Source organism: Humulus lupulus, chromosome 8 (assembly GCF_963169125.1).
Source record: "Humulus lupulus chromosome 8, drHumLupu1.1, whole genome shotgun sequence".
In the NCBI taxonomy this organism is placed as follows: Eukaryota; Viridiplantae; Streptophyta; class Magnoliopsida; order Rosales; family Cannabaceae; genus Humulus; species Humulus lupulus.
This window is the reverse complement of record NC_084800.1, coordinates 2,075,214-2,147,302: the sequence shown is the minus strand read 5'-3', so window position 1 is coordinate 2,147,302 and position 72,089 is coordinate 2,075,214. Positions and strand designations below refer to the sequence as shown.

At 40.5% G+C, this 72,089-nt stretch overlaps 5 protein-coding genes across 5 annotated transcripts; all 5 read left to right on the top strand.

The window, feature by feature from the left end:
• Positions 1-7,463: 7,463 nt before the first annotated feature.
• LOC133794126 (uncharacterized) lies at positions 7,464-8,454 on the top strand. Its single transcript, XM_062231324.1, has 4 exons — positions 7,464-7,675; positions 7,748-7,840; positions 7,926-8,030; positions 8,110-8,454. Exons 3-4 carry the CDS (start codon positions 7,971-7,973, stop codon positions 8,452-8,454), a joined length of 405 nt encoding a protein of 134 aa, XP_062087308.1. The 5' UTR covers positions 7,464-7,675; positions 7,748-7,840; positions 7,926-7,970.
• A 4,198-nt stretch (positions 8,455-12,652) lies between these two features.
• Positions 12,653-15,096, top strand: LOC133794118 (L-type lectin-domain containing receptor kinase IX.1-like). The gene has a single exon (XM_062231316.1). The coding sequence runs from the start codon at positions 12,777-12,779 to the stop codon at positions 14,895-14,897; it is 2,121 nt and encodes a 706-aa protein (XP_062087300.1). The 5' UTR covers positions 12,653-12,776; the 3' UTR covers positions 14,898-15,096.
• Positions 15,097-37,460: 22,364 nt separating this feature from the next.
• On the top strand, positions 37,461-40,048 carry LOC133794117 (L-type lectin-domain containing receptor kinase IX.1-like). The gene has a single exon (XM_062231315.1). The coding sequence runs from the start codon at positions 37,670-37,672 to the stop codon at positions 39,896-39,898; it is 2,229 nt and encodes a 742-aa protein (XP_062087299.1). The 5' UTR covers positions 37,461-37,669; the 3' UTR covers positions 39,899-40,048.
• Positions 40,049-40,774: 726 nt separating this feature from the next.
• LOC133794119 (L-type lectin-domain containing receptor kinase IX.1-like) lies at positions 40,775-43,124 on the top strand. Its single transcript, XM_062231317.1, has one exon. The coding sequence runs from the start codon at positions 40,863-40,865 to the stop codon at positions 42,909-42,911; it is 2,049 nt and encodes a 682-aa protein (XP_062087301.1). The 5' UTR covers positions 40,775-40,862; the 3' UTR covers positions 42,912-43,124.
• Positions 43,125-57,026: 13,902 nt separating this feature from the next.
• On the top strand, positions 57,027-59,288 carry LOC133793605 (L-type lectin-domain containing receptor kinase IX.1-like). Its single transcript, XM_062230916.1, has one exon. The coding sequence runs from the start codon at positions 57,027-57,029 to the stop codon at positions 59,073-59,075; it is 2,049 nt and encodes a 682-aa protein (XP_062086900.1). The 3' UTR covers positions 59,076-59,288.
• The last annotated feature ends 12,801 nt before the right edge of the window (positions 59,289-72,089 follow it).

The window sequence follows — 72,089 nt, the reverse complement described above, 5'->3', positions numbered from 1 at the left end:
CAAAACAGGGTTTAGATGACATATTTACAAAGTTTCTAGAAGTTATAAATAACCCTGGCCATTCTAATGGCAAAATACACATTTTTGGCTTTCCGTCCCTGTACAATCCCTCGACCGCGGTGGCCGAGCAGCTGACAATGTATACCTCACCCCCAGAGCTCTCTAACTCATGGTTGACCCAACATACCCTTGCCTTTACCTGCACCACGTAGCACCCGTGAGCCGAGTCATAACCGTAGAGTCATAACCCTGGAACATCGTTCCCTAGCAATGTGACAAACAGTCACCGGGGCCCTGTGCCCTGGCTCTGAGTAACTAGTCATAGACTAGCCAAGCGCTTATAAGTTTCATCGACCTTAGGGTCGGTCCAGCATTAATGCCATAAAGCCATTCAATGCCGATATCGATTAAATCTAATCTTCATTTGGCCCTGCGTCCATGACGCTATGCCATCTCTGACTCTTAGGTCAGTAACTGTAACTCCCATTTTCTTTTTACAAATTATAACAATTATGAAAGATAAGAGAAGATATTTTTATTCATTTTTTAGTGCATTACAATGCTAACCGAATGTTAGAGCTATTAAGTAAAGTGGAAGAATAACTAATGAATATGCAACTATAACATTCATGGGCATTTCATTAGTATAATACCCATAGAATGATGCTAAATACAAGCAAACAATCACTAAAGTTATGAAAAATAAAGAGAAATTCATGTTTTGATGATGAATTTTATCTAGAAGGTTAAGAGATGAAGAAGTTGTGCAAATAAATGGTTGAAGGAACAAGTATTTATAGGGCAAAAACTAGCCGTTTATGACCGTTGGTGAATAGTGTTCATGATCGTTGGGGGTGTAGTTGTTTTCTATTATGAGATTTTAACAATTCTAAGTTGTTGAAGTAACCAACAGGTGGGAATAATTAATTTATGGGTGTTAGAGAAACTTTTTCAGAAAAGTTTGTGAGTCAAAAATGCTAGACTAAGTAATATAAGAAGATTGGGAAATTTTCATTTTTTTACTATTCACCGGGTACTATTCATAGTGGGTCCCACAGTGGGGTCCGCAAGGGTCCCACAGTAGGGTCCACATGGGTCCCACAGCGGGGTCCACCCCATGGGTTCCACATGTTGATGCAGTAGTGACACATTGATGACTTAAGCAAATTACTATGCTTGATATTTTGAATATGTTATTATTCCACTATGCTTATTATTTTTAATATTTTATTAGAATAGTATCCCAAGTTTTTCCTTTAAATAGCCCTTCCAAAACTCATCTTGAAATCACAAAAACCTCATTTCCTTTCTCTTACTCTACCCAAAAATATTCTTAACATCCTTCTAAAGTTCTAAACCTCGGAGATCTAGGCGAAGTTCTGTCCGTAACGCTAGCCTACGAAAACCTTTTAGGTAAGATCTTCCCGAGCCTTTCTTTTAAGTTATTTAGTTATTATATATGTATAGATTATTTTACTATGCCGTTATAATGCCAAAAGTTATATATAGATTATTTTACTATGCCGTTATAATGCCAAAATTTATATATAGATTAATTTACTATGACGTTATAATGCCAAAAGTTATATGTAGATTATTTTACTATGCCGTTATAATGCCAAAAATTTATATATAGATTATTTTACTATAATGCCAAATTTATATATGGATTATGTTACCATGCCATTATAATGCCAAAATTTATATAGATTACTTTACTATGCCATTAAAATGCTAAAATTTATATATGGATTATTTTACCATGTCGTCATATTTTACAAATGCCAAAATTGAAATATAAACTATTTTTTTATGTATCTTTATAATACTAAACTTATATAGGCTATGGTCACACTTTGGACTATTTGGACTTTTATTATATGACCTTATTCCCTATTATTATGGACTGATACTATGACCTGGACATTTCCGTATGACCATGACCATGACCACGACTTTTAGACCGGGATCTTGCCATGGACAATTATAGTATGACCATATGCCTGGGCATAAAATAAACAATAAAATAAGAAGAAGAGAAAAATAGAATAACAACAATTATAAACTAAAATTACATCATGTAGATTTTATGTAAGTTAATAGTTTGTGTTTTTACCAGGAAGCTAACAATTTCGGTTGTTTTATCAAGACGCAAGGTAAGTAGAATCCTCATCTACAATACAAGTCTTTTATGTGTCTTATGTGCATTTATATGGTTTATATGTTATCCTGCCATGTCTTATGCATAAGTTATTTTCAAGAATGTTATATTTATTATGCATAAGCACGCTTAATGTTCACAAACAAGTTATTGAAAGCGTTAAAGTAGAGGTGCTGCTTGGGAGACCTAAGTCCCAAATAAGTAAGGAGGGAGATGTACGTCCCTATATAATGAATGTTTATGAGGGAGAAATTCCCTATTATCATGTTTATGTTCAGGTGGGAATATGATTCCCTATGTAATGCCGGCAGCAGCATCCTCTAGGGCCCAAAAGAAAGGAAAGTGAAAGAAAGAGAATACATAGCATGTTGCACGTTTATTTTAATGCATATGAGGTAGTTATTCTGCTTACTGAGCCTTAGCTCATCAGTTAATGTTTTGTATTGTAGGTAAGAGGCCCCAAATATAAATCGTTGATGAGTACACGTGGAGCCAACATGACTGTACATATGGGGCTGACCTGAAGGGAGTGGAGTTCTGCTATGCTATTTTATAAATAAACAAGAAACTTGGTTTTATTATATTTCATTAAAAGTATTTTGTGAACTTTATCATTTACTTAAAGCTTTAAAAGTATTTCATGAACTTTGTAATTTACATAAAGCTTTTCAATTTATCAGTTTGATACATTTTCATTTCTACGTTAAGGTGTAGTAACGCCACGAAAATGATTTATAAAAGTATTAAGATTTGTATGTAAGATAAAGTTTTTATTTAGTTATGAGTATTGTGTGGTTTGAGGTTATAAACATTATTTATGTATTGTTTAATAAAGTTTTTGTAAATTCAGAATTTAAGTATTGTCATATTTAGGTTAAAATTTGTTTTTACACTATATATGTATGTTAAGAAAGGAGGTCGTTACAGTAACCCTGACTAATCAGTACATATACAAGTATACAGCATTCACTAGCATATAATATGCAATCCATGTCCACATTTATTAACCAACATGCCTCAATAATAATCACACATGTCATATACATATACAGGGTGCAGTTGTATTCATACACTGTTTTCTTCCCTCAGATTCGAGCTAGAATGATAAAAAGAACGACCCTTGAGAGCGATCAACCTTTAGTCCTTTAGCGGTCACCTAATCATAACCAAACACGGGACATCATTAATAATAATGATCAACATAGGTTTCCAAACCAACACCTAGCCTCCGAGAGATCAATCCATACTAAAGAAAATTTTGCAGATGTATTTGGGAGTCCCTATTTCCAAATCAGCGTGTCTATTACAAGTTTTATGACATTGAATGCCTTAGCATTAATAATGTTAACGATGTAGAGCAATCAACCATTGACTTGGCAAATTGGTTGATGACCATGGATAGAGTTGGTCAACTTTACTTTATACCTTGGAACATACGGTAAGAAATAGTGTAAAATTTTCTTATTTGATTAGTCATATATTAAAAATTTAATTATTTTACTTAACATACGCTTCTTATTTTAGGGAACATTGGATGTTGGTGATTGCTATGCCAAAAGGAAAAATTGTGTTCTTAGATCCATTGAAATCACACAAACGTCCAGAAGAAATTGATTCAATGATAATGAGGTAAGTTTTAAATTTTTTAAAATATTTCTTAATATGCAACAAATATTACATGTTACTACATTTTAATAACTTTTGTTAATTTTCTTTTTAAATAATGCATATTATAGAGCTTCTTCCAATGCATTACTCGGCAATCCCACAAAGATATTCAATGTTACATGTCCAAGACAACCACAAAGTCATGAATGTGGTTTTTATGTCTTGAAGTACATTAGAGATCTTGTACGGGCATCAAATGCAATGACTACCCTAAAAGAAAAAGTAAGTTCATTTTTTATAATTTATTTGCTATCGATAATCTATGAAATTAATTTATATTTATTAATTTTACAGTTTGGAGGAAGACGCAATATTGTGAGATTGCAGACCTCTTGCCAATCCAACACGAATGGTTAGGCAAATTGATGACATACATTTATCAGTAAGCCTATTTTGTTTAGTTGTAAGTTTAGTCTTTTGTAAATGTATTAATGTTAAGGCTAGTTATCTTACTTAAGTACTTGTATTTTATATGCTTATGTACAATATTTTTAATTAATAAAAGTTATCACATTTTCATTCAAAAAAAATTCTTAACCAATTTCAATTGTAAAAATATATATAATTGTAATATCATATAATTAAATCGTTGAAAAATAATTAGGCCAAAAAAAATATTAATTAGATCAATTAAATAAAATTAGACCAAAATATATATATATATATAAAAATAGAAACCGTCCATTTAAAAATAATTAGAAATATATATTAAATAAAAAAGGCAGGCACTTTCTACTTCGGTTTTACCTAAGAACCGAAGTAGAAAGTGCCATTTTACTTCGGTTCTTAGATAAAACCGAAGTAGAAAGTACACCTTTTACTTCGGTTTTACCTACGGTGGACAAAAAAGGAAACACACAAAAGAGCAAGTTGGTTGGCGTAAAAAAAGCATTTTCTTTGAGCTCCCATATTGGGCCAATATGAAGTTGCGACATAACCTAGACGTCATGCATGTTGAGAAAAATGTATGCGACAGCTTAGTTGGCACAATAGTCGGGTTGGAAAATAAGACCAAAGATACAGTTGGTGCTAGAGTAGATTTGGAGAAGATGAAGATAAGGCCAGAATTGCATCTGAGAATGGTAAATGGTCGAATGGAAAAGCCGGCAGCGAAATACACATTTATTCCTGAAAATCGGCATAAGTTTTGTCGATTTTTGAAATCAGTCAAATTTCCAGATGGGTTTGCATCTAATCTAAGGAAGAATGTGATTGAAAATGACAATAAGATTACTGGGTTGAAATCCCACGATTGTCATGTCATATTGCAACGTCTTTTGCCAATTGGTGTTCATTCATTCCTACCTAGAAAAACCTATTTCCAAGACCATTATTGACTTGTGCACTTTCTTCAAGATTATTTGTGCTAGAACTCTGATTGTTTCTGATTTGGAGAAAGTGAAAACATCAATTGTTGAAATTCTTTGCGGACTAAAAATCATTTTTCCGCCAGCGTTTTTTGATGTTATGGTTCACCTAATGATACATTTGCCTCAAGAAGCAATAGATGGAGGTCTAGTACACATGAGGTGGATATATCCCTTTGAGAGATACATGAAAAAATTGAAACATTATGTGCGTAATAAAGCTTGTCCTGAGGGGTCCATAGCTGAGGGTTATGTCGTTGATGAAGCATTGACATTCTGTTCTATGTACTTCAAAGGGGTGGAAACAAGGTTTAATCGTCCAGATAGAAATGTTGATGCAATTCCATCACTAAAGAAGTTGTTTGTGTTTCAATCTCAAGGTCGTCCGATCGGTAAGAAGACACTAACAACTTTGGACGATGAACTTAAAAAAACTGCTGAGTGGTACATTCTCAACAATTGCATTGAGATTCTCCCATATATTCAATAAGTACTTTGATCACACTAACAATATATCTACTCTTCCATTTATCTTTCAAATTTTTTAAGTCTTTCATATTTTATATGTGTAGAGAGCACAAGCAGATCCTTTTATCTAGTGGTGCTGAAAATCTAGATCAATTACAGAAAAAGGAGTTCCCCATGTGGTTTTACAATAAGCTTTACAATCTTCGACAAGCAGGATCTGCAGAAGCTTCTGAAGAGTTATTCTCCTTAGCAAGCGGCTCCTCTAATCTTGTTTCTTCATACACTGGGTGTATTGTCAATGGAGTTCGATTTTTGTGTTATGATAGAGATAAAAATTTGAAAACTCAAAACAGTGGTGTCTTAGTACCCGGAGTAGACAACAAAAATTTCTACGGGCAATTAGAAGAGGTTATAGTGATGTCATACCTTGCTGGTTGTTCTGTTGTATTATTTAAGTGTAAATGGTTTGATACAGATCCTACCAAGAGTAGGATGAAGCATGAAAATAATATAACCAGTATATTTACTAAGTTCGAGTGGTACAAAGATGACAAGTTTATCTTGGCAACTCAGGCAAAACAAATCTTCTATCTTGATGATTTGAAAAATGACCGGGATTGGAAAATTGTTGAAGAAGTTCATCATAGAAATGTGTGGGACACCCCAGCAGCTGATGAACAGTTGGATCCCATTGAAATAGATGTTATGCATGACATAATATCATCTGATTTCCAATTGCTTGTCGATCTTGGTCCGTTGCCTGAAATCAATTTTTGCCGTAGAGATCAATCGCCATATGTTGTCAATGTAGATACTCCTGTTGATCAAGAGGAAGATGAAGAGGAAGAGGAAGAGGAAATGGTCGATGAAGAGGAAGAGGAAGAGGAAGAGATGGACTTAGAAGAAGATAATGTAGAAGAAAATGAGAATGATAGTGATAATGAATATTATAGTGATGATTAAGTTGTAATTTTTGCATTCAAAGATTGTTTGCACTTATTATTTATGGATAACCATATATATCATTATATCATTATTCGTTGGTATGTTGAGTTAAACTGTTAGAAATATATATTCTTAATTTTCGGTGATAAATAAAGTGTCTAGAATACCTCACATGAATCTTAAATGTCAGCAATCTATATTATTTTCGGTGATAGTGAATATTATAGTGAAGCTTATATTATTTTTACATTGAAAGATTGTTCAAATGTATTGAAATTTTATAATATTTAAATTTGATTGTACAAATTTATCAATGCATATATATCATCAATTTTTTTAGATATGTCTTCTGCGGTTATGCAACATCACGGAGGTGATGGTGGGGCATATCCTCCTCCAGATCCAACGCAGATACAGGCTGATTGTGAGAGAGGTAACACATGCAATTATTTTTTTTAGATGAATATATTGAATTAATTTATTTATGTGTATATAATAATTATATGTATTTGAGAAATAATAGTGACGACTAAAACGAAAAGGCGCGGCATCAACAAGGGGTTTTCAACTCGAGAAGCTAGAGTTGCATTAGGTAGACCACTACCACTGGAGTGGGATGTTCGAGGGAAGACTTACAAAGAAATTGGTAATTATTCCCAACATTTCTCTAGAGAGATCGGCATTCTCATTAGACAATATGCCGATCCCGACTACGACCGATGGGATAAAGTACCCAGCGAAGTTAGAAATCGCATACTTCCTCGTCTAGAGGTAATTTATTTCTATAATTTTTTTATTGGGTTCACTTTAATATTAAATCTAGCTAATTTATTTCATATTTTTTATTCAGGATGATTTATTCGACATTGGTCGAAGTCGATATGCCTCAGAGAACCTCCCCGGCATTCTTTTGGGCATTCAACAGTCGTGCGCTGATCGTTACTCGGAGTGGAAGAATGACTTGTCCACTCATTTGAAAAAGAATGGTCGAGCACATCCTCCTGCTGGTTTGGTGGTGGAGAAATGGCAGAAGGCGCTCAAATATTTTGATCGCCCTGAAGTGAAGGTATTCACAAAAATATTATTTTTTAATTTATTTTTGTTAATTTAACATATGGTTAACACAAGTTCTTTGCAGAGGCGTTCTGAGACTAACTCTGCGAACCGTGCAAAACAAAAACAGAGAAGCGTGCAGGGTTCACAGTCTACGCCAGCCCTTCGTTACAAGAAGGTACTTTCTTTTTTACATAATTTTTATTTATGTTTTTTTATAATGATTTTTTTTCTTAATTTTTTTCAAACTTCTTGTATTGTAGCGTGATTTACAAACTGGGTGTCTTGCTGGGGTTCCAGAGATTTGGATGGCGACTAAGTACATAGACGGGGAAGGTTGGGTGAGCAAGGCAGCAAAAGATAACTATGTAAGTAAATTTATATTTTATGATTTTCTTACTTTATTGTGTTGTAAATTCTAATATTCTTGAAAATTGTGTGATACAGGAAAAGATGATAGAGATACGTGACACTCTGCAGTCACAATCATCTACGAACGCCTCTGCCTCGAGTACTATCCCGAGAGAAGATGATGACATTATTCTTGTTGAGACGGTCTTTGGACGTCGTCGAGGCTTTCAGCCGGGTCTTGGTCGTAGGATTCGCACGAGGGCGAATTGTGAAGCGGCTGAGGTACCTCAACCAGCCCAACCACCTCCGTTCGCACAAGACATGCAAGAGGTGAGGGAGCGACTCCGAGCCATAGAGGAGCACTTGGCTAGGATTGGTGGAGTCTCGGGATCTGGATCTTCTCAGCAAGGTCCTGGTGCCGATCCTACAACACCTAGTTAAAAATATTTATATTTATGTATTTTAATTTTACTATGATAGTTACATTGTTATAAAAATATAATTTTGTGCATGATTAAATTTCTCTTTTATTTCAAATCTTTTAGCAAAAAAATGTGTTAGTATATATATTGAATAATGGCATTTTTTTTAAGTATATATAATAGTTCTTTAGGCATTAAAAAAAAAAAAAGACTTTTAGCGACAACAGGTTGTCGCAAAAAAGGCAAAATGTCGTCGCTAAATACCCAAATAATTTCAAAAATCAGAGGATATTCTAAACTAACAGCGACGAAAAAGTGAATCTTTTAGCGACCACATGTCGTCGCTAAAAGTAAATAGCGACGACATTTTTCATTTCGTCGCTAATTAAAACTAATTAGCGACCAGCATTTAGCGACGACAAATAGCGACGACATGGTAGTCGCTAAAAGAATTAGCGACTAGATTTTGGGAATTAGCGACGACTTAAGTCGTCGCTAAAACCCCTTTTTCCTGTAGTGATGGTTGAAGCTAGGATCCCATGAATTCTGATATGTATCAAACTCCACCGCAGCAAAAGGATTAGTACTACTCGAATCATTCCATGATTTGTGGCTTATCAGTCCGAGGTATCCGCCAGTTGAATCGACTGGGATATCTGACTTGAACGGTGCAATGAAGAACGTTAAGCCATCACCGGTCTCCTTTTCGTTGAGTCCATCAATGAGTGGTGAAGTTTGTAAGAAGTTTGGTCTTGGGAATTCCAAAGCTGAACCGGCTTGTTGTACGAGGCTCGACCATTAATACTGTCAAGAGAAACATCGACTAGATTTTTTGTGAGCTGTAGAGCCCCATTGGCTGTAGTGGCGTCCTTCTCGAATCTAAGATTCTCGTCCATAGTTTGATGGTTACGGGTCAAGCTGAAGGAAACTGAAGAGGCAGCCCTTTTTGAGTAGGAAGTAATTCAAATGAAGAGGGTATCTGTATATATAAACAAGCATGAGATCTCTTAGTCCTTGTGTTTATTTTATTTTTCTTTTGGATAAAGTCTTCGTCAACGGCTGAATGGGTATGTTACAAACTTTAGAACATGATGAGGAGTCTTCTCTTTAACTGAATTAATCCAATCACTGTGCTTTTATATAAATAAATAAATAAATATATATAATCATATGAATTATGTTTAAACCATTCTCATACTTTTTGCAACCATTTCTAGAAAATTGGGCGGCTATAGGACAGTGTGGGACTTGGAAGAACCAGTATGTATAGCATTTGCATTATCTCTAAACAATATACAAATGTGAATAACCTCCTCCTTCGTCCTTCATTTTTTTTTTGTTGTCTTTTCCTTCATTCTTTTTGTCCTTTTCTATTTTATTGTTTTACTTATTAAACTCCCCATACTAAATAAACATATAGATTTTTCTTTCCATATTATATCTTCTTTTGTTTTTGTTTTTAACTGTTTTCGATATTAAAAGAAGTATAGATAGCGTTTTAAAAAAATTAATATTGAATAATTTTCGTTTATATATACTAGTTTAGTCGAGAAGAAGTGCCTGTGCTAAGGCACGTAACCCGTTGATTGAAAAAAAAAAAAGGTCGGTGTAATAAATGAATGAATGAATGACTTAAAAAAAAGTAGTTTGACAAAATACAAAAAACAACAAAAGTTAAAAATACCGTACTTCTTTTAATATCGAAAACAGTGAAAAACAAAAACAAAAACAAAAACAAAAACAAAAGAAGATATAATATAGAAAGAAAAATCTATATGTTTATTTAGTATGGGTGGTTTAATAAGTAAAACAATAAAATAGAAAAGGACAAAAAGAATGAAGGAAAAGACAAACAAAAAAAAATGAAGGACGAAGGAGGAGGTTATTCACATTTGTATATTGTTTAGAGATAATGCAAATGCTAAACATAAGTCTCACACTATATGGTTGTGCATAAGTTTTTACAACCCGTCCAACCCTAATAAACCGCCCAAACTAATAAGAAAAAACCGTCAAAAAACGAAACCAGAATAAACTGACCAAAATTTAAACCGCCCAATTATAATATTGGGCGAGTTGAAAATAATTATCAACCCGTCCAATATAACATGATCCACCCAATTAAAAATTTATTATTAATTTATTATTTTTAATACATTTAAATAAATATATTAAATTTATATATATACTTAATTAAATTTATATTTATAATTGTACTTTGGTTTGTAATTGGACTTTGGACTATATTAATTTTATTTTTCATTTTAATGACATATGTTTGTTACTTTGTTTAATACTTTTAATATTGATGCAATTATTAATATATTTCCAATTAATATATAAAAAAAATTTCAAATAAATATATAAATTAATTAAGTTTTGTTTTATTTTTAAACTATAAATTTAAAATATTGTTTTAAGCTTAAAAATATAAATTTCACACTATTAGTACTAGTATTTAAAAGAAAAAAAAACTACAAAAATGTAAAAAAAAAAAATAACACTTCGGTTTGGGCGAGCCCAAAAAAAATACAACTTCGGCTTGGGTAGATTGACCCAACCAACCCGCCCACGGGTTAAATTTATTTTTTTCTTAATTAGACAAGTTAAGAATTCACTTTTGCTAACCCGATTATGACATTAGACGACCCACCCAATAATCAACCCTACCACGCTGTCCTATAGCCGCCCATGGTTGCAAACAGTATGATAATGGTTTAAACATAATTCATATGATTATATATATTTATTTATTTATATAAAAGCACAGTGATTGGGTTAATTCAGTGAAAGAGAAGACTTCTCACCATGTTCTAAAGTTTGTAACAGACCCATTCAGCCGTTGACGAAGACTTTATCCAAAAGAAAAATAAAATAAACACAAGGACTAAGAGATCTCGTCCATGTTTATATATACAGATACCCTCTTCATTTGAATTACTTCCTACTCAAAAAGGGCTGCCTCTTCAGTTTCCTTCAGCTTGACCCGTAACCATCAAAATATGGACGAGAGTATTAGATTCGAGAAGGACGCAACAAGGCGGTAACGCTTTGGGATTCCAAGACAAAAAAACTTCTTTCAAACTTCACCACTTGTTTCTCATTTGTCGTTGACCGACTCAACGAAAAGGAGACCACTAATAATAAGAATTCTTTGTGAAAATGTCTCATTTCATTTGTCTAATAATATGGAGTTATTAATAATAAGAATACGATTAATTTCACTAATTACTAATTGATTTTTAAATGAATTTTTATGATTTTTATCCCAGTATCATGAGTAAATTTCCTAGCGAACATTTATTTACTTTACACCAATAAAAAAAAAGAGTCAAACTGCATGTGATTCACATAGTGTGAAAAGATACTTGAGATCCAAAAAATAAACGAATTGAAAAATTAGTCATTTGTTATTAGATAATTCAAAATTGGTAAACAAAAAATCTTCATCATTTTGAGGGGATATTAATTAGAGTATGATGTTCTACATGTAATAAGTATAAGAATATTAAACTATTAATAAGATCATGAGTACATCTACTAATTACTAATTAATTTTTAAATGAAATCTCGCCGTAATAAATTATTCGAAATCTTATAAAAATTTGCAAAATACTTTAAATAACATCATACTCACTGAAACTCTTTTTGAAAACTCTTTTTGAAAACCCTGCAAGGTGAAAGACAAACTTAGGCCTGCTTTGGTTGAAGAGAAAAGTATATGATAAGTTGAAAAGTGTATCAATGTGACTTTGGAGTGAGGAACAGTAAGCAGTTGTTGATGGTAATTGATTTATGGTTTGTAAGAAAAGCTAGTATACACTAACTAAACGGGAGTTTTGGTTTACGTTTAGAGAGTACAGTAACCTCATTCGCTCTTTTAATATATGTAGGATTAGAACTTATCTCATATGGTTTTTATATTAATTTTGATTAAATTTAGTAATAATATTAGCAAAATCAAATAATGTGGCAGGGAGACCTTTTAATATGAAGAGCATCACAAGATAATTAAAAATAATTACTTGTTGCCCACTATTAAAAAAAAAATATCATACTATAAATAGTTTGCTAACCAATTATAAACATTCACGTCATGTACGGGCACCTGCCAAAATAACAACCCTCATTATTAAATTAATTGGCGCTTAAGATCTTAGACCAAACTAGCAAGTTGCATTTCATTATTAGTATGTATGGGAGAAAAAAAATGAAAGACTTTCTTGGAAGATAGCTATCTTAGTTAGACCAATTCACTGTCATCGACGAAGACTTTACTGTAAGATATCTCATATAATATATACTAATACTCTGTTCTGTATCGATCCATATCTAACAACAATGGAGTACGTTCTTAGCTCATATAATTTTATGGTTCTGGTCAAGCTAATCACTCTTACCTTCTTCTTCCTACTCGAAAAAAGCTCTTCACTTTACTTCAACTTCTCCAGTTTCCCTCAAAATGATGACATCGACATTAGATTTGAAGAGGACGCCTTCAGAGCCGGCGGGGCTCTACAGCTCACAAAAAATCAAGCCGATGGTATGCTTAATTCTAGTTATGGTCGAGCATCGTACAAAAAGGAGGTCCAGCTTTGGGATCCCAAAACAAAAGTAGTTACAAACTTCTCTACTCATTTCAAATTTATCATTGATGGACTCAACACATCTAATAATGGTGATGGCTTAGCGTTCTTCATTGCGCCGTTCGAGTCAAACATCCCAGTCAGTTCATCTGGCGGATACCTTGGACTGATAAGCCCCGAATCTTGGAATGATTCGAGCAGTACTAATCCTTTTGTCGCAGTGGAGTTCGATACTTTTGAGAATTTTTGGGATCCTGACCCCCGTACCCCTAAAAGTCATGTTGGGATCAATGTTAATTCCATTATCTCAACAACAAATGTCACAACGAAAACTAGCATGAGTAATGGATCTAGAGTGGCAAATGCTCAGGTAAATTACAACTCTGCTTCACAAAATCTAAGTGTGTTTCTAAGTTATGATGGTGATGATACTGGTGAAACCATTAGTCTTTCGAGTGTTGTAGATTTGACACCCTTGGGAGAAGTGGTGAGAGTTGGTTTCTCTGCAGCTACCGGCTCGTCGGTTCAAATACATAAAGTTTTGTCTTGGTCATTCAACTCAACCTGGGATATTAGCACTAACGCAGTCGCAGAAGCTCCTGGCCCGAGCCCCGAAACTCTTAAACCAACCTCGGAAACTACTAAGGGCCAAAATGTATGGAGGATTGGTTTGGGTTTGGGTGTGGGTTTGGGGATTCTATGTTGTGGAGTAGGTTTGGTATGGTTCATGTTGTGGAGAAAGAGAGTTGGCAGGGAAGCAGAAGATGAGGACGAAAATTATGATGTTTCCATCGATGGAGAATTCGAGAGAGGGGCTGGGCCCAAGAGGTTTACTTACCGCGAACTAAGCCAGGCAACAAACAACTTTTCCCAATATGGGAAGCTTGGAGAGGGAGGCTTTGGAGGTGTCTACAAGGGCGTCTTGAGCGAATCAAACACTGAAATCGCGGTTAAGAAGGTGTCTGAAGGATCAACACAGGGGAAGAAAGAGTACATTTCTGAGGTCAAAATTATAAGTCGTTTAAGACATAGAAATTTAGTTCAACTTATTGGTTGGTGCCACAGAGGAGATGAGTTCCTTCTTGTCTACGAATATTTACCAAACGGAAGCCTTGACAAACACATATTCGGTGGGGAGAGCATTCTACCATGGGAAACAAGGCATAAAATAGCCCTTGGTTTGGCCTCATCTCTTTTGTACCTTCACGAAGAATGGGAACAATGTGTGGTGCATAGAGATATTAAGTCAAGTAATATCATGTTGGATTTACACTTCAATGCCAAACTAGGAGACTTTGGGCTGGCAAGGCTTGTCGACCATGAAAGGGGCCTAGACACAACTGTGTTAGCTGGAACAAGAGGTTACCTGGCCCCGGAGTGTGTCACTACGGGCAAGGCTAGCAAGGAATCTGATGTTTATAGCTTTGGCGTGGTTGCACTAGAAATCTGCTGTGGCAGGAAGTCAATTGTGCCAAACCCAGAAGATCCAAAGAAAGTGAGGCTGGTGGAGTGGGTGTGGGAACTCTATGGAAGAGGCCAACTTTTAGAGGCGGTTGACAAGGGACTTGTTAGTGTGGAATACAACGTTCGGGAGATGGAGTGTGTGATGATTGTTGGGCTGTGGTGCTGCCATCCTGATCCAACATGTCGGCCATCGATAAAGCAAGTGATGAGTGCTCTTAACTTTGAAGCTGCATTGCCTAATCTGCCGCCCACGTTGCCAGTGCCAATGTATTATATGCCTGCCTTCAGTATTAGCTCTCTTGATTCCTATTCTTCATCTTCCGTTGTTACAGGCAGCTCCACCACTGCTTCAACAACTTCAGCTAACTCTTCTACTTCTAAACCTCTGTTAAAATTTTCTGTTGGTGATTAATTCTTTCGTATATTGATCGTGATGGGGTTTTTCCATTTGAGTCCTATTTTTATGTTTTACTTTTCTCAGTTTTTTCTTAGAATTGTTTGTGCCTTTGTTTTTCCATTTATTGGAAGCTTCGTTTCCATTCTCTCTAACTTATGAGAATTTATGTAACTATATTTCTTATATTGTTTTAAACAATTGTTTCACGAGTATATATCAAGTTCTTGGGATTTAATTAGTATTGATCATTATGTTATCAAAAAGAAAATTTAGAAAGAAAAAAAAAAGACTTTCTTTCTAAGAATCGTTTGTGCTTTTTTTTTTTGGTCAATAGACAACGTTTTTCATTTATTGGAAGCTTTGTTATTATTGTCTCTATCCTCTATGAGAATTTATGTAACTACATTTCTTATATTGTTTTAAATAACTGTTTCATGAGTACATATAAATATGAGAAATTATAGGAAATGGCCAAAATATATATCACTTTATAGGTTTAATTGATCCTTTGAATTATTCAAATGTACTATTTTCAATGTGAAAGTATAAATAAAGTCTTATATGTTTTGCATTCTTATATAGTAGAAGTGGATTATTGTAAATATTTTATCTCTAAAATGCCTCATATATGAGACCATTTTTAATTCAGTTGTCAAATATGACTAAATTTGGCACAAATAATGCTATATTTGATACGTGTTTTAGTATTGTACTGAATGCATAATAACATTTAAAATATGATTCCTTTCACAAAAAAAAAAAAAACTAAAGGTATTACTAATAACACTTCTATTTTTTTTCTCCTCACGTTTTTTTTAATTAATTAATTATTACTAAAAGTGTCGTCTCAATAAATTGACATATATATCATTAAATGTTAACAAATTACTAAAAAAAATCTAATTTTTTAGCAAACATCCCTATATTATATATTAATTAGTTTATAATTTTTAATAAAAAAAATTATATACAATAAGAGAGTACTGGAACACTCTTTGTATTTTTAGTGTCGAGATAGTTATAATTTTAATTTTGTTTTTATATGATTGTGTACATAGGCATCTTATTAAATTTTAAAAAATTTGAAATAATTTATAATTCTGAAAACAAAGTTCAAATATTATATTTAACATATGTCTGTTTTTTTATACATGAATGAATGTAAAATATTTGAACTTTGATCTTGATATTATAAATTATTTAGAATTTAACAAAAATTAGGAATATGTATATTATAACTACAATGTATGTAATAATATAAAGAATTAAGATTATAATTATTTGGATGCAAAAAAATATGAGAGGTATGGGAGAAACTATATGTACTTTACTTTTTATAAGTATACAATTTTAACATTATGTACATAATTTTTTTTAATTTCAATTTATTTATGTTTATATCTAATTGTCTTTTATAAATTTTAATTTTGTAAGTGCGTAGATAATTTTTGGATTGAAATGTTGCAGTTCCACAGGACCCACACTGGGTCATATCATATATGATTAAAACTTTGTCAATGATTCATTGAACTTCTAAAGGTCTGTTTGGGGTTTTCCTGTGGTACCAAGAAACTTAAGTTGTCGTACAAAAACTATTGTATAATAATTGGGAATTTCTTATGTGCAGTTGCACAAAAAATCATTACCATATTGGCGTTTTCATTGTATTGAAAGATGATGTGCGCACAGTTTTGGCAGTGGAGTCAATGATTTGATTTTAATATTATTCTTTATTAATTAAAATTGTTGTTTAATATACATGAGAATATTTTTTTAATAGTTACTATTTATTTATATATGAGTACTAATAATTATTATGATGTACAGTAAGTTATTAGCAAGTGAATATTTTTTTCTATATTGATTTCGAATTTAGTTATTTTTTTTTTGTCATAATTAATATTGTTTCCAATTAATGAGAGATACTAGCTATATTTAGAAATTGACATGTATTTGAAAATAAAAATTTTACAATATTATATTTTTATAATAAATACATTTTTTTCAACAAGTAATCCTTTCAAAAAAATTTGAAAAAAATCAAATTTTATTTTTAGAAATATTAATTAACAACTATAAATATAAATTATTGATTTTACTCTAATAATTAATATTAAAGTAATGATATATGAGTAGTAATCATTAAGAATTCAGTTATATATGTCTACTTATACTGATAAAGCTGCTTTCCTTTTTTTTTTTTAATATTACTATGTGAATTCTATTACACTTCAGCTCAACATTATTTTTTTTATGTACAATAAATACATTTTGTCAAGAAAAAATACAATAAATAAATATGTAAATGTTGTTTCAAAAATATAATAAACATGTTTATGAATGTTTTTATCATTTAAAAACTTTTACAATGCTATTATGTTCCTGAAAATATTTTTGTTTATTTATTGAGTTAGTACATCACATTAAACACTGGCCTCAAATAATATACACAAAAATAATTAATAGATAACAATTTAATTTTTTTTTTTAAATAAAGATAACAAAAAAGTGGACAATTGATGCATTTCTTTGGAAGAAAATAATCTAAGAAGCGTGCAAATAATCTAATTATAAAACATGGCCGCCAATAATGAACCATTATTATTTTAAATTAAAATATTATTTATCAATCAATTGTAATATTTGCCCATTATTTAAAAGACACTCTTTTCTAAATTTTAGTTTAACAAATAAAGTAAAGAAAAAAAGTAATCCAAAACTTGTCATTTGGCTTGGCCCCACCCAACTTTTCAAAACCCACGTGACTGAAAACAACAAAATATTTGAGAAACAGAATTTGAATGACAAAATCCATACAAAACGACAGGTAGCACCAATAACAACAATGTGGCAATTCAAAATGTTACCAAGTGTGAATTAAAAACGCCACAACCCTACTAGCTGCGCCAGCTCATATGAATTTTCCAATAGGAATTTATAATTAAATTCAACTTGCTAATTAGTATAGATTAATTGATTAATTTTCCATAGAAAATTATTAAGAAGTATTATTGTTGTTTAACACCACAAGAAGTGAGAATACTGCTTGTTTGAATTTAATAATTATCGCTAATTAATCATAAAATATTAACTTATATAGTATTGAACATTTTAAAATAACAAATAACAAATAATAACAATTTTCTTCGTAAAAATATGGGATAGAAATGTTTTCCCACACTTCGTAATTAATTCAAATCCCAGTCCCACATGACCCACACTGGGTCATATATGATTAAAACTTTGTCAACGATTCATTCAACTTCTATAGGTCTGTTTGGAGTTTTCCTTTGGCCAAGAAACTCAAGTTGTCCTGCAAAAACTATCATAATAATAATTGAATGCAACTTGCTAATTAGTTGAGGTCATAAAGAAATGGTAGAGATAATAGTGCCATAGCTGGGACAAGTTGTATATATAGAGTAATACACAAATACCTGTAATATGTACCGAGAAAGTTATCCTGAGAGCAGGACCACCCGGCTAATTGTAACAACTTGTAACGAATCAATAATATATATATTTATATATATAGTATTACAAGAAATTAAAACAAATAAATACACTATTTAATTTTGCTTATCATTCCCCCGCAAACACACATGGCAGTGAGGAACTGTCAGTTTGTGAGTTTGGTGCGTAAGCTAACAAAATGTTGAGTGGGCAGAGGCTTTGTCATGATATGATATGCACAAGCTGCTAATGTCGGAGTATATTTAATCTGGAAAAGCTGCTGAGAAAACGATCACGAACAAAATAAAAATCGATCTCGATATGTTTCGTTCAAGCATGGAAAAGAGGAGATTGGCTGCCATATGAGTTGCGGAGATGTTATCACAATTTAGCAGAGTTGAGGAGATAGCAGAGTTTCAAGCCACATTAATTTAGCAGCAGCATTTGAAACACCATGATATTCGAATTCTACACTTGAACAGAGATAACACCCTGTTTGGACGAAGGCCATGAAACAAGATTGTTACCAATATGTAACTTATTGATTATGGAGATATTTTGGGAGTTACAAATTAATAACTTTATTTGTAATTTCTTTTTATAGGTTACAAACTGACACCCATTTTATTTGTCACACTTATTTAATCAACATCCTATTATTTATATAAAATAATATAACAACTAGAAACAATATGAATTAGTAAGATCAAGTATTCCAAAACATAAAGAAATTATGTACGGTTGGTTGTAATTTTTTCTTTTTGATGCATATATATTACAAAATAGAAAAAAAAAACATATTATAAAAGGGAAATTTGAGTTTTTATGCTTAATAAAGTGTGCTAAATAAAAAAATGTTAGGCTTTCTAGGTGCATATTTGGGTGCATATATCATATTTTAATGTGTAATGTTTGGCTGCATATTTTATGTGCATATATCATTACTCTTACAAAAAATAGAGTCCAAATTGGCCTATGAGATGACAACAAAACTGGTCAAGAAATTATTGTTCCCACATAATTGTATTATAACCAGTTTCGTCAAGCAATCTAATGATCCAATACAAGAATCTATTACTTTTGAGTTAAGGAAAAAAGAAAGGAAATGAGAAGAAACAATATTTGCAGAACACAAGTCTTACAAAAGATCAAAATCTCAACATCTACATCCAAAAAAAATTCAATATCAACAACTATAAACATTTTTCTCAATAAAACTGAACAGCTCACCCTCACATTGTCAAACTTCAAGAAATCAAACCAAAACTCATTCTTGAAGAAGATATTGATCAATCAAAAAATACCAAAGAAAACCACACTACCAAGATAAAAAAAACGAGACCAAATGAAACCCATAACTATGAAAGAAAACCACCAAAAAGATATAAAAAATAAAAAAAATTGAGGCTGTAAAATCGTTTGACCACTTTTGTTCTCACTGAGAACCACTTGAGCTCGAGCTCGAGCTTGAGCTAGAGCTGGAGCTGGAACTGGAACCAGACTTTGCTTTATGAGGACTTGGCTTATCTTTACTGTCGTCCGTGATTGCCTTTGGATTATCCATTAAGATGTTGGAGCCATGGTTTGGTTCATCAGAAGCAATTGAGGATTCATGTTTTGGTTCATCAGAAGCAGTTGACGCCAGATGCTATGTTGTCTGATTCCACTTCGGCGGAAGAACTCACTTCATGTACTCCCACTTCAGCTGATTTATTCTCGGCGTGCAAGGGTGTTGGAAGCTCATCAGAACTACTTTCAGAGACTTGCTTCAAAGCCATGTGAACATCGTCCAAAGATCGAGCTTCAGCGACTTGCAAATTAGAAGTGGTTTCAAGGGAACTCGCTTCATTTACTCCAACTTCAGCTGATGTATTCTCAGAGTGCAAGGGTGGGTGTTGAAAGCTCATAAGAACTACTTTCGGAGACTTGCTTCAAAGCCATGTGAATATCATCCAAAGATCGAGCTTCAACGACTTCCAAATTAATATTTTCCAGGATTTGCTGTTCCTCAATTACACTAGGAAGAATGACTTCCTCAACATCTGCTCCCTCATGAAGTTGCTTAAAAGCCAAGTCAATATCATTAAGCGATCTTGCTTCAAGAACCGGTAGTACCGAGCTTGTTTCTGTCAGGTTTAAATTACTGGGAAATAACATCAGTTCAGGGTTGGTATTTCCAACATTAGCTTGCTCAAGTATCAGCTCTTACAAAAAAAAAACAAAAAAAAAAGATTGTTACCATGATATTCGAATTCTACACTTGAACGAGAGACACACTGCTAGGTCATGAAACAAGATTGTTACCAAGAAAGCAACAATAATTGTTGGTGCTCTTGCGGTTGTCCGAGGAACTAGGCCAATCGACATCTGAGAAGCATTGGAGAGTTAAAGAAGTCGAGGGACTATAAAGAATACAATGAGAAATTGTACACTTCAACTTGTAACAACTTTGGTTACAAGTTGCCAAAACGTCTCAAATCTTATCACATAAAATTTGTAACATCCAAACATTTATTGGATGTTAAAATAATATAGCTATCATCTATAAAACATTATACCACATGAAAATCAAATCAAGAGTATCTAACTTCTTTTACATATTGATTATAGAGATATTCAGGGAGTTACAAATTAGTAACTATATTTGTAACACCTCTTTGTATGTTACAAACTGACAAAATGATATTTTTCACATCCCATTTTATTTGTCACACTCATTTAATCAACATTGTATTATTTATATAAAATAATATAACAGCTAGAAATAATATGAATTAGTAGGATCAAGTATTCCAAAACATAAAGAAAATATGTACGGTTGGTTGTAATTTTTTCTTTTTGTTGCATATATATTACAAAATAGAAAAAACAAGCCATATTATAAAACAAAAAAACTCAGAAAAATAATATATTAGATCGAATGGAACCTTTAATACATTAAATATTTGATTAATTCTAAGAGATAAAACTTAAGTATACATAAAAATTACGTTTAAAGGCTTATTTTATTCATTAATATTGTTATAATAAAAGAAATAGGTAATACAAATTCTGACACCAATTCTACTTGGGCTGTAACAAAAAAAGTGGGGATGACAAAATATCATTTTGTCAATTTGTCACATAAAAAATGAAGTTACAAATATGGTCACTAATTTGTAACTCCTAAAATATCTCCATAATCAATATGTAAAAGAAGTTACGCACTCTTGAATTGATTTTCATGCGTAATCGATGTTTTATAGGTGTTATAAGTTATAAGTGTTTGTATATTACAAATTGCATATGAGAAGATTTGAGACGTTTTATACTTGGGGATACAAATCAATAACTTGACAGTTTCGATTTTGAAGCATCTTTTTGACGTCTTGAATGTTGTAACGCCTCAAGTAACCACCAAATCATTTTTTTAATTCTATAAGTACCCAATTTATCATTGGTATTGAATTTGAAAATCAATTGGTGATCTCAAACTCTATATATAGAGATTATTTTGCTCACTTAAAACACAATTGCGATGACATGCCCATCTTTATAATACTATACTGAATATAAGAGAAGACTTGATAAATTCTTAAAAGGATTTTTAGAGAGTATTGCCAAAATATTCTTATGATGGAGGAAATAATTTTTAGGACAAAAATTTTGAACCTTGTTTAAGCATTGAGATATTCATCTTCTACCTCCTATCCTTGTAATAATTTACATAAATTATGTAATCTCTTCTCCCTTTTTTTCCTTCACTTGTATAAAATTATAGGATAATTCTTCTATAGGGGTTTCACATTAAGTCCTACCAGTGGGGCTCTCAGTGTTCTCGATCCGTGAACAGTTTTCGAAGCGATATTATTTTATGATCGTATATATTTTAGCTATTTAGAGCATCCTGTAAATCTTTTTATGACTATGTTGTTTTCCACGTGCATAAAAAAATTAGTCGCGTGTGCAACAACATATTTGAACTTAGTTTTCGATACTGTAAATTATTCGAAATTTTCTAAAAATTTATAAGATGCTCTAAATAGATATAATATACACGGTCATAAAAAAAATCGCGCTGAAAACTGTTCATAAATCGAGAACACTGAGAGCCCTACTGATAGGACTTAATGTGAAGCTCCTATAGGAGAATTCCCCTAAAATTATATACATTTTATGTTAGTTTTGATTGCAATCATTTTCAATGTTATATTTCTCTAAAACTAGCTAGGTGATGTTTTTGTTATTGAGTTATATCAAATTTATTTTTGCTTTTAATTATATTATTTAAATTCAAGATTTCCACAATAATTATCATAGTTGTCGTACCTGTTGTGTTGTTTAGATATTGTTTTATACTTTTATATCCAAAACTTAGGTCCACTATTTGAGGAGGAATGACACCTTCATGAGCCAACTTGGTGAGAAAGTCCACTTCAAGGAAGGGAAATCGCTTGTGCAAGATTCCGAGACAAATATAAAATTAGAGCAAGTGATATAATTTGTATATAAATATGAAAGTTATAGGCTTTTTGTTAAATACTTTTTCAAAAACTGAAATGAAGAAAGAATTTGGTATATTAATTGAAAAGTAGGACTATAAAAATACATTAATAATGAGATTTTTCAAGCATTCTCCTAAAAAGATGAGTATTAATATACACATTGTAATTCACACTTAAATAGTTATAATTCAATTTTTTTTATATGATTACATACATTGTAATTATGGTAGACACTCTACCAATTTTAAATTTTTTTGAATAATTTACTGTTTACCGAGTTTTTCGGCAACTATATTAATAAATATTATTAGGGGGATAATGGTAAGAAAAGCAGAAGATTAACACAGGATTTTTACGTAGTTGGGGCGTTAATGAGCCTTAGTCCACGAGTCAGTAGTATTAGAGCTTGGAAAGCCTTTTACAATGGAGTTTCTCTCTATGTTTTTACAGAGTAACTGTATATTAGTTGAAGAGAGATCCCCCTTTCCAGTGTTCTATTGCCTGTATTTATAGGCTCATGGGAACACTGGGTCTGGGCCGGGTATGACCCGGACCCATCAGAGATATGGATATTCTTGGCCTCTCTAGTGGAAGCCTAATATAAAAAATAAAACATACATGAATTCCAGACCAGTTAAGGCCCAATAAGTTGCCCCAAGAGCTATATTTCGCCCGACAAAACGGTGCTTTTGGTCTGGACACTTCGAGTTACGAGGCAGATTCAGGAGACAAGACCAGTCAGAGTACTTGGTAGCGCAGATCTGAAACAACGGCGTGCAATCCCGAGGTGACCTTTTCCGCAGGTGAAAAGTAGGGACAACACCCACGCGGAGTGGGGCGGCTTCAGGGTCCTAGATGCTTGGTCCCACCAACTGGGGACGATGTGATCCGGGTTCATTTACCTTTGTCCCTCTCCATTTACCACAGGCCCGGACCATTACCAGGGTCCGGGACCAGGACGTGTATGTCGTGGGGGTTCAAACTGTCTGCACCTCTCCCGAACGACTGTCCCGGATGACTGTCCCAGACCTCCTTGTGGTCCCAAAATTGCACCTGGGCCTGTGCCCCCCTTGGACATTCCCGTACCAAGAGGCCTTGGGCCGGGCCCATATTTCGAACAGCCCCTGACCATGGGCCTGGACGAATGATCCGAGTCCACGCAGGAAATGGGGATAACATTTACCCTCCAAGCCTTTGCCTAGACCAGCCAAGAGAAGGCTTGCCTTGCCCCCAGGATGCTCGCACAGTTGCCTCCCCAGTTCCTGCTTAGGATTGTGGATCCGTGACAGCAGGCAGTGGTACTGGCCGTATGCTGGGCCCGGACCGTTTACCCCTGTCTGGGGACGTTTACCTTTGTCCCGCTTCGTGGCAAGGGTACACGTGTCACCCTGCGATTGCTGCACAGGTCTTGAAAGGTCGTCTAGCCCTCTCAAGGGTCGCTAGGCCTAGGCTAGTGTGTCAGCACAAGTCACGAAGCGTCCCATCTGCACGGGGGTCCATCATTAATACCCTTGGGATGAGGTGGACCATAGGATGGGGCGACCTTTGGCATCCGCCCCTCCTGGGCCGTTAGATCCGAGATGGCGAGGATCCAATCTGAGGGTGCTCATAAATATCCCTGCGCAACTCCTGACCGTCCGATCGGGAGACACCTGTCCATTGGATCAGAGGCCAAAGTTTGGGGCTATTATAAATACCCCACGAAAGCCAATATGACATTTTTACACTTTCGAACTAGTTTAAGAACCGAAAAGCTATGCTCAAGCCTTGCATGTCCGACATCGCCAACGGCATACACCACCTTCTGCTGCCTCTGCGCCGCTGCCTGTTCCCTAGAACCCCAACGTCTGCCCTTCTGCCTGAAGACGCGTCTTGGGCCTGTCCTTTCGACAAACTCTTGAACCGGCTACACCATTTCAAGAACGAAGTTTTACCGTCCTTACAGTCGGATAACCACCACCTTCTACGGCCAACAACTCACAGTAAGTCCTCTTGACCCTCTCGACGACTATATGAACTTATGCTGTTCTTTTAATTTGCACGTTTAGGCATTACATTTAGGAGTTGTTAGAAAGGCCGCCAGGTTCGGGTTGCTTTGTATCCAGATGCTTCTCGGACAGAGGGTGGGTCTTAGTAGTTTCTTCTTTCCCGATCAAGGTCCCATGGCTCTTCGGTGATCTCGGACCTAATCCGAAGGGGCTCCAAGCAGTCCTTAGGAGACCCCCCATACCTTAACCGACTTTCTTGGGTTTAGGTACTGACTGCTCGGCTTTCTTTCTTTGTTCCCAGATCGTTAACCATGGCAACGGGCGTGACACTCCATTCCGAAGAAGAGGTCAATAGGGCTCCTGTCGTCATTCCTGGGTCCCAGACACCCACGGGCAACAGGTGGGAAATGGACGTGGTGCCCAACCTATTCCGGAATTACCGGATGATGCTGCTCCTGGAGTAGCGTCTGGGCATCGAATCAACTCCTGGACTATTTCACAATCGCATGGCCAGGATTGAAGAGCAGGCGCACACGTCCGTGGAAGGCTTCGAGGCCTGGAGCGCCGACCACATCAGCGCGGGGGCCACGCTCCCGCTTCACGACTATTTCGTGCGGTTCTTGACGTACGTAGGAATTGCGCCATTCCAGCTTCTGCCTCAAGCGTACTGGCTACTCGCTGGATGGCGAATGTTTTGTATCGCGAAGGAGATCCTGGAGCCCACCCCTGTAGAGATCCTATACTTCTACAAGCTGGAGCCGCAGGTCAACGTCAAGGACAAGACCCTGGATGGCTTTTATAGACTGAAGCCGCGGAGTGGCTATCCCGCTCCTACCAGCTCCTGGAGGCACCCCCCGGATGTCAGGCATTACTGGTTCATGACGTCCGGGTTCCTTGTGGAGAAGAACCCCACCCTGCTGCTGGACTTCCAGCGAGTGGGTAAGTATTTTCCCGATCCCCCCTTTTTTATTTTTTATTCTTTTTCGTCGTTTCTTATCATATCTTCCGGGTGGCAGGGCCTTTCGCTCAAACTCCCCTCACCGAGTTCATCATGGAAAGGAAGAGGTATTACTCGAAACTGAGTGTGGACGAGCTGTTCGTGGGCGACTACGTCAACACGTCCAACCTCCGATTGGTCGGGATGCTTGCGACCACCCAAACCATCGTCATCCCGCCCCTTCGGGGCATCGCCTGCGATAAGAACGTCGACGTCCGGGAGCAGTTGGCCCTGGACCACATTGCCAGTGTGGAGAGAGCGGTGCGAGTCGACGCGGCCCAATGCAAGAAGGACCAGGCCCTGGCAGAGGCGGCCACTTCAGGGGAGCTAGAGGAGCTCTTCGAAGACGCCCTACCAAACATTGGGACTCTCAGGGCTAGCGTATTAGGGTGAGGTAACTCCCCTTTAATCTTAACTTATGCTCCCCAAGTCGGAGACTTAGCTAGGGATAGGCTAGTACCTCCGGGCCCCGCGTTCGGGGTCGATGGGAAGATGAGACATTCCATTCCCGTCCCCGTAGGCTCGGAGGTCCTCATGTTCTTATCCGGGTTCCTTTAGTACGGGGGTTTCCTGAACCCGAACGACATGGGGGATCGAGTCCATTCATTTGCTTTAGAGGAGTTGAGTCGCGCCCGAGGCATAGATGAGGGTTCGTCCTGGGTCATCATTAGCTTTGACGTGTGTTTTTTGTTTTTGTTTGGTTTTCCATCCTAACTTCCTTTTCTGTGCTCTTACAGGAGACTCTGATATGTCAACCCCTGCCAGCAAAATGAGGCAGCTCCTCAAGGACAGGGCGGCCAAGAAGAACAGCGGGGCGACGGGTCTGGAGCCCAGTCTCAACAAGGAGGCGTCCAGGGCGGAGCCTCGTCCCGGTGGGGGAGCCTTGGCCGCGGTCCCCATTCAAGCCGTGGAGCAGGCTGCAGTCTCCGCCCCCGCCCAGCGCACAGTGATTGACTTGGAGGTGGGCGCAGCGGCTAGCCGAGGCTTTGGGAAAAGAGGCCCGGATGTTGGCGCCGAAGAGGTCAACATCGGGAAGAGACCTTGGACGAGGCGGGATGGCTCGGCTGATGAGTCACACTGTGAAAGCCGGATGGCCGCGAAGGAGGTCCCCGCTCTGCCAGTTCTCCCCATACGTCCGACCCTTCTCGAGGAGGGGGAGTCCGCCTTGAGGGATGAATAGTCCCTGCTGATCAACCGAACATGGGAAAATGGCTGGGGCTAGAGGGACGAAACGTACAGGGCCCTGATGCTCCGCCGTCAGGTAGAATTCGCAGACCGTCTGACCGCGTTCAGCGCCCCCCAACCAATTGTGGATCGGCCAGCCGCCGAGACGGGTTTCCGCCCAAAGCTCGGACAGGACATGGCCCCCTGGCGGCTGACCTGCTAGAGCAGGTGGGGAACACCATGTCCAACCTCCAGCTCAAGAGGTACGCCACGATAGCCAACCTGGACGTACTGTTCATCTCCCAGGCTCTCCGCCATCAGGCCACCGCGATAACTTTCACTTGTCTTCTTATATTCCTTCCTTTACTTGTTGATGAGGATTTTATTTTCTAACTTTTCTTTGCTCCAGGTTGACCTGTTGCCCATCGGAGTGCCAATCTGGTGGGCGAGCTAGCCATGACGATGGAGACGGCCGTGAATCAAAGGGAGGCCGCCAAGGAGGCCCTTGGCCGAGAGATGGCCCGTGCCCAGACGGAGCGCGAGGAGTTCGACCGCGCCAAGGTCGGATTGGAAGAGGCGTTGTCCCAGAAATCAAAGGAGGCCGATGAGCGGGCAACACTTTTGGAGGCAGCCGCAGCTCAATCCGTCCTAGATAAGGAGGAGATCCAGGCCTTGAAGGACCGGGTCTGCGAGCTGGGCGACTCTCTCCTTGAGGAGAAGGCGGCGCACGAAATATCCCGCCGTGAAAAGGAGGAGGCCGAGGGCATGCTGGAGATCACCTTTGATGAGGCCATTTACATGGCCTGGTGCAAGGACAAGAGTATGAACCTCCTTGTCTTCCCTGATCCAGAGTCGAAGCGAGCCGAGTTTGAGGCCAAGGAGAAGGAAAAGGAGGACGCGGATCTCCGGACGGACGAGTTGTAGGCCCGAATCCCGGCCTTGTCCCCTTTTTATTTTTATTTTTTATTAGTACTTTTTGGCTTGTAATTAAGTTCGAAACACTGCCACTTTCTCTAGCTTTTATATGGCTTCCTTTCGTTATCTCGAGTAGAAATTTCATTTTGTTGCTGCGATTAATTGATTGTGAGGGTTTAGTCTCGGTTCCAATGGCCTGGACTAGACCCAACGACTTAACTCACCGAGTTTTTAATCCTGGCACCAAGGCCAAGGCCATCGGGGCTTAGTTTAACCCGGAACCTCATTTCTCCCTTCATCAGTTGTACGCCATGGCTTTGCCCTGGGGCATGCCGGATGCTCTCTTTTCCGGACACCACTTATCCGGAGCGGCGTGAGCCTTGGGTTCAGTCTGTTATAATTATCTATCCCTGGATGCCGGTCGTCCGAGGTGGACCGGCCTTGGGTCCGGTCCTCTTAACTTTATGCCCCCGGACTCGATCATCCGGGGTAGGACCGGCCTTGGCTCGATCCTCTTTAGTTATACCCTCGGACGTCGTTCGTCCGGGGTGGGACCGGCCTTGGCTCGGTCCTCTTTAATTTATACCCCCGGACTCGTTCGTCCGGGGTTGGACCGGCCTTGGGCTCGGTCCTCTTAAAATTATACCCTAGGACTCGTTCGTCCGGGGTGGGACCGACCTTGGCTCGGTCTTCTTTAATTTATACCCCCAGACTCGTTCGTCCGAGGTTGGACCAGCCCTGGCTCGGTCCTCTTTAGTTATACCCCCGAACGTCGTTCGTCCGGGATGGGACCGGCCTTGGGCTCGGTCCTCTTAAATTTATACCCCCGGACTCGTTCGTCCGGGGTGGGACCGGCGTTGGCTCGGTCCTCTTTAATTTATACCCCCGGACTCGTTCGTCCGGGGTTGGACCGGCCCTGGGCACAGTCCTCTTTAGTTATACCCTCGGACTTCATTCGTCCGGGGTGGGACCGGCCTTGAGCTCGATCCTTTTAAATTTATACCCCCGGACTCGTTCGTCCGGGGTGGGACCGGCCTTGGCTCGGTCCTCTTTAATTTATACCCCCGGACTCGTTCGTCTGGGGTGGGACCGGCCTTGGCTCGGCCCTCTTAAATTTATACCCCCGGACTCGTTTGTCCGGGGTGGGACCGGCCCTGGGCTCGGCCCTCTTAAATTTATACCCCCGAACGAGACTCGTTCGTCCGGGGTGGGACCGGCCTTGGGCTCGGTCCTCTTTACTTTATACCCTCGGACTAGTTCGCCCAGGTTTGGACTGGCCCTATGCTCGGTCCTCTTAAATTTATACCCCCGGACTCGTTCATCCGGGGTGGGACCGGCCTTGGCTAGGTCCTCTTTAATTTATACCCCCGGACTCGTTCGTCCGGGGTTGGACCGGCCCTGGGCTTGGTCCTCTTTAGTTATACCCCTGGACGTCGTTCGTCCGGGGTGGGACCGACCTTGGGCTCGGTCCTCTTAAATTTATACCCCCGGACTCGTTCCTCCTGGGTGCCTTGGCTCGGTCCTCTTTAATTTATACCCCTGGACTCGTTCGTCTGGGGTTGGACTGGCCCTAGGCTTGGTCCTCTTTAGTTATACCCCCGGACGTCGTTCGTCCGGGGTGGGACTGGCCTTGGGCTCGGTCCTCTTAAATTTATACCCCCAGACTCGTTCGTCCTGGGTGGGACCGGCCTTGGCTCGATCCTCTTTAATTTATACCCCCGGACTCGTTCGTCCGGGGTTGGACCAGCCCTGGGCTCGGTCCTCTTTAGTTATACCCCCGGACGTCGTTCGTCCGGGGTGGGACTGGCCTTGGGCTCGGTCCTCTTAAATTTATACCCCCGGACTCGTTCGTCCGGGGTGGGACCGGCCTTGGCTCGGTCCTCTTTAATCTATACCCCCGGACTCGTTCGTCCGGGGTTGGACCGGCCCTGGGCTCGGTCCTCTTTAGTTATACCCCCAGACGTCGTTCGTCCGGGGTGGGACCATGGGGTTTGCGTCACCCGGACCTCGTTGGTTCGAGCCGGGACTAGCCTGTGCTTGCGCCCCGCCAGGTATTTTGCTTATACCCGGGATACCCCGCAAGTGAGCGGAGACAGGTCTGGGGTCACTTGAGAAAGATTAGCATATTTTTGCAACATTTCTCTATGACGTTTTGTACACGCCATTTTTATTATTAAAAAGGGGTCGCCATAAGGCGTACACGGTTTACAATGAAAGTACTAAATTGAAACGCGGTCCCCCGACTACTGGTAGTATTTACGAAGATGCTCCGCATTCCAGGCTCGCGGGACTTCTCAGCCGTCGAGCCACTTTAAGCAGTATGTCCCGGGGCACACCTCGTTCTGGATCTCGTACGGCCCCTCCCAATTTGGGCCCATAACCCCCACTCCCGGATCCTGAGTAGCAGGGAAAACTCTTTGCAAGACCAAGTCGCCGGTTCCAAACTTACGGCTTTTGACTTTGGAGTTGAAGTGCCGCGCGATCTTGCCTTGGTACATCTTCAGCTTCACCTGCGATTATTCCCGGATCTCTTCGATAAGATCTAGTGATTCTTGGAGTAAGGCGTGGTTCTGGGCGGGGTCATATGTGTCTCGTCGGTGGGACGGGACGGTTGTTTCGATCGGGATGACGGCTTCGAATCCATAGACCATGGAGTAGGGGGTGTGGCCGGTTGATGTCCTCTCGGTCGTCCGGTAAGCCCATAGTACGCGGGGCAGTTCCTCGGGCCATTTGCTCTTGCAGGCCTGGAGTTTTTTCTTTAGTGTCCCCTTCAGGATTTTGTTCACGGCTTCTGCCTGCCCGTTTGCCTAGGGCCTGGCGACCGCGGAGAAGCTCTTGACGATACCGTGCCTTTCATCAAAATCCGTGAAGTGGGTGCTGTCGAACTGTTTTCCGTTGTCGGACACGATTTTGTGGGGGAGGTCGTATCGACACACTATGTTATTGATGACGAAATCCAAGGCCTTTTTGGAAGTGATTGTATTCATGGGCTCCGCCTCAACCCACTTCGTGTAATAGTCCACGGCCATGATGGCATACTTCACCCCTCCCTTCACGGTCGGGAGGGATCCGACGAGATCGATCCCCCAGACTGCGAAGGGCCAGGGGCTAGTCATCAAGGTTATTTCTGTCGGGGGGCCCGCGGGACCTTAGCATACCTCTGGCACTGTTCACACTTGCGGACGTAGTCAATACAGTCTTTCTTCATGGTTGGCCAGAAGTATCCTTGGCGCAGGATCTTCTTGAATAGGTTGGGCCCGGCAGTGTGATCTCTGCAAAAACCTTCTTGCACTTCGTGCATGATGGCGCTTAATTCAGTACCGGACACACACCTGAGGTAAGGCATGGACAAGCCCCGGCGATAGAGCTTTCCGTCCATCATGACATATCGGTGGACTTGATACTGGAGTTTCCTGGCTGCGGCCAGGTCGGCTGGAACTTCCCCGGTAGACAGGTAGCGGATGAGCAGTCCCATCCAAGAAGTGGAGTGATCGACGGTGTGGACCGTGGGGGACCTGACGCTTGGGACGGGGAGATGGTTAACGGGGACCAGCGCGGCCAGCTCTGCCTCGGCGTCGGTGGCCAGTTTCGCTAGTGTATCCGCGAAGACATTTTGCTCCCGGGGAATCTGGCGGATGGAATGCTTTGTGAAAGCCTGTAGCATTTCCCTTGTTTGAGTCACATAGGCCGCCATTATCTATCCTTTAGTTTGATATTCCCCCGAGATTTGTCTGACAACTAGCTGGGAATCACTATAGATCTCCAGGTTCGCGGCCCCTACTTCCCGGGCCAAACACAGCCCGGCTAAGACAGCTTCATGCTCCACTTCGTTATTCGACGCCTTGAACTGGAAACGGAGGGCATTTTGTAACTGGTGCCCCTGCGGTGATACCAAGATGATCCCGGCCCCAGCCCCGTTTTCATTCGAGGCTTTGTCCATGAAGACTTTCCATACGGGCGCCGAGGGGGCTTCAGGAATACTATTTTCCTAAGGCACCCCGGAACATTCAACGATGAAATCGGCCAAGGCCTACCCCTTGATAGACACCCTAGGGACATAGGAGATATCAAACTGACTGAGCTCCATGGCCCACTTCAGGAGTCTTCCTGATGACTCGGGTTTCTATAACACTTGTCGCAAGGGATGGTTGGTCAGGACCTTTATGGCGTGGGCCTGAAAATAAGGACGAAGCTTTCGGGATGCCATCAGCAGGCAGAACGTTAGCTTTTCGATCAATGGATATCGAGACTCAGCGTCAATCAATCGCTTGCTTACATAGTACACTGGGAGCTGCGCCCTTTCTTCTTCCCATACTAGCGCGGCGCTGATCGCGTGCTCGGTCACGACCAGGTATAGATATAGGGGCTCCCCGTCTACCGGTTTCGCTAGGATTGGGGCTTGGGCCAAGTGCTCCTTCAGCTTACGAAAGGCCTCTTCACATTCGGCTGACCATTCGAAACGCTGGCTTCCCCGAAGGACGTTGAAGAACGGGATGCATTTGTCCGTGGCTTTGGAAACGAAGCAGCTTAAGGCGGCTATTCGCCCCGTCAGGCTTTGCACGTCCTTATGCTTCTGGGGAGAGGCCATATCAATCAGTGCCTTGATCTTATCTGGGTTGGCTTCTATTCCCCAGAAACTCACTATGAAGCCCAGGAACTTCCCGGAGGCCACGCCAAAAGTGCATTTTTTGGGATTCAGCTTCATCCCGTACTTCTGAATGACTGCGAAGGCTTCTGCTAGGTCATCTGCATGGTTTCCGGACGTCTTGGACTTGACCAGCATGTCATCGATGTAGATCTCCATGTTTCGCCCTAACTGGGCCCGGAACATTCGATTGACGAGCCTTTGGTAAGTTGCTCCAGCGTTCTTCAGTCCGAATGGCATGACTATGTAGCAGTAGATTCCCTTGTCGGTTTGGAAGCTGGTGTGCTCCTGATCTACCACGTGCATAGAGATCTGATTGTAGCCGGAGTAAGCATCCATGAAGCCCAAGATCTCGTACCCAGACGTGGCATCCACCATTTGGTCGATCCGAGGCAGTGGAAAGCAGTCTTTCGGGCAAGCTTTGTTGAGGTCCGTGAAGTCTATGCACGTCCTCCATGTCCCGTTTGGTTTCGGCACCAAGCGGGGTTGGCCAGCCACACGGGGTACACAGCCTCGCGTATAAAGTTGATAGAAGACAGCTTCTCAACCTCCAGCTTAAGGGCCTCGGCCCTCTCCGTCCCTAGAGGCATGCGTTTCTGGCGGACCGGGGTCGCGTTTGGGTCAATGCTTAACGCGTGGCAGATGATAATGCGGTCGATCCCAGCCATGTCTGAGTGAGACCAGGCCAGGATATCCTGGTTTCCCTTAACTTGGGCGATAATGGCGATACGAACGTCTACCGGCAGACTTTTTCCTACATGGATGATCCGGGTCGGATCGGTGTCGCTGATGCACACCTCTTCTATCTCGTCCATTGGTTCCAGGGCACGGTCGTCCACTATCCGCGGGTCCAGGTCATCCTCTTCCCGGACCATCCTCTCAGCAGGCGGTGGGTTAATTGGTTCGATGAAGTCCTCGACGGGTTCTTCCCGGATCATGTATATGGGTCAGGCCGACACATGGTAGCACTTCCGGGTGCTCTTCTGATCTCCCCGAACAGTCCCTACCCCTCCGTTGTCGCATGGGAACTTCATGCAGAGATGACGGATGGAGGTGATGGCTCCGAACTCGACTAATGCAGGCTGGCCAAAGATGCAGAACTTGAACGAGAGCTGTAACTCACTCCCCAGCGTAACGGGCAGCTGAATCTTCCCCATGGGGAGAAGTGCATCTCCGTTGAAGCCGTAAATCTGGGTCGGGCACGACGCCAGATCTGCTTCAGTCAAGCCAATGGCGGTGAACGCGGGCTTGAACAACAGGTTGACGGAGCTCCCGTTATCCACCAACACGCGGGACACCAACTTGTTGGCGATTTGAGCATCTATGACCAGCGGGTCGTGGTGTGGAAAGTGGACATTGCAGGCGTCGTCCTCTGTGAAAGTTATGGGGAGGTTCATCAGTTTAGGGCGCTAAGCCGGGGCCTGGACGAGGGCGCACACCTCCTGATCGTGGTCCAACTCGCTTAGATAGCGTTTTTGGTCATTCCTGGACGGTCCCCCTAGGTGAAGTCCACCCAAGATGGTGGCCACATGCCCGTCAACTCTAGGGGGTGCCATCCCGGAAGGATAAGGCGTTCCGGGGCCGGGAACCTGCGCGACGGGGGCCCCCTGAGGGGCTGGCGTCGCGGGTCCCTGTGCATACCCTCCCTGAGGGGGGTACGCCCGAGGCGTTCCCTGAACCGTGGGTTGCCCTGGGCCCGCCGACAGACCCGGGACTCCCACAGGCATCCTGACCCACTGGTGGAGGTGCCCCAACTTGATGAGATTTTCGATCTCGTCCTTGAGCTGCCGGCATTCTTTGGTGGTGTGGCCGACATCCTTGTGAGAGGCGCATCTTTTGCTGGCGTCCCTCGGGTTCCTTCCCCCTTTGAACATGGGGCTAGGCTTCCAGTAGTGAACCGCCCTTTCTGTGGCCAGGTAAATGTTCTCCTTGGTGTCCGCCAGATTAGTGTATTCTGAATATTGGGGTTCGTAACCCCTCTTTCCCTTTTTTACCGGCTCGGGCCGGTTCTGTCCCTTGCCAGATCGCTTCCCCCGGGAGGGGTTCACGCTCGCCTCAGTTGCTCCTGCCTGTGACTCCTAGGTCCCGACAGGGGCGATGTTGTGTCCTGCCAGCCCGACGCCATACCCGGAGAAGAGGGTGGACTTGGCCGGGGCATACCCTGAAGTGGCAGGGCCATATACCGTAGGAGTGTAGCTTACCCCAGGTGCGACTGGCTGTCCCGGGGCAACGGGGGGTGCGATATAGGACTGCATCGGGAACTGCCCCCCATACCCCGGGAATACCTGAGGAACAGGCTGAGGAGCCGGAGGCCATCCGAAGGCCTGGATCTGGGCTTCTTCCCAGTTGATGAATCCTTGGGCCCTCCTGATGAACTCTTCAAGGGTTGCGGCCTTGCTACGTTGCATGTCATCCCAAAGGGGGAACCCGGCTCGGATTCCGGACTGCAGCGCCACCAGGCGCTGTCCGTCGTCCACTTTCGTCTTGGAGGCCTCCTCAGTGAAGCGCTGGATGTAGGCTCTCAGTGTCTCCGCGGGGAGCTGTTTGATATTTGTGAGGGTGCTGATCTGCATGTCCATCCTCATGGCGGCCATGAACTGTTTGCGAAATGCTGACTGCAGTCCGGACCAGGAGCAGTTGGATCCTGGCTTGAGTCTTTTCCACCATTCTTCGGCGGGACCGCCCAAATTGATCGAGAAGCAGAGGCACTTTCCGTCGTCACTGACGTGGGCCACTGTCATGAGCTGGTTGTATCGGGACAGATGGTCCCTGGGGTCGGTGTTTCCAGTATAGGCGGTGAGGCTTGGCATCTTGAACCCCTTGGGGAGTATAGCGTCCAGGATGTGCCTCGCGCAAGGCTCTTTATCCTCTTCATCGGAGTCAGTGTCCGCGCCTTCTTGCTTGCGGAACAAACGGTTTGTGACCTTTTTCAGAGCGGCCAGTTGCTCCATGAGCTGCCTGGCTGTGCCATCCTCTAGGGGGATTCTTTCATTCCTCCTGTCGTTGATGTTGTTTCTGAGGTCGCCGCCTTGGGGGAGGATCTTTTCCTTGCGGGCCCGCTCTTTCCGAACGTTCAGTCTGTCGCGTAAGTATATCCGGGACGTATCATCCCCCGAACTGAGGGCGTGATGTTCCTCGCCGCAAGACCGTTCCCGACGGTTCTTGTTCACGAAGGCACTCGGGTGCAAAGATCTTTCCTGCCCGTTTCGCCCTGGGGCGTGCCGGGGTTGCGCATCTCGCGGCCGCGTCCCCTGCGGATCAGTCGGGTGGCCTCGTCCTGGGACGGGGCGCACCTTCTCTTTCCTAGGGAGCAGCCGGGAACGGCCCCCAGCCTTTACGTCTCGGGCGGTCTTATCTCGGATCTTTTCGCCGGCCTTCGTTTTCTCCCTACCCGGGTTTCCTGGAGCTGGCTCAGGAAATGGTTCCGGGGAGGGGTCGGGCCTGCTCCTTCGGGGACATATTAAATTAAAATATGTCAAATCTTTTATAATAATAAATTAAAATAGATGGTGCAAGACACGTGGCTATTGAGACTTCATAAAGTGGAAACGGGACACTATTTCTCTATATAGACGATCCGTTCCTGTCCAATTCTTCCTACCAAATATGATACAGTGTTGACTCGTTCACTTAAAGAAAAGAACGAATTATGCAAAACTGTTGTTGATACCTCTCTTTTATCGTTTTTATATTTTGGCTCTTCACAATCGTTTGACATTTATCAAAAGAACAAGTCAGCAAAATTGAAATATTAACTACCCAATTATATTTAACACATATAGGAATATAAAGCAAAACCAATAATAATAAATCCCTGGGAAGCTTGGTCAAATATTTAACTACCCAATAATTGAATTTATCTAATTAACTGCTCTTGTCTTAACGCTGTTTTCAACACATTTTTAAAACATTGCTGACAAATATTTTATATAATATGGACATGTCACCTGCTTGTTGTGGTTTTTTCTTTTAATATACTTAGTTTATACAATTTGAAAGTTCTTTAACATCGGTGACTTTTCTAAAATAATTTTTCTTAAAAAAAAAATAGAATCAACCATCTATTATTTTTTTCAATAACAAGAACAAAATGTGAAAACCGTTCAACTAAAATAAATACTTCGGACTTAAAATGTGTAAAAAAAAAGTTATATTTTGTTTTAGCAGTACTTATTGACACTAAACTTTATTCTAAATATTTTTAATTAATTTATCTTTTCTCTTTCCTTCATATTTTTTTAGAAAAACATAATAATTAAATAAAAAATGTATAAGTTGATGTATGATGTAGTGAAATATATAAATATATATATATAGTAGATACAAATAACGTGCAATATATACGTTTGTTTAGTTTAATTTATAGAATTTATTAATTATTTTTATTAAATTTATATTAATGTCATATACATTTTGAAATAAATATTTTATTTTAATTAAATAATTTTTTTTAAGTTTATATTTGTTATAATTTTTTAATTTGGTCGTAACAACAAAATATTATATTATATATTTAATATGATATTATTTTAATAAGTGATTTTAAGTTTAATTAAATTTTATTTAAGTTATAAAACGCATTATTTTATTATTTTTAAATAATTATTATTGTAAAATATCTCCAAAATGTCATATTTTATTTTGTTTAATTATTTATTATTGTAAAATAATTATCATTGTAAAATATTTAAAAAAAATATCTTATTTTAATTTCTTTAATTATTTATTATTTTAAAATAATTATCATTATAAAATATTTCAAAAATATTTTATTTAAATTTTTTTAATTATTTATTTTATTTTATTTAAATTTAAATAATTATAAATTACCATTAAATATAAAAATATTTCGTTAAAATTAACGTTAAAAAAATTATAAAAAAAAAAAACCTTAAATAAAAAATTAGATCCTTATCATATAGAAGAGATAAACATGTAGAAATGGCACTAAAATGAGTACTCCAAGTTACTTGTGAGATGAAAACTCAGCCGCCATCAATCACCAAGTCATTCTTTCAAAATAAAATATAAAAAAAATTCACCCACTCGCCGTTATTTCTATATTCCAAAATGGTTTCTTTTGGTCACCTTTTTAATCATTATTTATTACTTGAAACAAAAATACTAATTGTTCATATACAATGCTACTAATATTGACCAAGAAAGATTCAGAAAAGCATCCGTTGAATATGGCTATTTTACTCCATAAAAACAAGTTAAATGAATTGTCATCAACCTTTGTACCAACCATATGCTTCTTCTCCATCAAAATAACCTCTAACATTGCTAGAACCACATCAACAATGGTTCTCTTCAACCAAAGTTCATACCTTCTCCCAGCACAAACTTTCAAGGATTTTCTCATCAAAATTGCTTTCTTCATGTTGCTTCTAACAAAAGGCAATTCAGTTTTCTTCAACTTCAGCTCATTTGAGCCAAACATGCCTGACATATTCTTCCAAGGTGAAGCCTTCGCAAATGGTGTTCTGCAGCTCACAAGGAACGATGCTATTGCCTCTCTTGAGAGCAGTGTTGGCCGAGCCTCATATGCCAAGCCAATCCAGCTTTGGGATGCCAAAACTGGAAGGCTCACAGACTTCATCACCCATTTCTCCTTCACCATCCAGGCACTCAACGAAACATTGTATGGAGATGGCATGTCCTTCTTCATTGCACCCTTCGATTCTGAAATTCCCCAGAATTCATCGGGTGGACGCCTCGCGCTCTTCAGTCCTCAAACTTCTTTCAACAAGTCTGCCAACAGTATTGTTGCGGTTGAGTTTGATAGTTTTCAAGATGAATGGGATCCGAGCTCTGATCATGTTGGAATCAATGTCAATTCCATTGTTTCAGATGCAAATGTCACATGGAGTAGTAGTATCAAAGATGGAAGACAAGCAAATGCTTGGGTGAGCTATGACTCAGCTTCTCACAATTTGAGTGTCTTTCTTACATATGCTAATAATCCCATCTTCAGTGGGAACTCTAGTCTTTCACATAAAGTGGATTTGAGCAAAATCTTGCCTGAAAAAGTTCGGGTTGGCTTCTCTGCAGCCACTGGCCAATGGGTTGAATTACATAATGTTCGCTCTTGGTCTTTTAACTCTACTTTGGAGGCTACAGATGAGAATGGAGGAAGCAGTGCTGGACTCATAATTGGTTTAGTTGTAGGTTTTGCTGTATTGGGTTGTGGTTTACTACTACTTTGGTTCATCTTTCGGAGGAGAAGGGCAGCTAAGGAAATGGAAGTGGAGGAATATGATGAGTCTATTGATGGTGAATTTGGAGAAACTGGGCCAAAGAGGTATACTTACCGTGAACTAAGCCTTGCAACAAACAACTTTTCTGAAGAAGGGAAGCTTGGACAGGGAGGATTTGGAGGTGTGTATAAAGGTTTGTTAAGTGAATCAAATACAGAAGTGGCAGTTAAGAGGGTATCCAAAGGATCACAGCAAGGCAAAAAGGAGTATGTTTCCGAGGTAAAAATCATCAGTCGTTTGAGGCATAGGAATTTGGTTCAACTCATTGGTTGGTGTCACACACAAGGCGAGTTCCTTCTTGTCTATGAATATTTGCCTAATGGAAGCCTTGATCACCATCTCTTTGGAGGGAAACCAACACTAACATGGATAGTAAGATATAGAATAGCTCTTGGATTGGCATCTTCCCTGCTGTATCTTCACGAAGAATGGGAACAGTGTGTGGTGCATAGAGATATCAAGTCGAGCAATGTAATGTTAGATTCAAACTTCAACACCAAGCTAGGAGATTTCGGTCTGGCCCGGCTTGCAGACCACGAATTCGGTTTACAAACAACTGTTGTGGCAGGCACCATGGGCTATATGGCTCCAGAGTGTATCACTACTGGAAAAGCTAGCAAAGAGTCCGATGTCTACAGCTTTGGTGTGGTTGCCCTTGAAATCTGTTGTGGAAGAAGACCAGTTGAACGAAACACAGAACCGAGCAAAGTGAGTCTTGTGGAATGGGTGTGGGAGTTGTATGGAAAAGGGCAAGTTCTTGAAGCTGCTGACAAGAGATTATGTATGGAATTCAATGAGAGGCAGATGGAGAGCTTGATGGTAGCTGGGTTATGGTGTTGTCATCCTGATCCTTCTTTCAGGCCTTCTATCAAACAAGTGGTCAACATTCTGAATTTCGAATCTCCACTGCCTAATCTCCCACCAAAGTTACCTAGACCTATGTATTTTGCTCCTTCAATGAACATATATTCTACTACCTCTTATACAACATCTGACACTACAAGTTCAACAAGGGATCAATTCCAGTATACATCATCAGGTAGTTACCTCACAGATTCATCTACATCTCCTGGTCTTTCTAGACCTATACAAACTATCTCAGAAAGTTGAATTTTAGTATGCCTCATTTTTGTAATTTTTATTTTGTTAGTTATTTTTTTATTTTTTTTCACTGTAAATTGTGCTTGACATCCTATTCTGAAACGCTACTTCATGAAAAATCATCAAATGAAAAATATTTTGCAAAACAATATTGAAAAATAGCTTCACCAGTTACTCATATATGAATATTGGTAATCTCTTGTCTTGTGTTGTTTCTTCAAGATATTTTTACAATATTTTATTATAATTGTTTTTTTCAAGAGTGAAACAAATTTTTTTTCCTATTTGAAACTAACTTTAATTATTAGATATTGTTAGGATACAGGTCAGATTTGCTTTTTTCTTCTTCATCAAGTTTTGAACATATGTGATGAGCCTAATGTTAACATAAAGATTATTGACTACGACTCTATAATGACATAATATATATACTCGTTAAATGGGTATATTGTGCTTCTACGCCATAAGTTATGTGACATGTAAACCTAACAAATTATATAAAATAAAAATCTATGTAATTTATTGTTATTATCCTTTAGTTATCCATGTATTCTTTAACCAAAATTCAACATTATTATTAAAAAGAAGTTTACAATTCAACATTTCCTAGAATGACTACACCATTAAAAAAACATAGGTCATTAGTTATATGGCTAGTCGGTCTTTAATATTTAAAAAAGAATTAGATATCCAATTATCATCTTATACGTATTCAGTTTTATATTAAAGAAAAAAAAATTACACACAATTGACCAAGAATTTTTCAGCAGTGTCTATAAAATTGAATGGAGCTATAGACTGGTGACATAATAAAGACCAAGTCATGAATTAGGTGAGCTAAACATGGTTGAGAGTGTTTACTTAATAGCTTAAATCTCTTCCATTCTTCCGAGTAACCTCAAAATAATTAAGCTCTCTTCTGTCTATACACTATAACCTCCTCCACTGTAATCCACTAATCCTCATTACAACAATGATAGTTTCCATCCACCCATGTTCACACTTGATTCTTAAGACCACTTTCTTATTGCTTCTGAGCCTGACAAACAATACAGACTCACTTAAGTTCAACTTCACTAAGTTTCAAACAAAGGAACTGAAAGATATTACCTTCCAAGGTGATGCTTCTGCTTTTAATGAATCTCTCAAACTCACTAAAGTTGATGGTCAAGGCATTTCCCTTCATAATAGTGTTGGCCGGGCCTCGTATTCAAAACCAGTGCAGCTTTGGGATAAAGACACAGGCGAAGTCACAGATTTCACTGCTGGCTTCTCTTTTGTGATCAAAGCAAATGACACTGAGAGCAGGTTTGGGGATGGAATCTCCTTCTTCATTGCGCCTTTTGACTCCGACATCCCTGCTAATTCAGGAGGTGGATATCTTGCTCTTTTCAGTGCTGAAAATGCAAATGACTCCAGCCAAAACAATCCTATTGTTGCAGTTGAGTTTGATAGTTATGAAAATCGATGGGATCCAAGCTCTAATCACATAGGGATCAATGTAAACTCCATTATATCAGAAAGAAATGTGTTGTGGAATAGTAGCATTAAAGATGGAAGAGTAGCAAATGCCTTGGTGAGTTTTAACCCCAGTACTAGTATTTTAGGTGTCTTTCTAACTTATAATGGAACTCCCTTCAACAGTACAATGGACAACCAGCTTCAACATCGGGTGAATATGAAGGATGTCTTACCAGAAAAGGTCCGAATTGGTTTCTCTGCAGCCACTGGGGTCTCATTTGAAACGCATAACATTCTTTCTTGGTCCTTCAGTTCAAGCCTGGAGATTAAAGGAAAAGGCAACGCAGGTTTGTGGATTGGTTTAGGCATTGGTCTCGTCGTTTTGATTTGTGGACTGCTAGTGATTTGGTTTATCTTAAAGAGAAGAAGGGCTGCAAGGAGAATGGAAGAGGAGGAATACGATGATTCCATTGATGGTGAATTTGGAGAAACTGGACCTAAGAGGTTTACTTACAGAGAATTAAACTATGCAACAAACAACTTTTCTGAGGAAGGGAAGCTTGGACAGGGAGGATTTGGAGGTGTTTACAGAGGTCTGTTAGCAGAATCCAATACAGAAGTGGCGGTTAAGAGGATATCTAAAGGATCAACGCAGGGAAAAAAGGAGTATGTTTCTGAGGTGAAAATCATTAGTCGTTTGAGACACAGAAATTTGGTTCAACTCATTGGTTGGTGCCACACGAAAGGTGAGTTCCTTCTTGTCTATGAATTTTTGCCCAATGGTAGCCTTGATAACCATCTCTTTGGAGGGAAACCAACACTAACATGGGCAGTAAGACATAGAATAGCTATTGGCTTAGCTTCGTCCTTGTTGTATCTTCATGAAGAATGGGAACAGTGTGTTGTGCATAGAGATATCAAGTCAAGCAATATAATGTTAGATTCAAACTTCAATGCCAAGCTAGGAGATTTTGGCCTAGCCCGGCTTGCAGACCATGAGTCAGGTTTACAAACAACAATGTTAGCAGGCACCATGGGTTACATGGCCCCGGAATGTGTCACTACTGGGAAGGCTAGTAAAGAATCTGATGTCTATAGCTTTGGAGTGGTTGCCCTTGAAATCTGCTGTGGAAGAAAACCAGTTATAAGAAATGCAGAACCAAGCCAAGTAAGCCTTGTGGAGTGGGTGTGGGACATGTACGGAAAAGATCAAGTCCTTGAAGCAGCTGACATGAGATTAAGTGAGGAATTTGATGAGAGGCAGATGGAGAGCTTGATGGTAACTGGGTTATGGTGTTGCCATCCAGATCCCATATTCAGGCCTAATATCAAACAAGTGGTGAGCGTTCTAAATTTTGAAGCTCCATTGCCTACCCTGCCATCCAAGTTGCCAAGGCCAATGTATTTTGCTCCTTCATTCAATATCAGTTCTACCTCTTATACATCATCTACCACTACAAGGTCCACTCACGATCGATTTCAGTATTCATCAAGCAATTATGTCTCAGATTCATCAACATCATCAGACCCCTCAAGACCCTTGAGATTCTCAGAAACTTAACCGGTAGTTTCTCTTTGTTGTTTAGCCCTTTATTATAGTATTTTCAGAAATTGATTTTCGTTGTCGACAAGGTATTGTGTACATATATGTGTATGGTATTTGGATCAGATTATGGTTTGTATGAAAGTTTTGGTCAATAATGTTTGGCAAAATGAAATTGTTGTCATTTTGTGGAAGTTTCTGAAGCATTTGACAGTTGACACCTGTACCCTAGTTGCGATTCAATTAATAGTTATTATATATTATTACTTGTAGTCTCGATTCTTGATTTAAATTTTTATGTTATCGGTATAAAATGTCAATGGTGATTTTGACAGAAACTTGAAAATTGTGACGTAATAGTAGGTTGGCTGAATAATTCATTTTGGTTTGGAAGAAAAAAAATAGCAATCAAGTTGTTGAACTTACAAAATTATAACAATTAGCCATATTATGAAATTTGTATCTCTTAAATTTTGTCTTGTATCTGTAATATAACCATAAATTAGTATGAATCACGTTCAAATGATGTCAATGCCATATTTTAAATGAAATGCAGTTAGTTAATCATTTATGTAAATTCAACTACCTCATTTAAAAAATCACAACAAATTTCAACACGACCATACCAAAGAAAAGGTTTCTCAAAGATCTTATTACATCCTCTTGAAAATACTAAATAAGTAAGGAATGCACCCAAATATCGTAAATCCCAATTTTAATAAATCTAATTTACTAAAATTGCTATGTCACTGGGAATAATGTTTAGGTGCATTCTAAATGCATGTATCATTACTCTAATACAATGTAGTATTTTGCTTCTAAAAAAATATTTTTAATAATAAAAACAATTTATATTTCAGCTATCTGAAAGTCAAATCTACAACCCTAAGAACACCTCTAATGCTGATGCTAGAGGTGTTACTATAGCCAAATGTGGATCCCCATGTCAGAATATGGGTCCCAAAGTCAAAATATGGCCAAGAGAGGTTGCCAAGACAACGTTGCTTCTTATTTTTTTATTTTGTTGATGCTCTAATACACTCTGTTATACCCAGATTTCGAGCCATGAGAAGTGTGACCTCGAAAGCTGGATGCATAGTGAATGAACTTGTAAAGTCTGGAATATGTTCGAAGTCTAAACATCGAGCCTACGAAACAGAGACGACTTCGAAGATGGTAGCCTCGAAATCCTCACGAGCTCGAAGGATAGGCCCCGGGTTGCATCTGCTCTCTAGGATGACCTCAGGTCAGGGCTCCGAGCCTGATGCGCGTACGATCTTGAAGCCATGTGGCTTCGGGAAATGTTATTGGCTCGAAAGTTGATGAGAGACCTAGGAGAATAAGGCCTCGGTGATATAGGACAATAACCCTGAATATCCTAATGAGTCATCTATAAGAGACGCAGTCTACATTTATTGCTGAAAATCCCCTACAATCAGGGGATATTATTTGATTAGTTATACGCCCCCTGGTCTTCAGGGGACGTTTCCTTTTACATCGGATTGCAGGCATTTAATGCCATTTAATCTATTTGTAAATATAGAGTAACTACCCGAGATATGTGGGATAGTATTCTGCATCTTCTCTATAAATAGAGAGGCCATGCACCATTGCAGGGGACCGAATTTTTGTGATCTTGAGGGAAAACTCTGAAGAATTCATCTTTGAAGAATTTTCAGAGATCATCTTGAGTTTAATAACAAAGACTCGTGGACTAGGCAGATTTAACTGCTGAACCACGTAAAAAATCGCGTTTTGTATTATTGTATTTTTATTGGCCATTACTGTTTATTGTTTACGTGCTCTTCTTTCACTGTTGACGAAAAACGGCGTCAACAGTTTGGTGCTTTCATTGAGAGCCTTAAGCATTCATCCCTGAAAAAGTCATGGCCACTAATAATCAGAATACACCTGAAGAGAATTATCCAAGACATCCTGGGAAACAGCCGATGGAAAACCCAGATGTCGAAGAAAGGAGTGGATCCTCCGATTCTAGGGGACCACCTCCTCCACCAAGAGATGAGGATATGTACGACAATCCTGAGCGATATGTTCCTATAGTGGAACTCGAGAACCGGCAACTGAAACAGCAGTTGGCGGAAGCCAACAAACGGAATGAGGAGTTGGCAAGGATAGCCGCAGAGGCGCAGGTGGCTCAGCCCCCGCCTCCGCGTGAAAACCAAGCCCCTCCTCCAAGGGATGTACACGTTCCTCTCCGTAGACCCCGTGGGCGTCCACGAAAAGATGCTGCCACGAGGAGGCCGGCTCAACCTCCGGCACCCGCACAGCCATCCGCTCCACCTAGGCCCCAGAGGAGTACTCGGGCACGGGCCCCGGTTAATCCACATGTGGAAGCGCCTGGGGGAACTGAGAACAACCGAGCCCCTACAGAGGCTCGGACTCAAGCCCCTGGGAATGCACCACACGCAACCAACCCATCTCGGGCAAACTCCGGACCATGTAGGCCGAGAAATGGGTGGCAGCCACCGTCGCCCATACGGTTCCCGCCATCACCAATAAGATATCCTTCGCCCCCTCGCAGGAATGCTAAACCAGTTCGAGATCAGGGCGAAAGGAGTGCGGGAGGGAGACAAGGAAACGAGGAAGCTTTCCAAGAGCAGAGAGGCGCCCCATCAGAAAGAAGTCAAACATCCTGGTCCCGCACGGTAGAAACGAGGCGGCATGGAAGAAATCCATCTCGAAATAACTATGCGACGAGTTTTACCAGCGATGACTCTGGAGACACCAGGTCGGTCAGCAAGCATGACCGAGGTCCTAAGAATACTAGAAGCCGCAGAAACCGCCCCGACCTGCGAGAACACCTGAATCAGAGTCGGGGTAATGTCGACCCGATAAATCCGGACCTAAGGGATCGCTTGAATAGGCGCAGAGATCCCTTACGAAGGCGTGAGCCTGGAATTGTGATCGATGACAACCGACTCCAGACAGTACCTCTTGCGGACCCAGTCCAAGAAAGAATTGATCAACTTGAAAAGGCCTTTAGGCTTTTGAAAAATGAGCAAGAGCATGATCGATATGAAGATTCTGATGAGGAGCTTGAACCGTTTGCTCCCCATATTTCCAACACTCCATTTCCACTAGGGTTTCGGATCCCTCACGTCCCGACGTTTGAGGGAAAGACCGACCCATATAGTCATCTGAGTACGTTCAACACCATAATGAGAGCCAGTAACGTGGGTTACGAGCTCAGATGCATGTTATTTCCAGCATCATTGACAGGACCAGCTAAAAGCTGGTTCGAAAAATATAAGAGACATTCAATAACCTCTTGGGAGCAGCTGTCTAAAGACTTCAAAAAGCAGTTCAAAGCCATGATGGGGGTTCGACCTGAGGCGTCAACCCTAACTAATGTTCGGCAACAACCAGGCGAAACATTAAAAAGTTACCTTACAAGGTTTAATTTGGAAGTCGCCCGAGCTCGAAATGTGGATGACAGTGGACACTTAATGGCTGTCCAGGCCGGAGTAATGCCAGGAAGCGCCCTCTGGGATGATATGCAAAGAAAACCGGTGAGGTCCCTAACCGAGTTTAATAGACGAGCGCAGAGGTTTGTCAATGTAGAGGAAGCAAGGTCGACACTTAATGTGACTTCCCAGCCCGAAACTACAACGATAAACGTAAACTCTGCCTCAACCTCGGCGAACCCAATAGCTTCAAAGCCTGCTGTGGAAAACCCTTCCAAGAGGAAAAAGAACGAAGGAAGTAATCTCGAGGCCGAAGGAGGAAAGAAAAAGAAGGGGGAGAGATATTTCTCCGTGTATAGAGTATACACCGAGCTCAACGAGTCTCGGGAGAACATATACCTGGCTAATGAGAACCAGGTCCCCTTTAGGCGTCCGGACCCGATGAGAAATCAAAAGTCCAAGAGGGACTCAAGCAAGTATTGCCGATTTCACAGAGACATCGGGCATACTATCGATGAATGTCGACAGCTGAAAGACGAGATCGAAGGATTAATCTCGAGAGGTTACTTTAGACAATATGTCAAGACCAGAGTACTAATCAGGCGTCTGCGAACCAGAGAGTTGCCGCATCACAGCCCGCACCAAACAATAATTCCCGAACTCGGGAAGAGGATAGACCCCCGCCGATTGATGGAGAAGATGTGATAACCATCTCGGGAGGGCCTCACCCCGCAGGAACAGGCAGAAATTCCCAAAAGAGATACGTTAACGAGCTAAAGACCGGGGACGGGTCTCCCTACGAACCCGAACCTAGAGCTCCAAAAAGTCAGAGGATCGAATCCCAACCAATCACTTTTACCGAGGAAGACGCGTCCCATGTTCAGTTTCCTCACCATGATCCGCTGGTCATCACTTTCCAGCTGGCAAACAAGACGGTCCACCGAGTTCTTATAGACAATGGAAGCTCAGTTAACATCCTCTATAAAGCAACCCTCGAGAAGATGGGGCTCTCCCTTCGTGACCTGAAAGCATGTGCAACTACTTTATACGGCTTTTCAAGAGAAGGAACCGCCTGCATGGGCTCCATCGAGCTCCCCGTAACCTTAGGAGACTATCCAGTCTCGACAACTAAGATGATGGAATTCGTGGTAGTGGATCTACCTTCAGCCTACAATGTTCTGCTCGGGAGACCCGCCCTGGTCGGGCTGGGGGCAGTCTCATCAGTAAGGCATCTGGCCCTTAAATTCCCGACCCCTAGCGGCGTCGGAACATTAAAGGGAGATCAATTGGCTGGAAGGGAATGCTACAGTATTTCCTTGAGAGGAAAGAAACAGACGAGCGCGCAAACACTCGTCATTGTTCAAAATAAAGACGGAACAATCTTAGAAATTGACGAAGAGATCGATCCAAGGATTGAGGAGAAAGTTGACCTCGAACCCTTAGAGGAGCTCGAAGAAATTCAGCTCGAGGAAGCCGATTCCTCGAAAAAGGTGAAGGTTGGAAAACACCTCCAAGATGAGACAAAATAGCAATTAATTTGCTTTCTGAAGAAGAACCAGGATGTCTTCGCGTGGTCGCACTCGGACATGGTGGGAATAAGTCCGAATATAGTTAGCCACGCGCTGAATATAGACAAAAGCTTCCCTCCGAAGCAACAAAAGCGAAGGCAACTGGACGAAGATAGAAAGAAGGCACTAAAGGAGGAGGTTGACAGGTTGAAGGCAAACCAATTCATTAGGGATGCCTTTTACCCTGATTGGGTAGCCAATCCAGTGTTAGTCCCAAAACCCAATGGGACGTGGTGGACCTGTATCGACTATTCAGACCTCAACAAAGCTTGCCCGAAAGACTGTTTTCCGTTACCAAGGATTGACCAGCTCGTGGATGCCACGGCGGGGCATGGCCTGATGTCCTTCATGGATGCCTATTCTGGATATAACCAGATTCCCATGCATGCCCCCGACCAAGAATATACGAGCTTCATAACGGATAAGGGGCTATACTGCTATAATGTCATGCCATTCGGGCTCAAGAATGCTGGGGCCACATACCAGCGGCTCGTGAACATGATGTTTTCAGAACAGATAGGGAACAACATGGAAGTTTATGTTGATGACATGCTTGTCAAGTCTCAACTCAACAAGAACCATGTTGATGACCTCGAAGAGTGCTTTGGCGTGCTTCGAAAGTATAACATGAAACTGAATCCTCAGAAGTGCACTTTCGGGGTATCATCAGGGAAATTCTTGGGCTTTATCGTGAACGCTCGTGGAATAGAAGCTAACCCCGACAAGATCAAGGCCCTGATTGACATGCCCTCACCTCGAAGGCACAAAGATGTCCAAAGTTTGACTGGTAGGATGGCAGCCCTAAGCAGATTCATCTCGAAATCTACGGACCGTGGTCTTCCATTTTTCAACCTATTGAGAGGAGGTAAGAAATTTGAATGGATAGAGGAGTGTGAGCTAGCCTTTGAGGAACTTAAAAAGCACCTCGCCGAACCCCCTATCTTGTCAAAACCTGAAACGGGAGAAATACTGTACCTATACCTTTCAACCACCGAACACGCAATAAGCGCAGTACTCGTTCGAGAAGAAGAAAAGGTGCAAAGACCCGTTTACTACATCAGTAAAAGATTACTGGGGGCAGAGTCAAGATACCCCTTGATGGAGAAGCTGGCCCTTAGTCTAATTCATTCGTCCCGTAAGCTCCGCCCCTACTTTCAGGCGCATCCCATCCATGTGCTGACTGATCAACCACTTAGGCAAGTCTTGTCTAAACCAGAAGCTTCAGGTTGACTTCTTAAGTGGGCAGTTGAGCTCGGATAGTTCGAGATCACCTACCACCCGAGGACGACAATCAGGGCTCAGGCTTTGGCTGACTTTATAGTGGAATGTACTGGCATAGCCGACGACGAGGTGATAACCCCGACCCACGAGCTGTGGAAACTTTACGTCGACGGCTCACCAAATGAAAATGGAGTGAGGGCAGGGGTCATTTTGGTTACCCCCGCATGGAGCAGATTTCATTCTGCCTTAAGATTTGGCTTCAAGGCGTCGAATAATGAGGCCGAATACGAGGCTTTACTCGCGGGACTTCGTATAGCAAAAGAGCTCAAGGCTAGAGCTATACATTGCTACAGTGACTCCCAGCTCGTGGTTAATCAGATTTTGGGAGAATACCAGGCTCGCGGTACGAGAATGGCAGCTTATTTGGAGAAGGCAAAATCTGCATTGGAGTGTTTCAAATTTTATACAATCGAACAGGTTCCCCGAGAGCGGAACTCAAATGCAGATGCGTTAGCTCGGTTCGCCACATCCGCTGAAAATGAAGAACTGAACGTTGTGCCCATAGAACACCTATCGGCACCTAGCATTAATGAGCCAGAGAAGGAAGATGTGTGTATGATCAAAACAGAGCCTACCTGGATGACCCCAATTGTTGAATATCTTGAGAGCGGAGTCTTTCCAAGAGATCGGAACCAGGCTCGAAAATTGATGTATCAACTCCCCCGTTACACCATTTTGGACGGAAAGCTATACAGAAGGGGATATTCCATGCCGTTACTTCGGTGCGTAACCCCACCCGAGGCTAAGAAGATCATTGAAGAAATTCATGAAGGGTTCTGCGGAGATCACACCGGGGGGCATAGCCTATCCAAGAAAATCATACGCCAAGGATATTTCTGGCCAACCATTAAAACAGATTCTTTCGAGTACGTGAAGAAATGCGACAAATGCCAGAGATTTGCCACGATTCCCTGAGCTCCACCATCCGAGATGACCATGTTGACTTCCCCATGGCCTTTCGCGGTGTGGGGCATCGACCTCATAGGCTCTCTCCCGACTGGCAAAGGCGGAGTAAAATATGTTGTAGTCGCCGTGGATTACTTCATGAAGTGGATGGAGGCTGAACCATTGGCAACAATAACTTCAAAAAAGATCCTTGATTTCGTGGTAAAAAACATCGTGTGCCGATATGGGGTGCCGAGGAAGATTGTATCCGACAACGGAACCCAGTTCAATTGTGACTTGTTCACCAACTTTTGTGAAAAGAACGGCATAATAAAGAGTTTTTCGTCAGTAGCTCATCCTCAGGCAAATGCCCAGGTCGAGGCTATAAACAAAACTCTCAAGAGTTCACTAAAGAAAAAGTTGGAGGAGGCAAAGGGACGTTGGCCCGAAGAATTGCCCCAAGTCCTATGGGGTTATAGAACCACAGCCCGAACATCAACGGGGCACACCCCGTTCTCTCTAGCATACGGATGTGAGGCTATGTTGCCTATTGAGGTCGAAATTCCAACAGTCCGAGCTCAAATTTACGACCAAGACTCAAACCACACTCATCTCGAAGAAACATTAGACTTGATTGAAGAAAAGATAAACGAGGCTCAGCTAAGGAACGCTGCCTACCAGCAATGAGCTACTAGAGATTTCAACAAGAGGGTTCGAGATCGAAAATTCGGAGTGGGAGACCTGGTGTTAAGACGCGTATTTTTGGCAACACGAGATTCGGCAGCTGGAGTGCTCGGGCCGAATTGGGATGGTTTGAGGGACTGGTTTGAGAGGAAAAACGCACAGGGAGAAAACTGGTTCGTGTGGCCGACTTAGCCATTCTGGGCTGAGCGCCACGGCGCAGCAGGGGAGCGCCGCGGCCCTTGGCGCCTGGCAAATGGGGAGCTTCTCTGTCAGGGGGGTGCGCCGCGGCGCAGCAGAGGGGGCTGCGGCCCTTAGAGCCAATTTTGCTAAAATAAGGTTTTTAGCTTAGGGATTCTAACCATAGGCCTCGGGGTTGGACCTAGCACCCGGTTAGGTAGTATTTGAGGTCTCGGGGGCTGGGATTTGGTTTGGGAACCCTCAGTTATCATTTTTATTAATGGATTCTATAATTTGGTTATGACCAGGTGACCGTCAAGGTTTTTTTTAAAGGTTGATCGTTCTCAGGGGTCGTTCATATTATAATCCTCACTCGAACCAGAGGTAAGAAAACAGTGTATGAATACAGTTGCACCCTGTATAGATATATGGCATGCGTGGTTTGATATTTGAGGCATGCTGGTTGATATATGTGGACATGGATTGCATATTAAATGCTATTGAACGCTGATTATCTGTTTGAGACACTGACTAGTCAGGGACCGACTCTAAAGTCGAGAATTATGCATTGAATGGCTCTATAGCATTAATGCCAGACCGACCCTAGGGTCGAGAAACTTATAAGCGCTTGCCTGGCTTACAACCAGATGAATATAGCCAAGGTATATGACCCCGGTGACTGTTTGTCACATGGCTAAGGGACGTTGTCCATAGTTTCGACTCCAGAGTCGTGAGGAAGGTTATGTTGGTGACTAATCACCTTGCACCTGTCCTAAACAAATTTATAAATGAATCACTATTCAGTTAAGCCCTGGTGGCCCTAACGTCACACGGCTAGAAGGAGCGATGCTCATTATTGTGACTTTTGGCTATTGTCACCTATTTGTTGGATTGATAGTCCTGAGTGGTTATTATGATCATTGTTGATATTATATCATGTTTTATTATGTTTTCTTGCTGGGCCTCGGCTCATGGGTGCTATGTGGTGCAGGTAAAGGGAAGGAAAAACTTGGCCAACCCTGAGTGGAGAGCTTGGGCGATGTGATGTACATACAGGGCCGCTTGACCGCCACGGTCAAGGAGTTCTCAGAGGGACTAGGGGTTTACCCTATTTTTGCCGCTTAGGCCGGCGGGGACTATAAATTTGAAACTGTAGCATCTCTTTTGTAACACAAACTACTTGTAAACATTTTAAAAGGCTCATGAGCAGTTTATTTACTTAATGAAAAGTGCCCTTTCCTTTTTACTGTTTTACACCTTAACCTGTTAATGACACTTAGATCACGTTTTTAGCCAAAGGACTCGGGTAGCGGGTCAAATTTCTGGTTCACCGTTCTCCGTAACTGTTCTGGGGTAGCCAGGGCGTTACAATTATGTTATGATATGATGCTATGTTACGATTATGTTATGATATGATGCTATGTTACGATTATGTTATGATATGATGATATGTTACGATTACGTTATGACGTACCATGATGTTTTAGATGAACGTTAGTGTTTGCTTTTGTTGTATTCTTGCTTGCTTATTTGTTTGTACTTCCTTACTGGGCTTTTAGCTCACCCCCCCTTACTTTCCTTCCAGGTAGTAAATAGGATTTCTCTATGGCACGCGTGGTGACGTGAGGAGTTCTATCATCATGGGGTGTATGGCGTGGGGTAATCCTATGGACGGAAAAACGATCAACGTAGAACGCCATTTAAATTATATTTTGTTTTTAAGAGACTTTCCTAAATTATCAGTGGGACTCAGTTATTTAATTTTTGGTTTCTTTGAACTTTGCATAAAAATCTATGTTTTATTTTAAAACTTATGGCGCCAACTTGCATGGTTTTAAACAAGTCCCCCTGAGACTTTGATAATGAATGATATTCTTTTATAAACTATGTTATGCGAATGTTTTGTAAGTATTAGTGTAGGGCGTTCTTTACAGCTTTCTCCTTAGCTATTGATTCCACCGAGCTCAACCTTCGGTGTAATATCCAACATTTTCATTATACATTTTTTTTATTATAAATCAGAGTTTTAATACATAAAATGTACAAGTTTACAAATTTAAGAAATAGTAATGGAAAAAATAGTGTTTAAAATATCATTTTATGTTTTTAATGAGATTAAAGAGAGAGAAACTTGAGTAGTCAAGTATTGGACCCAAATGTCATATAATTTTAATTGGGGATTCTTAAGAAAGTTTTGCTAAAGGGCTTATTTGAAAAGAATTTTAGTATTTTGGGTCCAAGTGTAATTAAAAAAATAATAATAAATAAAATAAAATAAAAGGCTTCAGCCTTTCTTTTTACCCGAGCCCCTCTCTCTCTCTCCTCAGAAAATCTCTCTCTCTCTCTCTCTCCTCTGCGTGCTACTGTTGCCGACGACGCAGGAGTACTTTCCGGCCACCACTTTTAGCCACGTGCCGGACCGTTGGATTCAGAGGCCTCCGAACTATCGACCACGCGGGAATCTAGAGCTCACTCGCCGATTAAACGCCTCAACCACTCGATTTAAGTTCGGCCACCCCACGACTTCAAAGTTGCGATTCGGCCACCTCGGGCATCCGTTTGCCGATCCGTCACCACCATCATGTTCCTCGTGTTGTGGGCTTCAAAACCCAATAACTTGTTCCTACATCTACCATAGTTGGGTGGTGGGTCCACCACGAGCCACCGCGATCCACCGTAGACCGACGGTCGAATCTTACTGTTCGAGGTTCCGAAGTACGTTTTGAGTCTCAGAAAATCATCGTTTGACTTGTTGTGGAACCCGATCATTGTGGTATAAATTCTTTGACCTATATTGTTATTGATTTGAGTAATGGTTATTATGTGTATTTATAATATATAATTATATATTCTTGATATATTGAATATTTTCTGTAATTATACTGGCTGTCTGGGATTATATATATATGTATTTCTTATACAGGTTTTGATTTTGGGATTGTCCATTTTATAGCCGTTGTGCTGTCCAATTTTCTAGAAAATATTAAATATTAAATAAATTATAAAAAAATGCATATTTAATTGATTTTCTATTAATATGGAAATTATTATGATTAAGTAATTTTAATTATTATTGTTATTATTTTGTTAAGTAAATCAATAATATAGTTTCATATATATATATATATATATATATATGAAAAGTGTGATTTATAGTAAACCTATTATTTAACAATTATTCTTATATATTAATATTTTGTTAATATTTGAATATTAAATTAATATCAAATATTAGTTTCTTACAGTTATTGATATTTGTAAGACCAGTGAATTTTGGAAAAAGTATATTTATTATATCACTGAAATTGATGTTATGACTAATTAATAATAATATAAATATTTATAATTATATTATTATCACAATATCGATTATTACAATTTTATGTTAAATATATAATTTCTTTTATAAAATGACTATTTGAATATATACATTCATATATGTATTGTTATTGAAGTATTTTGTTATTAATATTGAAATAAGTTTATTTATAGACGATAATTATTATTGTTGTTATTATTATCATAAGAATACATTATCTTATGAGCAATGTTTAAAGCTTGGTTTTATATGAAGAGTTATTTGCATTACGTTGATAATAATTATTATTATCATTTATATAGTTTCTGGTATTGTTAATATACACTATCAATAGTGTATATTTACGATTTTGATAGAATTTAATAAATGATTTGCCTTGAATAGGATTTGTATGGATTTGATTGATTGACTCTTGGTGAGCAGTTTTAAAATAAGCTAAGGACCTAAGGTAAGTAAATCTCACATTTTTGTGCTTAAGTGTAAGATACATGACTACATTGATTGTGTATATCTGATGAGTTAAGTATGGAATGATGATGATGCATATGATAAGTATGTGAAGAATGATTGTATGAATATCATAATGGTGTTGTGTGATATGTAATTGAGGAATTTTGTGATATGTGAAAGCTGTCTTACTTGGTTAAGATTGATATGAATTATGTGCAAGTATGTGTTCTTATGTTGATGAATATGTGGATTACTTTTATGTTCATGATTTTGTTATATGTTATGATATATGAAGCGTTTAAGTTTTTAGGCTGGAAACCTTAGACCTGAGCCATAGCTCTACGTTAAGGTATAACAACGCCACCAACCCAAAGCTTCATGTATTATGACTAAAGATGTTTTGAGTTATATGAGATGTGATACAATGCCGTGATTGAATACCATCAAACATGAATCATGAACATGAACATTGGCATTTCAGCATCTACATGTATGCATGGCATGTACAGTATGTGATACATTATTATGTGATATAAGACTATACATAAGAATATGAGAAAAGTTATGAAATGCCTTGAAAAGTCTTATGTAAAGATTAAACATTTTAATGACACAAGGCTTAAGCAAAGTGATAATAAGATGTTTAAAAAGAGTGCCACTGTTTCGATGAAGCAATTAAGTAAGTGCAATGAGGAAGACGGATGTCTACAAGACTTATAGTGGCTGCCCACTAGTGTGGGCTAGGTCAGAGTTGACCATTCAGATATGCTTGCCATGTTTCCGTCTTTCTCCTCCATATGTGTAATAAGTATGGCAGCTATGGCAACGATGAAATGAGTGTTATGATGAGCCTAGCTGCGATGATGGCTAGCCGGAGGAGAACCCATGGGATTCTATATGATATGTGTTATAAGCCCTGCAGGCATTTGCCGAATCAAACAGTGTGCACAAGTGAAATCGGGCCCATAAAAATGTGAAAGCAAAAGAAAGAGCATAAAAGTAAAGTTTGAAAGTGCATGAGCAATAAATGAAATGCATAAGTATATAAGTCAGCATATTAGTATATGTGCACTACAAACTCACGACATTCATGTGTATGTGTATGCATGATATTTGCTTACTGAGCGTTAGCTCATTATGTTATTTTCCAACATTTTCCAGGTGTGGCTTTAGATGTTGAGCAACTTGTGGAGCACGGACTCAGTAGCAATGCAATAGTGGTTTAGAGTTTTTCATATGGATACATTAAGTTTATAGTATTCATACGTGTAATAATTTCTATTAATAAGTTTATATAAAAGTTTTAAATTTTTCTGTATTTCTTAGTATCTTTTTATTTAATTCATTTAGTCAAGTGCCTAACATACTCGTAATTACCCTACCTTAGGGTCGTCACATTCGGAGACCAACATCTTCGAGCTTGCAACGAAGACTCGAATTACACCCATGTGCAACGGAGAAGGTTCATCCTTTCGAGTTTGACACTTAAGGCCGAGCCTTCTAAACTTGTGCTCAATCGCCAACAAGAACAAGTCAAGAATCGTGCAAATTTATACAAGTGTCTAGCCACTGTTTGTTATTTTCGAGCTTACGCTTTTCAAATCTATATTTCGAGGCTAATTTATGATTGTCGAAATTTGTGTAACAGAAACAATTTTTTTTCCTATTTGAAACTAACTTTAATTATTAGATATTGTTAGGATATTGGTAATTTGCTTTTTTTTTTTTCAGTTTTGATCATATGTGATGAGCCTAATTCAAATCACATCGTCCCTTGTTGTTAAAATAAAGATTATTGACTACGAATCTATAATGTCACAATATTTATATACTTGTTATGGGTATATTGTGCTTCTACGCCATAAGTTATGTGACGTGTATTACAAATTATATAAAATACAAATCTATGTAATTTGTTGTTATTATCCTCTAGTTATCCATGTATTCTTTAACCAAAATTCAACAATATTGTTAAAAAGAAGTTCACAATTCAACATTTCCTAAAATGACTACACCATTAAAAAAACATAGGTCATTAGTTATATTGCTAGTCGGTCTTTAATATTTAAAAAAGAATTAGATATCCAATTATCATCTTATACGTATTCATTACACACAATTGACCAAGAATTTTTCAGCAGTGTCTATAAAATTGAATGGAGCTATAGACAAGTGACATAATAAAGACCAAGTCATGAATTAGGTGAGCTAAGCATGGTTCAGATTTTTTACTTAATAGCTTAAATCTCTTCCACTCTTCCGAGTAACCTCAAAATAATTAAGCTCTCTTCTGTCTATACACTATAACCTCCTCCACTGTAATCCACTAATCCTCATTACAACAATGATAGTTTCCATCCACCCATGTTCACACTTGATTCTTAAGACCACTTTCTTATTGCTTCTGAGCCTGACAAACAATACAGAGTCACTTAAGTTCAACTTCCCTAAGTTTCAAACGAAGGAACTGAAAGATATTACCTTCCAAGGTGATGCTTCTGCTTTTAATGAATCTCTCAGACTCACTAAAGTTGATGGTCAAGGCTTTTCCCTCCCTAATAGTGTTGGCCGGGCCTCGTATTCAAAACCAGTGCAGCTTTGGGATAAAGACACAGGCGAAGTCACAGATTTCACTGCTGGCTTCTCTTTTGTGATCAAAGCAAATGACACTGAGAGCAGGTTTGGGGATGGAATCTCCTTCTTCATTGCGCCTTTTGACTCCGACATCCCTGCTAATTCAGGAGGTGGATATCTTGCTCTTTTCAGTGCTGAAAATGCAAATGACTCCAGCCAAAACAATCCTATTGTTGCAGTTGAGTTTGATAGTTATGAAAATCGATGGGATCCAAGCTCTAATCACATAGGGATCAATGTAAACTCCATTATATCAGAAAGAAATGTGTTGTGGAATAGTAGCATTAAAGATGGAAGAGTAGCAAATGCCTTGGTGAGTTTTAACCCCAGTACTAGTATTTTAGGTGTCTTTCTAACTTATAATGGAACTCCCTTCAACAGTACAATGGACAACCAGCTTCAACATCGGGTGAATATGAAGGATGTCTTACCAGAAAAGGTCCGAATTGGTTTCTCTGCAGCCACTGGGGTCTCATTTGAAACGCATAACATTCTTTCTTGGTCCTTCAGTTCAAGCCTGGAGATTAAAGGAAAAGGCAACGCAGGTTTGTGGATTGGTTTAGGCATTGGTCTCGTCGTTTTGATTTGTGGACTGCTAGTGATTTGGTTTATCTTAAAGAGAAGAAGGGCTGCAAGGAGAATGGAAGAGGAGGAATACGATGATTCCATTGATGGTGAATTTGGAGAAACTGGACCTAAGAGGTTTACTTACAGAGAATTAAACTATGCAACAAACAACTTTTCTGAGGAAGGGAAGCTTGGACAGGGAGGATTTGGAGGTGTTTACAGAGGTCTGTTAGCAGAATCCAATACAGAAGTGGCGGTTAAGAGGATATCTAAAGGATCAACGCAGGGAAAAAAGGAGTATGTTTCTGAGGTGAAAATCATTAGTCGTTTGAGACACAGAAATTTGGTTCAACTCATTGGTTGGTGCCACACGAAAGGTGAGTTCCTTCTTGTCTATGAATTTTTGCCCAATGGTAGCCTTGATAACCATCTCTTTGGAGGGAAACCAACACTAACATGGGCAGTAAGACATAGAATAGCTATTGGCTTAGCTTCGTCCTTGTTGTATCTTCATGAAGAATGGGAACAGTGTGTTGTGCATAGAGATATCAAGTCAAGCAATATAATGTTAGATTCAAACTTCAATGCCAAGCTAGGAGATTTTGGCCTAGCCCGGCTTGCAGACCATGAGTCAGGTTTACAAACAACAATGTTAGCAGGCACCATGGGTTACATGGCCCCGGAATGTGTCACTACTGGGAAGGCTAGTAAAGAATCTGATGTCTATAGCTTTGGAGTGGTTGCCCTTGAAATCTGCTGTGGAAGAAAACCAGTTATAAGAAATGCAGAACCAAGCCAAGTAAGCCTTGTGGAGTGGGTGTGGGACATGTACGGAAAAGATCAAGTCCTTGAAGCAGCTGACATGAGATTAAGTGAGGAATTTGATGAGAGGCAGATGGAGAGCTTGATGGTAACTGGGTTATGGTGTTGCCATCCAGATCCCATATTCAGGCCTAATATCAAACAAGTGGTGAGCGTTCTAAATTTTGAAGCTCCATTGCCTACCCTGCCATCCAAGTTGCCAAGGCCAATGTATTTTGCTCCTTCATTCAATATCAGTTCTACCTCTTATACATCATCTACCACTACAAGGTCCACTCACGATCGATTTCAGTATTCATCAAGCAATTATGTCTCAGATTCATCAACATCATCAGACCCCTCAAGACCCTTGAGATTCTCAGAAACTTAACCGGTAGTTTCTCTTTGTTGTTTAGCCCTTTATTATAGTATTTTCAGAAATTGATTTTCGTTGTCGACAAGGTATTGTGTACATATATGTGTATGGTATTTGGATCAGATTATGGTTTGTATGAAAGTTTTGGTCAATAATGTTTGGCAAAATGAAATTGTTGTCATTTTGTGGAAGTTTCTGAAGCATTTGACAGTTGACACCTGTACCCTAGTTGCGATTCAATTAATAGTTATTATATATTATTACTTGTAGTCTCGATTCTTGATTTAAATTTTTATGTTATCGGTATAAAATGTCAATGGTGATTTTGACAGAAACTTGAAAATTGTGACGTAATAGTAGGTTGGCTGAATAATTCATTTTGGTTTGGAAGAAAAAAAATAGCAATCAAGTTGTTGAACTTACAAAATTATAACAATTAGCCATATTATGAAATTTGTATCTCTTAAATTTTGTCTTGTATCTGTAATATAACCATAAATTAGTATGAATCACGTTCAAATGATGTCAATGCCATATTTTAAATGAAATGCAGTTAGTTAATCATTTATGTAAATTCAACTACCTCATTTAAAAAATCACAACAAATTTCAACACGACCATACCAAAGAAAAGGTTTCTCAAAGATCTTATTACATCCTCTTGAAAATACTAAATAAGTAAGGAATGCACCCAAATATCGTAAATCCCAATTTTAATAAATCTAATTTACTAAAATTGCTATGTCACTGGGAATAATGTTTAGGTGCATTCTAAATGCATGTATCATTACTCTAATACAATGTAGTATTTTGCTTCTAAAAAAATATTTTTAATAATAAAAACAATTTATATTTCAGCTATCTGAAAGTCAAATCTACAACCCTAAGAACACCTCTAATGCTGATGCTAGAGGTGTTACTATAGCCAAATGTGGATCCCCATGTCAGAATATGGGTCCCAAAGTCAAAATATGGCCAAGAGAGGTTGCCAAGACAACGTTGCTTCTTATTTTTTTATTTTGTTGATGCTCTAATACACTCTGTTATACCCAGATTTCGAGCCATGAGAAGTGTGACCTCGAAAGCTGGATGCATAGTGAATGAACTTGTAAAGTCTGGAATATGTTCGAAGTCTAAACATCGAGCCTACGAAACAGAGACGACTTCGAAGATGGTAGCCTCGAAATCCTCACGAGCTCGAAGGATAGGCCCCGGGTTGCATCTGCTCTCTAGGATGACCTCAGGTCAGGGCTCCGAGCCTGATGCGCGTACGATCTTGAAGCCATGTGGCTTCGGGAAATGTTATTGGCTCGAAAGTTGATGAGAGACCTAGGAGAATAAGGCCTCGGTGATATAGGACAATAACCCTGAATATCCTAATGAGTCATCTATAAGAGACGCAGTCTACATTTATTGCTGAAAATCCCCTACAATCAGGGGATATTATTTGATTAGTTATACGCCCCCTGGTCTTCAGGGGACGTTTCCTTTTACATCGGATTGCAGGCATTTAATGCCATTTAATCTATTTGTAAATATAGAGTAACTACCCGAGATATGTGGGATAGTATTCTGCATCTTCTCTATAAATAGAGAGGCCATGCACCATTGCAGGGGACCGAATTTTTGTGATCTTGAGGGAAAACTCTGAAGAATTCATCTTTGAAGAATTTTCAGAGATCATCTTGAGTTTAATAACAAAGACTCGTGGACTAGGCAGATTTAACTGCTGAACCACGTAAAAAATCGCGTTTTGTATTATTGTATTTTTATTGGCCATTACTGTTTATTGTTTACGTGCTCTTCTTTCACTGTTGACGAAAAACGGCGTCAACAGTTTGGTGCTTTCATTGAGAGCCTTAAGCATTCATCCCTGAAAAAGTCATGGCCACTAATAATCAGAATACACCTGAAGAGAATTATCCAAGACATCCTGGGAAACAGCCGATGGAAAACCCAGATGTCGAAGAAAGGAGTGGATCCTCCGATTCTAGGGGACCACCTCCTCCACCAAGAGATGAGGATATGTACGACAATCCTGAGCGATATGTTCCTATAGTGGAACTCGAGAACCGGCAACTGAAACAGCAGTTGGCGGAAGCCAACAAACGGAATGAGGAGTTGGCAAGGATAGCCGCAGAGGCGCAGGTGGCTCAGCCCCCGCCTCCGCGTGAAAACCAAGCCCCTCCTCCAAGGGATGTACACGTTCCTCTCCGTAGACCCCGTGGGCGTCCACGAAAAGATGCTGCCACGAGGAGGCCGGCTCAACCTCCGGCACCCGCACAGCCATCCGCTCCACCTAGGCCCCAGAGGAGTACTCGGGCACGGGCCCCGGTTAATCCACATGTGGAAGCGCCTGGGGGAACTGAGAACAACCGAGCCCCTACAGAGGCTCGGACTCAAGCCCCTGGGAATGCACCACACGCAACCAACCCATCTCGGGCAAACTCCGGACCATGTAGGCCGAGAAATGGGTGGCAGCCACCGTCGCCCATACGGTTCCCGCCATCACCAATAAGATATCCTTCGCCCCCTCGCAGGAATGCTAAACCAGTTCGAGATCAGGGCGAAAGGAGTGCGGGAGGGAGACAAGGAAACGAGGAAGCTTTCCAAGAGCAGAGAGGCGCCCCATCAGAAAGAAGTCAAACATCCTGGTCCCGCACGGTAGAAACGAGGCGGCATGGAAGAAATCCATCTCGAAATAACTATGCGACGAGTTTTACCAGCGATGACTCTGGAGACACCAGGTCGGTCAGCAAGCATGACCGAGGTCCTAAGAATACTAGAAGCCGCAGAAACCGCCCCGACCTGCGAGAACACCTGAATCAGAGTCGGGGTAATGTCGACCCGATAAATCCGGACCTAAGGGATCGCTTGAATAGGCGCAGAGATCCCTTACGAAGGCGTGAGCCTGGAATTGTGATCGATGACAACCGACTCCAGACAGTACCTCTTGCGGACCCAGTCCAAGAAAGAATTGATCAACTTGAAAAGGCCTTTAGGCTTTTGAAAAATGAGCAAGAGCATGATCGATATGAAGATTCTGATGAGGAGCTTGAACCGTTTGCTCCCCATATTTCCAACACTCCATTTCCACTAGGGTTTCGGATCCCTCACGTCCCGACGTTTGAGGGAAAGACCGACCCATATAGTCATCTGAGTACGTTCAACACCATAATGAGAGCCAGTAACGTGGGTTACGAGCTCAGATGCATGTTATTTCCAGCATCATTGACAGGACCAGCTAAAAGCTGGTTCGAAAAATATAAGAGACATTCAATAACCTCTTGGGAGCAGCTGTCTAAAGACTTCAAAAAGCAGTTCAAAGCCATGATGGGGGTTCGACCTGAGGCGTCAACCCTAACTAATGTTCGGCAACAACCAGGCGAAACATTAAAAAGTTACCTTACAAGGTTTAATTTGGAAGTCGCCCGAGCTCGAAATGTGGATGACAGTGGACACTTAATGGCTGTCCAGGCCGGAGTAATGCCAGGAAGCGCCCTCTGGGATGATATGCAAAGAAAACCGGTGAGGTCCCTAACCGAGTTTAATAGACGAGCGCAGAGGTTTGTCAATGTAGAGGAAGCAAGGTCGACACTTAATGTGACTTCCCAGCCCGAAACTACAACGATAAACGTAAACTCTGCCTCAACCTCGGCGAACCCAATAGCTTCAAAGCCTGCTGTGGAAAACCCTTCCAAGAGGAAAAAGAACGAAGGAAGTAATCTCGAGGCCGAAGGAGGAAAGAAAAAGAAGGGGGAGAGATATTTCTCCGTGTATAGAGTATACACCGAGCTCAACGAGTCTCGGGAGAACATATACCTGGCTAATGAGAACCAGGTCCCCTTTAGGCGTCCGGACCCGATGAGAAATCAAAAGTCCAAGAGGGACTCAAGCAAGTATTGCCGATTTCACAGAGACATCGGGCATACTATCGATGAATGTCGACAGCTGAAAGACGAGATCGAAGGATTAATCTCGAGAGGTTACTTTAGACAATATGTCAAGACCAGAGTACTAATCAGGCGTCTGCGAACCAGAGAGTTGCCGCATCACAGCCCGCACCAAACAATAATTCCCGAACTCGGGAAGAGGATAGACCCCCGCCGATTGATGGAGAAGATGTGATAACCATCTCGGGAGGGCCTCACCCCGCAGGAACAGGCAGAAATTCCCAAAAGAGATACGTTAACGAGCTAAAGACCGGGGACGGGTCTCCCTACGAACCCGAACCTAGAGCTCCAAAAAGTCAGAGGATCGAATCCCAACCAATCACTTTTACCGAGGAAGACGCGTCCCATGTTCAGTTTCCTCACCATGATCCGCTGGTCATCACTTTCCAGCTGGCAAACAAGACGGTCCACCGAGTTCTTATAGACAATGGAAGCTCAGTTAACATCCTCTATAAAGCAACCCTCGAGAAGATGGGGCTCTCCCTTCGTGACCTGAAAGCATGTGCAACTACTTTATACGGCTTTTCAAGAGAAGGAACCGCCTGCATGGGCTCCATCGAGCTCCCCGTAACCTTAGGAGACTATCCAGTCTCGACAACTAAGATGATGGAATTCGTGGTAGTGGATCTACCTTCAGCCTACAATGTTCTGCTCGGGAGACCCGCCCTGGTCGGGCTGGGGGCAGTCTCATCAGTAAGGCATCTGGCCCTTAAATTCCCGACCCCTAGCGGCGTCGGAACATTAAAGGGAGATCAATTGGCTGGAAGGGAATGCTACAGTATTTCCTTGAGAGGAAAGAAACAGACGAGCGCGCAAACACTCGTCATTGTTCAAAATAAAGACGGAACAATCTTAGAAATTGACGAAGAGATCGATCCAAGGATTGAGGAGAAAGTTGACCTCGAACCCTTAGAGGAGCTCGAAGAAATTCAGCTCGAGGAAGCCGATTCCTCGAAAAAGGTGAAGGTTGGAAAACACCTCCAAGATGAGACAAAATAGCAATTAATTTGCTTTCTGAAGAAGAACCAGGATGTCTTCGCGTGGTCGCACTCGGACATGGTGGGAATAAGTCCGAATATAGTTAGCCACGCGCTGAATATAGACAAAAGCTTCCCTCCGAAGCAACAAAAGCGAAGGCAACTGGACGAAGATAGAAAGAAGGCACTAAAGGAGGAGGTTGACAGGTTGAAGGCAAACCAATTCATTAGGGATGCCTTTTACCCTGATTGGGTAGCCAATCCAGTGTTAGTCCCAAAACCCAATGGGACGTGGTGGACCTGTATCGACTATTCAGACCTCAACAAAGCTTGCCCGAAAGACTGTTTTCCGTTACCAAGGATTGACCAGCTCGTGGATGCCACGGCGGGGCATGGCCTGATGTCCTTCATGGATGCCTATTCTGGATATAACCAGATTCCCATGCATGCCCCCGACCAAGAATATACGAGCTTCATAACGGATAAGGGGCTATACTGCTATAATGTCATGCCATTCGGGCTCAAGAATGCTGGGGCCACATACCAGCGGCTCGTGAACATGATGTTTTCAGAACAGATAGGGAACAACATGGAAGTTTATGTTGATGACATGCTTGTCAAGTCTCAACTCAACAAGAACCATGTTGATGACCTCGAAGAGTGCTTTGGCGTGCTTCGAAAGTATAACATGAAACTGAATCCTCAGAAGTGCACTTTCGGGGTATCATCAGGGAAATTCTTGGGCTTTATCGTGAACGCTCGTGGAATAGAAGCTAACCCCGACAAGATCAAGGCCCTGATTGACATGCCCTCACCTCGAAGGCACAAAGATGTCCAAAGTTTGACTGGTAGGATGGCAGCCCTAAGCAGATTCATCTCGAAATCTACGGACCGTGGTCTTCTATTTTTCAACCTATTGAGAGGAGGTAAGAAATTTGAATGGATAGAGGAGTGTGAGCTAGCCTTTGAGGAACTTAAAAAGCACCTCGCCGAACCCCCTATCTTGTCAAAACCTGAAACGGGAGAAATACTGTACCTATACCTTTCAACCACCGAACACGCAATAAGCGCAGTACTCGTTCGAGAAGAAGAAAAGGTGCAAAGACCCGTTTACTACATCAGTAAAAGATTACTGGGGGCAGAGTCAAGATACCCCTTGATGGAGAAGCTGGCCCTTAGTCTAATTCATTCGTCCCGTAAGCTCCGCCCCTACTTTCAGGCGCATCCCATCCATGTGCTGACTGATCAACCACTTAGGCAAGTCTTGTCTAAACCAGAAGCTTCAGGTTGACTTCTTAAGTGGGCAGTTGAGCTCGGATAGTTCGAGATCACCTACCACCCGAGGACGACAATCAGGGCTCAGGCTTTGGCTGACTTTATAGTGGAATGTACTGGCATAGCCGACGACGAGGTGATAACCCCGACCCACGAGCTGTGGAAACTTTACGTCGACGGCTCACCAAATGAAAATGGAGTGAGGGCAGGGGTCATTTTGGTTACCCCCGCATGGAGCAGATTTCATTCTGCCTTAAGATTTGGCTTCAAGGCGTCGAATAATGAGGCCGAATACGAGGCTTTACTCGCGGGACTTCGTATAGCAAAAGAGCTCAAGGCTAGAGCTATACATTGCTACAGTGACTCCCAGCTCGTGGTTAATCAGATTTTGGGAGAATACCAGGCTCGCGGTACGAGAATGGCAGCTTATTTGGAGAAGGCAAAATCTGCATTGGAGTGTTTCAAATTTTATACAATCGAACAGGTTCCCCGAGAGCGGAACTCAAATGCAGATGCGTTAGCTCGGTTCGCCACATCCGCTGAAAATGAAGAACTGAACGTTGTGCCCATAGAACACCTATCGGCACCTAGCATTAATGAGCCAGAGAAGGAAGATGTGTGTATGATCAAAACAGAGCCTACCTGGATGACCCCAATTGTTGAATATCTTGAGAGCGGAGTCTTTCCAAGAGATCGGAACCAGGCTCGAAAATTGATGTATCAACTCCCCCGTTACACCATTTTGGACGGAAAGCTATACAGAAGGGGATATTCCATGCCGTTACTTCGGTGCGTAACCCCACCCGAGGCTAAGAAGATCATTGAAGAAATTCATGAAGGGTTCTGCGGAGATCACACCGGGGGGCATAGCCTATCCAAGAAAATCATACGCCAAGGATATTTCTGGCCAACCATTAAAACAGATTCTTTCGAGTACGTGAAGAAATGCGACAAATGCCAGAGATTTGCCACGATTCCCTGAGCTCCACCATCCGAGCTGACCATGTTGACTTCCCCATGGCCTTTCGCGGTGTGGGGCATCGACCTCATAGGCTCTCTCCCGACTGGCAAAGGCGGAGTAAAATATGTTGTAGTCGCCGTGGATTACTTCATGAAGTGGATGGAGGCTGAACCATTGGCAACAATAACTTCAAAAAAGATCCTTGATTTCGTGGTAAAAAACATCGTGTGCCGATATGGGGTGCCGAGGAAGATTGTATCCGACAACGGAACCCAGTTCAATTGTGACTTGTTCACCAACTTTTGTGAAAAGAACGGCATAATAAAGAGTTTTTCGTCAGTAGCTCATCCTCAGGCAAATGCCCAGGTCGAGGCTATAAACAAAACTCTCAAGAGTTCACTAAAGAAAAAGTTGGAGGAGGCAAAGGGACGTTGGCCCGAAGAATTGCCCCAAGTCCTATGGGGTTATAGAACCACAGCCCGAACATCAACGGGGCACACCCCGTTCTCTCTAGCATACGGATGTGAGGCTATGTTGCCTATTGAGGTCGAAATTCCAACAGTCCGAGCTCAAATTTACGACCAAGACTCAAACCACACTCATCTCGAAGAAACATTAGACTTGATTGAAGAAAAGATAAACGAGGCTCAGCTAAGGAACGCTGCCTACCAGCAATGAGCTACTAGAGATTTCAACAAGAGGGTTCGAGATCGAAAATTCGGAGTGGGAGACCTGGTGTTAAGACGCGTATTTTTGGCAACACGAGATTCGGCAGCTGGAGTGCTCGGGCCGAATTGGGATGGTTTGAGGGACTGGTTTGAGAGGAAAAACGCACAGGGAGAAAACTGGTTCGTGTGGCCGACTTAGCCATTCTGGGCTGAGCGCCACGGCGCAGCAGGGGAGCGCCGCGGCCCTTGGCGCCTGGCAAATGGGGAGCTTCTCTGTCAGGGGGGTGCGCCGCGGCGCAGCAGAGGGGGCTGCGGCCCTTAGAGCCAATTTTGCTAAAATAAGGTTTTTAGCTTAGGGATTCTAACCATAGGCCTCGGGGTTGGACCTAGCACCCGGTTAGGTAGTATTTGAGGTCTCGGGGGCTGGGATTTGGTTTGGGAACCCTCAGTTATCATTTTTATTAATGGATTCTATAATTTGGTTATGACCAGGTGACCGTCAAGGTTTTTTTTAAAGGTTGATCGTTCTCAGGGGTCGTTCATATTATAATCCTCACTCGAACCAGAGGTAAGAAAACAGTGTATGAATACAGTTGCACCCTGTATAGATATATGGCATGCGTGGTTTGATATTTGAGGCATGCTGGTTGATATATGTGGACATGGATTGCATATTAAATGCTATTGAACGCTGATTATCTGTTTGAGACACTGACTAGTCAGGGACCGACTCTAAAGTCGAGAATTATGCATTGAATGGCTCTATAGCATTAATGCCAGACCGACCCTAGGGTCGAGAAACTTATAAGCGCTTGCCTGGCTTACAACCAGATGAATATAGCCAAGGTATATGACCCCGGTGACTGTTTGTCACATGGCTAAGGGACGTTGTCCATAGTTTCGACTCCAGAGTCGTGAGGAAGGTTATGTTGGTGACTAATCACCTTGCACCTGTCCTAAACAAATTTATAAATGAATCACTATTCAGTTAAGCCCTGGTGGCCCTAACGTCACACGGCTAGAAGGAGCGATGCTCATTATTGTGACTTTTGGCTATTGTCACCTATTTGTTGGATTGATAGTCCTGAGTGGTTATTATGATCATTGTTGATATTATATCATGTTTTATTATGTTTTCTTGCTGGGCCTCGGCTCATGGGTGCTATGTGGTGCAGGTAAAGGGAAGGAAAAACTTGGCCAACCCTGAGTGGAGAGCTTGGGCGATGTGATGTACATACAGGGCCGCTTGACCGCCACGGTCAAGGAGTTCTCAGAGGGACTAGGGGTTTACCCTATTTTTGCCGCTTAGGCCGGCGGGGACTATAAATTTGAAACTGTAGCATCTCTTTTGTAACACAAACTACTTGTAAACATTTTAAAAGGCTCATGAGCAGTTTATTTACTTAATGAAAAGTGCCCTTTCCTTTTTACTGTTTTACACCTTAACCTGTTAATGACACTTAGATCACGTTTTTAGCCAAAGGACTCGGGTAGCGGGTCAAATTTCTGGTTCACCGTTCTCCGTAACTGTTCTGGGGTAGCCAGGGCGTTACAATTATGTTATGATATGATGCTATGTTACGATTATGTTATGATATGATGCTATGTTACGATTATGTTATGATATGATGATATGTTACGATTACGTTATGACGTACCATGATGTTTTAGATGAACGTTAGTGTTTGCTTTTGTTGTATTCTTGCTTGCTTATTTGTTTGTACTTCCTTACTGGGCTTTTAGCTCACCCCCCCTTACTTTCCTTCCAGGTAGTAAATAGGATTTCTCTATGGCACGCGTGGTGACGTGAGGAGTTCTATCATCATGGGGTGTATGGCGTGGGGTAATCCTATGGACGGAAAAACGATCAACGTAGAACGCCATTTAAATTATATTTTGTTTTTAAGAGACTTTCCTAAATTATCAGTGGGACTCAGTTATTTAATTTTTGGTTTCTTTGAACTTTGCATAAAAATCTATGTTTTATTTTAAAACTTATGGCGCCAACTTGCATGGTTTTAAACAAGTCCCCCTGAGACTTTGATAATGAATGATATTCTTTTATAAACTATGTTATGCGAATGTTTTGTAAGTATTAGTGTAGGGCGTTCTTTACAGCTTTCTCCTTAGCTATTGATTCCACCGAGCTCAACCTTCGGTGTAATATCCAACATTTTCATTATACATTTTTTTTATTATAAATCAGAGTTTTAATACATAAAATGTACAAGTTTACAAATTTAAGAAATAGTAATGGAAAAAATAGTGTTTAAAATATCATTTTATGTTTTTAATGAGATTAAAGAGAGAGAAACTTGAGTAGTCAAGTATTGGACCCAAATGTCATATAATTTTAATTGGGGATTCTTAAGAAAGTTTTGCTAAAGGGCTTATTTGAAAAGAATTTTAGTATTTTGGGTCCAAGTGTAATTAAAAAAATAATAATAAATAAAATAAAATAAAAGGCTTCAGCCTTTCTTTTTACCCGAGCCCCTCTCTCTCTCTCCTCAGAAAATCTCTCTCTCTCTCTCTCTCCTCTGCGTGCTACTGTTGCCGACGACGCAGGAGTACTTTCCGGCCACCACTTTTAGCCACGTGCCGGACCGTTGGATTCAGAGGCCTCCGAACTATCGACCACGCGGGAATCTAGAGCTCACTCGCCGATTAAACGCCTCAACCACTCGATTTAAGTTCGGCCACCCCACGACTTCAAAGTTGCGATTCGGCCACCTCGGGCATCCGTTTGCCGATCCGTCACCACCATCATGTTCCTCGTGTTGTGGGCTTCAAAACCCAATAACTTGTTCCTACATCTACCATAGTTGGGTGGTGGGTCCACCACGAGCCACCGCGATCCACCGTAGACCGACGGTCGAATCTTACTGTTCGAGGTTCCGAAGTACGTTTTGAGTCTCAGAAAATCATCGTTTGACTTGTTGTGGAACCCGATCATTGTGGTATAAATTCTTTGACCTATATTGTTATTGATTTGAGTAATGGTTATTATGTGTATTTATAATATATAATTATATATTCTTGATATATTGAATATTTTCTGTAATTATACTGGCTGTCTGGGATTATATATATATGTATTTCTTATACAGGTTTTGATTTTGGGATTGTCCATTTTATAGCCGTTGTGCTGTCCAATTTTCTAGAAAATATTAAATATTAAATAAATTATAAAAAAATGCATATTTAATTGATTTTCTATTAATATGGAAATTATTATGATTAAGTAATTTTAATTATTATTGTTATTATTTTGTTAAGTAAATCAATAATATAGTTTCATATATATATATATATATATATGAAAAGTGTGATTTATAGTAAACCTATTATTTAACAATTATTCTTATATATTAATATTTTGTTAATATTTGAATATTAAATTAATATCAAATATTAGTTTCTTACAGTTATTGATATTTGTAAGACCAGTGAATTTTGGAAAAAGTATATTTATTATATCACTGAAATTGATGTTATGACTAATTAATAATAATATAAATATTTATAATTATATTATTATCACAATATCGATTATTACAATTTTATGTTAAATATATAATTTCTTTTATAAAATGACTATTTGAATATATACATTCATATATGTATTGTTATTGAAGTATTTTGTTATTAATATTGAAATAAGTTTATTTATAGACGATAATTATTATTGTTGTTATTATTATCATAAGAATACATTATCTTATGAGCAATGTTTAAAGCTTGGTTTTATATGAAGAGTTATTTGCATTACGTTGATAATAATTATTATTATCATTTATATAGTTTCTGGTATTGTTAATATACACTATCAATAGTGTATATTTACGATTTTGATAGAATTTAATAAATGATTTGCCTTGAATAGGATTTGTATGGATTTGATTGATTGACTCTTGGTGAGCAGTTTTAAAATAAGCTAAGGACCTAAGGTAAGTAAATCTCACATTTTTGTGCTTAAGTGTAAGATACATGACTACATTGATTGTGTATATCTGATGAGTTAAGTATGGAATGATGATGATGCATATGATAAGTATGTGAAGAATGATTGTATGAATATCATAATGGTGTTGTGTGATATGTAATTGAGGAATTTTGTGATATGTGAAAGCTGTCTTACTTGGTTAAGATTGATATGAATTATGTGCAAGTATGTGTTCTTATGTTGATGAATATGTGGATTACTTTTATGTTCATGATTTTGTTATATGTTATGATATATGAAGCGTTTAAGTTTTTAGGCTGGAAACCTTAGACCTGAGCCATAGCTCTACGTTAAGGTATAACAACGCCACCAACCCAAAGCTTCATGTATTATGACTAAAGATGTTTTGAGTTATATGAGATGTGATACAATGCCGTGATTGAATACCATCAAACATGAATCATGAACATGAACATTGGCATTTCAGCATCTACATGTATGCATGGCATGTACAGTATGTGATACATTATTATGTGATATAAGACTATACATAAGAATATGAGAAAAGTTATGAAATGCCTTGAAAAGTCTTATGTAAAGATTAAACATTTTAATGACACAAGGCTTAAGCAAAGTGATAATAAGATGTTTAAAAAGAGTGCCACTGTTTCGATGAAGCAATTAAGTAAGTGCAATGAGGAAGACGGATGTCTACAAGACTTATAGTGGCTGCCCACTAGTGTGGGCTAGGTCAGAGTTGACCATTCAGATATGCTTGCCATGTTTCCGTCTTTCTCCTCCATATGTGTAATAAGTATGGCAGCTATGGCAACGATGAAATGAGTGTTATGATGAGCCTAGCTGCGATGATGGCTAGCCGGAGGAGAACCCATGGGATTCTATATGATATGTGTTATAAGCCCTGCAGGCATTTGCCGAATCAAACAGTGTGCACAAGTGAAATCGGGCCCATAAAAATGTGAAAGCAAAAGAAAGAGCATAAAAGTAAAGTTTGAAAGTGCATGAGCAATAAATGAAATGCATAAGTATATAAGTCAGCATATTAGTATATGTGCACTACAAACTCACGACATTCATGTGTATGTGTATGCATGATATTTGCTTACTGAGCGTTAGCTCATTATGTTATTTTCCAACATTTTCCAGGTGTGGCTTTAGATGTTGAGCAACTTGTGGAGCACGGACTCAGTAGCAATGCAATAGTGGTTTAGAGTTTTTCATATGGATACATT

What these genes read in the sequence shown, in the direction of transcription:
- LOC133794117 (XM_062231315.1), top strand. Translation starts at nt 37,670, where the DNA reads ATGCTACTAATATTGACCAAGAAAGATTCAGAAAAGCATCCGTTGAAT.
- LOC133793605 (XM_062230916.1), top strand. Translation starts at nt 57,027, where the DNA reads ATGATAGTTTCCATCCACCCATGTTCACACTTGATTCTTAAGACCACT.
- LOC133794118 (XM_062231316.1), top strand. Translation starts at nt 12,777, where the DNA reads ATGGAGTACGTTCTTAGCTCATATAATTTTATGGTTCTGGTCAAGCTA.
- LOC133794119 (XM_062231317.1), top strand. Translation starts at nt 40,863, where the DNA reads ATGATAGTTTCCATCCACCCATGTTCACACTTGATTCTTAAGACCACT.
- LOC133794126 (XM_062231324.1), top strand. Translation starts at nt 7,971, where the DNA reads ATGGCGACTAAGTACATAGACGGGGAAGGTTGGGTGAGCAAGGCAGCA. An exon ending in AGGCAGCAAAAGATAACTAT is followed by an intron (nt 8,031 to 8,109) that starts GTAAGTAAATTT and finishes TGTGTGATACAG; the next exon opens with GAAAAGATGATAGAGATACG.